Below are 65615 nucleotides of genomic sequence, written 5' to 3'. Positions count from 1 at the left end.
AGGGCTTCCCCCAGGCCCTCTTAGACCACCCCCCCTACCCCCAGGTGTGATTCCCACCCAAAAGCCACTCACTAGAACTTCCTGGTTGCTTGTTTCCATTGATGACTGGTGTCACACCTGCTGGCAATGTTCACATGCCCAGGTTGGTTGCTCTGCCCTCTCAGCTCAGCTACATGGGCCTCTGCTATACAGCCCTCAGGCCATACTCCTCCCAAATCCAAAGTTTCTGACACAAAGGCTATAAGTATATATTCCTCTCTCTCACAAAGAAGCCAAATCCACATGACTTCCTTCAAAAGAAAGAGTGGGGGGGGAAGAAGAAACAAAGTGTTTTCCCTTTCTAGCCCAAATATTCTTTTTATTTTTTGTCAAGTTGACCTTGATACGCCAATCTCTTCTGATTAAATGGAGGAGCCTGATGGCAACAGGCTCTGGTGTGTACACAGTGAGCAGATGCAGTCAGGATGGGCACACTCCCTAAGTACAAAGAATCTGGGGCATCTTAAGACCAAGAGAGCAAAGCCCCGGTGCCAGAACATCACGGTCACCATCTACTGAAAATGACCACAGTAGACTTGACCATGGACTGGCCAATAGGGGACCAACAAAATTGTATTCCAAGGCACAGGGGCAAGGGACAAGAATCTGCAGGAACCTATCAGAAATAATCCATTCTACATGAAGGAAGTGCCAAAAGCCAGTCTTGTTAGGTTGGGACAATGATCTATGAAGCTATAACTTATCTCTGTGGTACAGCCATAGTCAAAGAAGATCTTAAAAACCAAAAAGAAATATTGAAAAGGAAATTTGTTAGCTCTTCCTACTTCCCTGCCTCCTTGTTGGGGAGATGACACCCAGCAATCATAGGTATTTTTATCTACTTCTAGAGATATCCAGAATGAGCTGGAATATGCATGACGTAGTGACACTTCTTTTAAGTAATTTTCCCTGAATTTATTCTTCTTGAACTGCCTTCTAAATGTACTTTTCTAAAGAGATTTTATTGCAAAAGAGAGGTTAAATAATAACAAGAATTGTTGTCACATATAGAATTCTTTCCTTCTTAGCCAGTCACAAGACTCCTGTGACTTTGGGTTGTTTTGCAGACGAAGCCACGTCTGCCTATTGTTAGGTTACTCACAGGCCGGCATTGACCTAACTACCTTTGTTCCTCTGCAGATTTTAGCATGGCACCTTTCATACACAGTAGACTATTTATTCAACTGGACCAGATTCAATTAACAGCATGCTAGGATTACTATCCTAGCATCTTTATGCCAAGTTGCAATGAGGGTTTTTTTTTTTTTACCATAGGAATAAAAGGAATAAAAGTAGCCAATATCTATTGGTCTTAATAGGTGCCAAGCACTGAGCCTAATGTTTTATATTCATTGTCTAATGTGACTGTCATAAAAATCTTATTATATTCCCCCATTACAAATAAAGTTCCAAAGATGTAGAGAAGCTGTTACAAAGGGGAAAAGCCAGAATTTGAGCCTATATTCAAATCATGAATCAAATAATCTGACTGTAGAGTGTGTGTTCTTTATATTTAAGCTAATACCAAAAATTTATAAAAAATTAATGAGGTTCAAACAATAGATAAATGGGAAAAAAATTCTCCAATAATCCATTCCTGCATAGCTACACCCCCTTCCTCACAAAGTCTACCTCTTTATTATAAATTTCCACTGTTAAATATTTTATGTAAATCCTCCCAAAAAACATATGCACATATGTATCATATATTCATTATTTATTTTCAAAATGGAATCATACTCATTATACTGATCTTCAATATTACTTTTAACAATACTAGATACTTTTCCATATGAGTACATGTAGCCTGTTACAGGCTAAAAATTGTTTCCCCCAAAATTCATGTCGAAGTCCTAACCCCCAGTACCTCCAAAGGTCACTGTATTTAGAAATAGGAGTGATTAAGTTAGAATGTGGTCACTAGGGTCCCTAATTCAATATGCCAGGTGTCATTATAAAGAGAAGAAAACAGGACACAGATTTGTACAGAAGAAAGACCCTGTGAAGGCACAAGGATAGCAGTTCCAAGCCTTGAAGGGAAGCCTCAGACAAAACCAAACCTACCAAATCCTTGAACTTGAACTTCTAGCCTCTGGAATTGTGAGAAAACTGCTTAAGACACCCCGTCTGTGGTACCTGTAATGGCAGCCCTAGTACACTAATACATAGTTTTATCATAGTTAAAAGCTGCCACATAGAATTCCATTTTTTTAATAGATTTGCTTATTTGAGAGGGGGAGAGGGGCAGAGGGAGAGAGCATCCCAAACAGACTCTGAGCTGAGCATGGAGCCCGATGCAGCACTCAACCTCACAACCCTGAGATCACGACCTGAACCAAAACCAAGAGTTGGATACCTGACTGCATCACCCAGGTTCCCCATGATTAGAGTTCCATTTTATAAGTGTATCATAATTGGTTTAAATAGTTCCCTTTTTGGGGATCCCTGGGTGGTGCAGCGGTTTGGCGCCTGCCTTTGGCCCAGGGCGCGATCCTGGAGACCCGGGATCGAATCCCACATCGGGCTCCCAGTGCATGGAGCCTGCTTCTCCCTCTGCCTGTGTCTCTGCCTCTCTGTGTGTGTGTGTGTGTGACTATCATAAATAAATAAAAAAAAATTAAAATAAAATAAAATAAATAGTTCCCTTTTTGATAGGCATCTAAGGTCTTCCTTCCTTCTTTCCTTCCCTCCCTCCCTCCCTTCCTTCTTTCTTCTTTTCCCCTTTCAATTACAAATAGTGCTGTAACTAACACTTCTACATATACTCTTGCACATTTATAAATGTGTGTTTCTATAGCTTAGTATCAACCAAGAAAAGTTCTCATATCAGATAAGAAGCATACTTTATAAGCCCATATATATTGCCTGGAGGCTTTGAGTTTTGCACACATAGAGTCTGTTAAATAATTCCTCTAGTTTTGTTGTTTTGTTTTTTTTTTAATTTTTTTTTAATTTTATAAATTAATTTTTATTGGTGTTCAATTTACCAACATACAGAATAACACCCAGTGCTCATCCAGTCAAGTGTACCCCTCAGTGCCCGTCACCCATTCACCCCCACCCCCCGCCCTCCTCCCCCTCCACCACCCCTAGTTCATTTCCCAGAGTTAGAAGTCTTTATGTTCTGTCTCCCTTTCTGATATTTCTCACACATTTCTTCTCCCTTCCCTTATATTCCCTTTCACTATTATTCATATTCCCCAAATGAATGAGAACATACACTGTTTGTCCTTCTCCGGTTACTGTGGCCAAGTTCAAAAAGGGTGTTGCCTGAGTTCTCCTCTGGGATTTTGATGGAATCTTGTCTCGCATTTAGATCTTTCATCTATTTTGAGTTTATCTTTGTGTATGGTGCAAGAGAGTGGTCCAGTTTCATTCTTCTGCATGTGGATGTCCAATTTTCCCAGCACCATTTATTGAAGAGACTGTCTTTCTTCCAGTGGATCGTCTTTCCTCCTTTATCGTATATTAGTTGACCATAAAGTTCAGGGTCCACTTCTGGGTTCTCTGTTCTGTTCCATTGATCTATATGTCTGTTTTTGTGCCAGTACCACACTGTCTTGATGAACACAGCTTTGTAGCACAACCTGAAATCTGGCATTGTGATGCCCCCAGATATGGTTTTCTTTTTTAAAATTCCCCTGGCTGTTTGGGGTCTTTTCTGATTCCACACAAATCTTAAAATAATTTGTTCTAAGTCTCTGAAGAAAGTCCATGGTATTTTGATAGGGATTGCATTATACGTGTAAATTGCCCTGGGTAACATTGACATTTTCACGATATTAATTCTGCCAATCCATGAGCATGGAATATTTTTCCATCTCTTTGTGTCTTCCTCAATTTCTTTCAGAAGTGTTCTATAGTTTTTAGGGTATATTTTGAGAACCATTTGAATGGTAAATGGTTCTCCAACCTTTTATTTTCAGGTTGTAGGTGTCCTTCTGTCTAAAATGAGTCTCTTGTAGACAGCAAATAGATGGGTCCTGCTTTTTTATCCAGTCTGAAACCCTGCGCCTTTTGATGGGGTCATCAAGCCCATTCACGTTCAGAGTTACTATTGACAGATATGAGTTTAGTGTCATCATGATATCTATTTAGTCCTTGTTTTTGTGGATTGTTCCACTGAACTTCTTCTTAAAGGGGAGTTTTAAGAGTCCCCCTTAAAATTTCTTGCAGAGCTGGTTTGGAGGTCACATATTCTTTCAGTTCCTGCCTGTCTTGGAAGCTCTTTATCTCTCCTTCCATTTTGAATGAGAGCCTTGCTGGATAAAGTATTCTTGGTTGCATGTTCTTCTCATTTAGGACCCTGAATATATCCTGCCAGCCCTTTCTGGCCTGCCACGTCTCTGTGGAGAGGTCTGCTGTTACCCTAATATTCCTCCCCATGAAAGTCAGGGACTTCTTGTCTCTTGCTGCTTTAAGGATCTTCTCTTTATCTTTGGAATTTGCAAGCTTCACTATTAAATGTCGAGGTGTTGAACGGTTTTTATTGATTTTAGGGGGGGATCTCTCTATTTCCTGGATCTGAATGCCTGTTTCCCTTCCCAGATTGGGAAAGTTTTCAGCTAGGATTTGTTCAAATACATATTCTGGCCCTCTGGCCCTTTCGGCGCCCTCGGGAACCCCAATTAAACGTAGGTTTTTCTTCCTTAGACTGTCATTTATTTGCCTTAATCTGTCTTCATGGTCCCTTAATTGATTGTCTCTTTTTTCCTCAGTTTCCCTCTTTGCCATTAACTTGTCTTCTATGTCACTCACTCGTTCTTCCACCTCGTTAACCCTCATCATTAGGACTTCTAGTTTGGATTGCATCTCATTCAATTGATTTTTAATTTCTGCCTGATTGGATCTAAATTCTGCAGTCATGAAGTCTCGTGAGTCCTTAATGCTTTTTTCTAGAGCCACCAGTAGCTGTAGAATAGTGCTTCTGAATTGGCTTTCTGACATTGAAGTGTAATCCAGATTTTGTAACTCTGTGGGAGAGAGGGCTGTTTCTGATTCTTTCTTTTGAGTTGAGGTTTTCCTTCTAGTCATTTTGCTCAGTGCAGAGTGGCCAGAAACAAGTTGTATTGGAACACGGGGGAGTATCACTGGTCCCTCTAGCTGGTCTTCTGGGGGAGGGGCCTGTTGCGCTGATTTTCAGGTGTTAGCACTTGGGGGAGCTGCTCTGCCCCTGCCTGTTGTTTTGTTTTTTGATACTAAACTGGCTTCCTGCTCTCCCTTCTATGCTGCCTGTTTCATTTTTTTAATTTTTGACCTTTATCATAGAGAGGGAGCTAAAAAAGAAAAGAAAAAAGTCACATGCTTATCTTCAGAAAATGACAAAACCCCCTCAACCTTATGGAAGTCAGACAGCCTGTTCTGTCTCTAGCTTCTATTTGGGCTCTTCATCCTTAAACTTAAAGAGACCACATTAAAGCATTTGGGATGCCCTGTGACCCTAATGGCCAATATGGCTATCCTTGCTAAATCCCTCCAGGAATCGTTGCTTGTAGAGAAAGGCAGCAGTGGTGTTGGAGAATTCGCTATAGTTGGGTTCAAAGAGGTCAACACATCAGTGCAGAGACTCATTTATGGCACAAAGACATGAGTCTTCTTCTAGCCTCTCCTCTTTCTGTTACTTTTAAAAAAAAAAGTCAATGCCATATGACTTCAGAATGCTCTTCCCCTGTTTAGAAACCAGACTCACCATTGCCATGGCTTAGCGTAAAAGCCCAACTTTCCGGGCAGGAATTCAAGCCCTCCACAGTCTGGGTCTTATCTGCTTTTAGCCACCATAGCTTTCTGGCATAGTGCCTCTGCTTCAAGACAGCTTCTTCACTACCCTGCAGAGGTCACGGTTCTCCCTGCCTGATACCTATACTCAGGTTAATTATACGGTGTCTCCGTTAGACCATGAGCTCTCTGAGTGCAGATTCTGTCTTGTATCCCATATTCCATTTCATATTCCATATTCTATATTCAGTATGCCTGGATTCAAGTGATAAAATGATAAATATTGAAAAAGGAAGGGGAGGAGAAAAAGGATAGGAAGGACACAGTGCCTACTCAAGGAGACAACCTTCCAACGCACCCACACTCACCATCTCCCAGCCATCTCCAGCTTCTACATTCAACCTGTGCCTTCCTTTTTTTTTTCTTAAGATTTTATTTATTTATTCATGAGAGAGACAGAGAGAGAGGCAGAGACACAGGCAGAGGGAGAAGCAGGCTCCACACAGGGAGCCTGACATGGGACTCGATCCCGGGTCTCCAGGATCATGCCCTGGGCTGAAGGCAACACCAAATCGCTTAGCCACTAGGGCTGCCCAACCTGTGCCTTCCTTGTCCAGCTCAACTCCTCCTCTTCTACAAAACTTTCTGGACTACTCTGCACTATTTGTTTATTTCCTGAATATATGCATAATCCCCCTGGACTGGATGATAGGCCCTTTAAGGGCAAGGACCATTCTTGGGCTTCTTCCTTATATGCCACAGCTCCAAGCACATACTGCAGTACAAAGATGTTGGACTGAACTGCAAACACTGTCTGACAATTAGTACATTCTCTTCTGATGCTTGGGAAAGCAGCTGAGACAGGAACTTGGCTGTTGAAAAATTCTGTGCGATCAGAGGTCCAGGAAGAATCATTTTCATTAGTTCTAGCCCTAAAACCTATCAAGCTAGCTGTTACTTACCAACATTGGTTTTCTTTTTTCTTTTTCTTTTTTTAAGATTTTATTTATTTGATAGAGAGAGCTTGAGCAGAGGGGTGAGGAAGAGGTAGCGGGAGAAGCAGATTCCCCATTGAGCAGAGAGGCTGATGAAGGTTCTATCCCAGGCCCCTGGGATCATGACCTGAGCCAAAGGCAGATGTTTAACTAACTGAGCCAGTGAGGCACCCTTTTCAGCAGTACTTTATTTTATTTTATTTTATTTATTATTTAAATTCAATTTGCCAATATATAGTATAAAACTCAGTGCTCATCCCATCAAGTGCCCTCCTCAGTGCCCATCACCCCATCACCCCATCTCCCTACCCACCTCCCCTTTCGCAACCCTTTGTTTGTTCCCCAGAGTTAGGAGTCTCTCACGGTTTATCTCCCTCCCTAATTTTTCCCACTCAGTTCCCCTCTTTTCCCTTATAATCCCTTTCACTATTTCTTATATTCTGCATATGAGTGAAACCATATGATGACTGTCCTCCAATTGACTTATTTCACTCAGCATAATACCCTCCATTTCCATCCACATCAAAGCAAATAGTGGGTATCCGTCTTTTCTGAGGCTGCGTAATATTCCATTGTGTATTTCTTTATCCATTCATCTGTTGAAGGACATCGTGGCTCCTTTTACTGTTTGGCTATTGTGGACATTGCTGCTATGAACATTGGGGTGCAAGTGTCCCAGCATTTCACTACATCAGTATCTTTGGGGTAAATACCCAGTAGTGCAATTGCTGGGTCATAGAGTAACTCTATTTTTAACTTCTTGAAGAACGTCTACACTGTTTTCCAGAGTGGCTGTACCAGCTTGCATTCCCACCAACAGAGCAAGAGGATTCCCTTTCTCCACATCCTCTCCAACATTTGTTGTTTCCTGTCTTGTTAATTTTAGCCATTTTCACTGGTGTGAGGTGGTATCTTGTGGACTTTCTTCACAGAGTTGGAATAAATAATCTTAATATTTGTATGGAATCAGAAAAAACCCTGAATAGCCAGAGGAATATTGAAAAAAGAAAAATAATGCTGGGGCATCACAATGCAAGATTTTAAGCTGTATTACAAAGCTGTGATCATCAAGACAGTATGATACTGGCACAAAAACAGACACATAGATCAATGGAACAGAATAGAGAACCCAGAAATGGGCACTCAACTCTATGATCACCTAATATTCGACAAAGCAGATAAGAATATCCACTGGAAAGAGGATACTCTCTTCTATAAATGGTGCTAGGAAAATTGGACAGCCACATGCAGAAGAATGAAACTAGACCATTCCCTTACAGCATACACAAAGATAAACTCAAAATGGTTGAAAGATCTAAATGTGAGACAAGAATCCATCAAAATCCTAGAGGAGAACACAGGCAACACTTTTTTTAACTTGGCCATAGCAACTTCTTGCAAGATACATCTATGAAGACAAAAAATAACTATTGGGACTTCATCCAGATAAAAAGCTTCAGAACAGCAAAAGAAACAGTCAACAAAACTAAAAGAAGCCTACAGAATGGGAGAAGATATTTGCAAATGACCTATCAGATAAAGGGCTAGTATCCAAGGTCTATAAAGAACTTACACCCAAGAAACAAACAATCCAGTGATGAAATGGGCAGGAGACATGAACAGAAATTTCTCCAAAGAAGACATGAAAATGGCCAACAGACACATGAAAAAATGCTCCACATCACTTGCCATCAGGGAAATACAAATCAAAACCAACGTTGGTTTTCTAATCTGCAAAATGAGAATGATCCTGGAACCCACTTCATCAAGCAGCTCTGAAGATAACATATAACATAAAAATACTCATAACCTATAAACATACATAACATACACAAACGTATAAGGATTTAATTATACCAGGGTGGGACGTAGAAAACCCTCCATCATTATCCACAACAGTCTTATTATTACCCCACCTTCCAAAAGGTCCAGATTTCTTTCCCCAAGGCCCAGCACAAAGAGAATGCAGTGATGAGAGCTACCCACTGGGCGGCAGTGCAGAGTTCAAAACAGATTTTGGTGTCTAGACATGGGCATGATAAATATAGGGAAGAAATGGAAATATTTCAGTGTCACGTTCCTACCCCCTGACATCCAAAACTACATTAAAAGTCAAGAAAGCCTAAGGAAACCACAGAGGCAATAATAAGCCTCTATATTGAGATTTCTCAAATATTCCCCTTTCAAAGTCTGCCTACAGATAGAAAAGAAGGTAGGCATGTTTTGGGTGGAAAGGTCCAAAAGAAGTGAAGAATTATGAAAATTTCCAAAGTATAAAGCCAGAAGATACTTCTCCTTTCGTTTCAGAAGAAATGATGGACAAAACGCTTTTAAAAATCTCCCTGAAGCTGAGTTTTTCAATCTATGGAATTGATGAGTCTTAGAGCTTGAAATGAACCATGTCATTAATGATCGAGTCCGATACCTCATCTAACAAATGAAAAAAAAAATGGGACACAAAGAGAAAAAAAAGTCACTTGCAGAAGGTCACTGAGCCCAGTGGTAGTCAAGACAGAAGTCTGGGTCTCTTGACACGCAGGGCCACGTAGAAAGAGGTAGCTTTTGAAGAAATAAGAAGAAACTGACTCACTAAGACTTAGGGCCCTGGACTCATGAAATAGGACAGACTTTCCCACTAAGCAATTAGGTATCTATCTCATTATCTCGAAGGCGATCTGTACACGTCAAGCTTTCCCAGGATGGCATGGAGAAAATAATGGTGGCCTCAACCAAAGGAATCCCATTTTAAGTAGAGATTGGGCAGCAAGGAGATTTACTCAAGTTGCCTTAAGAATGTTTTCTTACCCAGATATAGTACATAAACCTTCTCATTCAGAAAATCCACATTTTTCTCAGCCTGACTCCAATCCACTTGACAATCTAAAACAGAGCATGTTACACATTAAAGCCACAGGATTCTTTATGGGTAACATATGGAGCCATAATATCTTATAACCCAGTGGAATTGTCCCTAGAGTTAATATAACTCTGTTAACATATGTTTCTGCTATTCCCACCCTGAGATACGTGTACTAAAATATATTATGCACAATTTATGGTTAATTGAAAGATACAGGGGGTATATTAAAAAATAAATCTGTTTATATGACCTATGTTGAAATCCCATACAGTTGCTTTCACACTAATGTAAGTGGACTATCTCCGTCTTTTCATCTGATTGCTCTGTCCTTTTCCTTCCAATCTCCTATGTCTCCTTGTATGTTTTCTTGGTACCAAGCTAACCACAAGATAGTAAGATTAGAGATAGGGGGATGTGATGCCAGAAACCAAGGCAGTCAGTAAGGAGGTATGGTAGGAAGTAAGGAACAACAGGAAGAAGAAAAGTATCAGTCACCTCATCCCTTCGAATCCTGGCAGTACTAAATTTTAGAAACATAATCCAGAGAGGAGATCAAGAATATCCACTTTCCTCTCCCTTTGTTCCATGGTCATATCCACGTGTCAAGGGATGGTCTAATTTTATACTTCCTTTTAAAGTGAGGCAGTCATTGAGAGGGAGATCATTAATCTGCAGTTTCCTTTGACAATCCATTCACTGTCATGCCCTGTACACAGTTATGAAGACCAGCTGGCACTTGACCCTACATTTTTCTGGAATTTATGTCATCCTCTCCAATTCAATTTGTCCCTAGTCCAAGCAATCATGGTCTTAAATCTGGATTACTGCAGAGGCCTCTTACTTGGTCTTCCTAGCAACAGTCTTTTCCTATCCCAATCTGTGCTGTACTACAAACGCACCAGAGCTATGAGCTAATTAAAATCTGATCTGATTTTAAAATCTGATTTTAAAACCCTTCCATGGCTCTCCATTGCCCACCAAACAAAGCACAAACTCCTTAAGATGGCACAGAAGGACCTACGTGATGAGACCCCAGCCCAACCTTGAAGCCTCCTCCCCTACCACTCTGCCCCTTGCATTCTGTAGTTCAGCCACACCATACCACAATTCTGTCTCCGTTCCTAAGGTTCCCACCCCTTCATACATGCTGGCCCCTCAGTGAGGAATGTCTTCCCGCCTATTTACTAACAAATTCTATTCATTCTTCAAGATCCAGCCCGAACATCCTTTCCTCTGTGAGGTCTTCTCAGAGCCACTGAACGTTATCACCATGATTGCTTCTTCTATAATCCCATAGATCAATATGCATACCTCCAGTATAGCCCTTCCCACACTGTATCAGAATCATTTACTCATGCCTGCCTACCCCCTAATAAAACGTGAGCCTCTTGAGAAACCCAGGACAAGTGATTTCATTCTGTAATTCATTCGATAAGTATGGAATTTAGAGTCCCGACTCTGCCGCTTACAATTTGAGAAAACACATGCTAGATCTTAACGTCTTTGGCCTGCAGCTTCCTCATACACAAAAGGGTGCAATAATTTAATATAATTCATAATGCCGTGATAAAGAATAAAAACAATGATACAAGTAAAGCCCCTAATGTAATACTTGTATATAGTGATGCTAAGTGATGTCTATTGGCATTAGATGTATGTCAAGCACTTACTAAGTGCAAGGTCAATTCAGGCCTACTCTCAAGGTCCTTAGAGTATAAGCCAAGAGACAGATAACACTTCGTGCAATGTCGGAAAGACACAGAGGATGCCAGGAAAACATGAAATGGGGCATCTACTGTTAAGGTGAAAGTCATTCTCAGGGAAAGGACTTCTAAGACTTGAATCTGGGACCAGAGATGACAAGGATAGACTACTGATGTCCTCCAGGTGAGGCATGATGCTGGCCTGCAGTAAGGGAACAGCAGTAAGAAGGAACATTTAGGAAGTGGAATCAATCATGTGACTCAATGAATGATGAGATGTGGGGGTCCCCACCAGGGAGGAGTTTGAATGTGCACAGGTCCAGGAGAAGTTTAGGTACACAGATTGTTTTTCAAGAGCCAACACTATGATCTTTTTTTAACCGAAGCAATGTGAGAGTATGTGACAAACCGCCCCCCCCCCCGCCAGGAAAAGAGTGTGAGAGAAGCCAAATAGAGGGCTGCAAGGAGCACCAGCTTTAAGGTTAAAGGAGGAAAAGTTACTTGGGAGGGAGACTGAGAGGGAACAACCAGAGAGAGAAAAGGAACCCAGCACAGAAGCAGCCAAGGAAGCAGAGAAAAGTATGTTCTTGATATTCTTAGTGCCTGGTACCTGGTAGATACACAGATACTTGTGGAATAAATGAATGAATCACTGAATTTAAATGACCCACTTAAAACTGAAGACATGAAAATCCTTTCATAGGAATTGGAACACATCTTTTATTTCACCCTCATAGTCTCCAGGGTACTTAAGATCATGGACAGAGGAGCTTTAGCATTTAGTAGAAGACTAGGGAAACCAAAGCCTAGCTGACATCCATCCTATAAATGAAAGAACAGGAAGAATGCCCAAATTTCCTCAAGACCATTCCTAAAAGAGTCACAGAAACCAGGGAACCCAACAGCTTCACAACTGGTGGAACAGCTGGCACGATGGGCTTTCAGATGTGCTGCAACATGAGAGCTGCACAGGAAACACAGGGAGCATGGGACAAGTCAAAAGTTACCATGAGGAAACAGAGGATGAAATTCAACGTGAGAATCTTGATGGATCCTAAAAGATGCTCTGGGGACAATTGGGGACATTTGAATTATGTGTTGGATATGTGGTACTATCATGGGCTTGTTCATTTATCTAGTTATGATAATAGGATCACGCTTATGTAAAAGACTGTCTTTTTGTGCACCTGGGTGGCTCACTTGGTTAAGCGTCCGATTCTTGATTTCAGCTCAGGTCTTGATCTCAGGGGCTCAAACAGACAGCCCCAAAATTCTTTATGCTTAGGAACTGCATACTAAAGTGTTTAGGAGTGAAGCATCAGATACAACTTCCAAATGGTTGGACCCAAAAAACAAGTGTCTTTAGGAAGGAGTGGAAGCAAATATAGTAAAATAATAATAATAGAGGATATTATTACATAGAGGATATGTGATTGTGCATTATTCTTTCAAGTTTTACATGTCCGATATTTTTCATGATAAAAATTTGGAAAAAGAATGAGAAATGTAGTCTCCAGAACCTTGGAGAGTCATCTCCCAAAAACCGTTCTGCAATATCCAGGAAGCAGGAACCACACTGTCTCCTGAGGAGCTAGATAAAGGCAGGAGGCAGAGTGCCAGGAAAGTACAAAAAAAATGGGGATACCACACATACTATTTTTTAAGACATTAAGGAGACAACTATGAGAAAAGTAACCTTAACCCACTTATATTTCAAAACAGATTGGGAAATATCTGTGAAAATTCTTTGAGAATTATTGAGCCAATATAACTAACTCCTGGTTTAGAGTATAACTAGCTGGCATTGACTGAGCACTGACTACATAACAGGCACTGTGCTGAACACATTAGCCCATTGAATTCATAATAGCTGTAAGAGGTGGGTACAATTATTTCCCCTCTTATAGATTAAAGCAACTGGAGCTGTGCACCCCAATCAAAAGTCTCACTTCCTGTCGGCAGCCCCATCTACATAAACTTCTCTAACTCTGGTCCTCAAAATCACTTCTCCCTTCACCCTTCATGGCCACAGTGGAAACTGAGCCCCCCAGTTACTAGCCTGGGGTGCTGCAATAACTCTTGGGGTTTCCCTACTCCCTCACCCACACCTTTGTCAATTGTTCTTTATTCCACTTCCTCTTCAGATTATCCTAATTTGAGCGTGTCATCTCTTTCCTGATGGAATCTTAGCTGATAGTGAGAAAAAGAGAGAGGCGGGGGGCCGGGGTGGGGAGAGGAACTAGAAGAATGTGAATCCTACCCAATAGTAAGGTGGATCAGAAAGCAACCAGAAGAAGGAAGTACTTCACCAACTGGAGAAGTAGCCCCTAAAAAAAGAAAGGCAAAGTGGCAAAACCCTGGGCATGGTAAAACCACTTGGGAGAATAATTTGGAAATAGCCCATGATAAAGTTGAAGATGAACACACCCTATGGCCCAGAAATTCCACCCCAAAAGCTCTCATATAACACATGCACTGGGAAACATTTACAAGAATTTTCACAGCAGAATTTTTGTATTAGCAAAATTCTGGAAATAACCTAAATGTCCATCACTCATAGCCACATAATGAAGTCATATACCAGACTAAAAAAACAAGTGAAGTAGAGCTACATGTATCCATATGAATGACTCCCACAGACTAAATCTTAAGCAGAGAAATTGCAGAACACAGGTTAGGTACAGGTATATGCAGGTGCTATCCTGCATATACAGTAAAAAAAAAAAGGCATGCAAAGCAAACCATGCATTATTTAGGGATGCAGATACATGTAGTGAAAGAACGACAGAATGGTTGGGGATAAGAAACACCAAATTCAAGATAATTTATTTTTAAATTAACTCTGGCAGAGAAGGGAGGGGCGCGAAGGGCAAGCATCGCAAGCATCCTCTGGGAGCTTCAACTCTATTGGTGATATTTTAGCTCTTACACTGGCTGCTCAGCACCTAGGCTTTATTTTCTTATTCTTTGTTCCTTCTGTATGTTTTTATTTTGTTTTTAAGATTTTATTTATTTATTCATGAGAGACATACAAAGAGAGAGAGAGAGGCAGAGACACAGGCAGAGGGAGAAGCAGGCTCCATGCAGGGAGCCCGATGTAGGACTTGATCCTGCAACTCCAGGATTATGCCCTGGGCTGCAGGTGGCGCTAAACCACTGCGCCACTGGGGCTGCCCCCTTCTGTATGTTTTTAATATGTAATAACTATTTTAAGGAAGTGAAAGGAGAAAAAGAAAAACTTCTGGAGGTTTCCAGGGAAAATGAAGAGCCATGTGGATTGCTGGACTCCACTGATGGTTTTACTCCTCGTCATTCCTTTCTGCCCCTTGACACTCAAAATAGTTCAAACCATTTGAGGTTTCTGGAACTTCTCTGAACTCGAGGTTCATTTGACGGCAGGGTGCTTCCAAGAGCCAACACCAGCCCTAAAAACCTCAGAAGAAGCTCCACACTGGGAAACATACCAAATAAGCAATTAGTGAATAAGTGAATAGGTTTCCTATTAAGAGATTACGGGGATCAGGGCAAGTTTGGGTTAAGAGGTCCTTTAGAAACCTTAAAACTTTGCCTCAAGAACATGCTCCCAGGTCATTTCAAGAAATCTTTCAGGGCAAAAGAAACCACTGATTGTCTCTCTGCTTTAAGAGAGGCTGGCAACCTCCTAGAGTAGAGCAGAGTAGTGGAGAGCCCAGTTCGGGAAGGAAACAAACCCATGCTTGCATCCTGGCTCCCACTCACGAGGCCAACTTTGCACAGGGTACTTCATATTTTGAAAGCATCTATAAGGCTGGGTTGGTCAACCCCCCGAGGGTGGTTATGAAGGCCAACGGTGTTTATAGACTAGAACAGTGCCCACGCAGAGAAAGGTCTTCACAGTTCCAGAGAAGATGGGCTCCGTCATCTGTCTTAGGGCCAGCTCCCCACGGCATGGCAGATCTCGTCCAAAAAAGGCTCTTGAAGAGGTCATGTCATCCTCCTGAATACATTTCCTTAGGCTTCTCAAAGGCTCTTTCCTCAAAATCCTCAACACCAACACCACGACGTAAGTACCTGCTGGGTCACCCCTGGTGGAGATGATGGGTCCTCTCTGCTGACACTAGAATCCCAGTCCCACAGGGTCATCTGGACAGTTGGTCAGAAGTCCCAGACACAGTGGCCTACACCGTTGTGTCTACTAAGATTGTGGCCCAGATGGGGCAGGAGACGGGAGTAGGTAGAAGGGGACTGTTTGTAATGACTTAGAGACGCAGCTGAAATCTCAACCTCCAACCACCCACCAGGACAATATTTTCACCATTTTCCCAAATCCAATTCTTCATGAGGAGATCCCCTCTGTCTTCCTCTCTCTCTTGCCCTTTCTGCCAAAATAGCTCTCCTCTGGGAACAAATAGTTCTGTTTCTTCCTTGGAATGCCTCTGGAAGCCAGGAACTCTTATCTCCCTCAACAACATTCTGGCCAGTGCTCGGAATGTGATTTACATTACTGACCATGAGCACAGGAGAACAAAACAAAGGAAGGGCTTCCCAGTAGAGCACGAAGGAGGCAGGGCAGAAAGGGCTGGGGTGGGAGAGAAAGAGTGAGAGCAGAGTTTCTGGGGCAGCAAGGGGTCTGCACCACTGCCCTCTGCTCCCGCACACAGCTGGGAGGAGTGAACGCGTCCCTGCAATCCTCTCGTGGGCTGAGGGTGATGCAGTGGCATCTGGAGAGCCTGAGGAGAGACGTGCTGCTCTTCTGGGATTTGTCGCTAGGACTGCGGGCTTCGGGGCGGACTCACTCAGCAGTGCAGGGGCAAGCCAAGGAGTCACGGAAAGACTCTCCAGGTCACACACGCTGCCCCTGGCACGCCAGCTCAGCCTGCTGGGGACCAGCCAGGGCTCGTTGGGCAAGGGGAGTGAGGCCCAGGGAGTCAAGACCTTTTTGCAATTATTGAGGGTATTTCTCCACTGGGGCAAGAAAGCATTCCTCTCCTGCAGATGGATTACAAAGAAAATTGTTCCGGCCTCTCTTCAAAGGCCAAGAAGGTTAGGAAACTGTTCCTTCCTTCTCCAGAAAGCCTGAAAATTCAGGCAGATTGGTCTGCCCCAGATAGCTTCAGTGAGACATGCTACCCCCTTACCTTACTTGGCTCTCCCAAACCCCCTAACTGGCTGCAGGGTGGGACCCGGGCTACCCTCCTTCTTTTATTTGCTGAGCTCCTGCAACATAAGACATACACGTTCCTGTCTGTTCCTGACACTGAACTCCTAAAACCCTTTAAATTTCCTGAGTAATAAGGGGACTAGCAGCATCTTGTTCTGTTGGGACTTTGACCCTGGTTCCTGACACAGGGCTCCTAAATCCCTTGGTTTCCTGAGCGACAGGAGTGGTTTTTTGTTCTAATAAGGTGACCCTAGGTGGGCTTCTGGATAATTTCAGGATGGGGACTTGTCTCCGAAAGACCAAGCCATGATTACAAGCTGAGCATTTTCAGTCCAACCCCCATCCTCCAGGGAGAAGAGAAGGGCCGGAAATTAAATTAACAATTGATCATGCTTATACGAGAAAGCCTCCCCAAAACTCCCTAAGCCGCAGGGATGGGAGAGCTTTTGCATCGCTGAACACGCCAGGAGGGTGACACAGCCCACCTCCACAGCGACAGAAGCTCCTTCACTCTGGGACCCTTCCTGACCCTGCCCTCTGTCTCTCTTCATCTGGCTGTTCATCGATATCTTTTATTTATCCTGGATAATAAACCAGTAAACATGAGTAAACGTTTCCCTGAGTTTTGTGAGCCGACCCAGCAAGTTATCGAACCTCCCCAGGGGCTGTGGGAACACTCAACTTTGTAGCTAAGTCAGAAGAATGGGGACCCTGGGGACCCACTGCTCGTGACTGGTGTCCAGAGCACAGGCAATCTCCTGGGACTGAACCCTTAAACCTGTAGCATCTGATGCTAATTCCAGCTAGTTAGTGTCAGAAATGACTTCAATTCTAGGACACTCAATTGGTATCTGGAGAGTTGGAAAATTGGTCGGCGTGGGAAAACACACACACACACACACACACACACACACATTTGGTGTCAGAAGCATTGTAAGTAGAGAAATCATTTTCGTTTACCCAGAGACCAACCCGTGGGAATCTTCCTCAGAAAGGTTTTCCTGGCAGTCGCTTCAATGCAAAACAGAAGGGGTAACAAAAATAAAATAACAAGCCCAAATATGCCAATGCCTTAAGACATTTCACAAAGACCTTAAAGTTGCTGACTTCTAGCTCAGACAAAAGCCCTCCTGGTCCCATCCAGGCCTCCGACTAGCTCCTCTTGTCAGGTGGGCTCCTCTGGCTGGCTCCTCCTTCCACCAGAAGCTTCTATCAAGTGCTGAAGCTTTGCCCAAGCTCCTACTCCGGCCCCGTCGCCCTGGGCCCCTGGGTCTGCAATCAGCCCCTGAAGAAGGCACGCACCCCGCGGCCGCGCCCTGCAGGAAGGGCATGAGGGGAGGCCCATTCGTCTCCGAACCCCACGATCACCTGCCGAAGTGTAAACCATCACTGTGCCTCGACACCCAGACCGCTGAGGCTGGAAGCCCCCTAGATAAATATTAAATCTACCTTTGTCACTCTGCAGGTAGAAAATGGGGTCCCAAGAGATCTCAGTTCTAAGACCAAGGCAAGTCTCTGGACTCCGAGTTGGGTGTCCAGAAGGGGCCACACTGCTCCCCTGCCCGTGTGTTTGCTAACGTTTTCGGACCAAAGCAGGACTGAGAAGAGGGAAACATTCCTCAAACAGAATGAAACTTTCCCTTGGGAAATGGGATTTCCTCCTGAGATGGGCACCTGGGAGACTGCACCTAAGGGCCCCTCCAGCCTCTCCTCGTGCCTTGGGCCCTCACCATGATCCAGCCCCGCAGGCCTCCTCGGACCCTCCTGCGCGCCCGCTCCTTCTGGCCACCGAGGCCCCAGTGTGCTGCCCCTCTGCTGCACGGCCTGCACCCCGTCCACGGAGCCGTGTCCCAGCCTCCGCCAGCCTTTCCCAGACCGAGCTTCTCGTTCTTGGCATCAGTTTCTCTCTCGTCCTCGCACCTACCACATCTGTCACCATTCTGGATCTTTCTTCCCGACTGTCTGCTCTGCCTCCGCAGCTAGCCCGGGGGCTGTGCGGGAACAGAAGGCCGTGCCCGTCCCAGTTGCCATCGCACCGTGACCCCCGGGCCCACGCCTGGCACGTCGAGCTTGCTCCGCACATATGGCAGATGTCTGCGTGAGTGGGATGAAGTCACAGAAGCAGGACACGGGTTTTAAATACTTACGACTTTATTAGGAGCAGGCTGTTGTCCCCGCAGCAGCCAGCTCCCTGTATACACAGTATACACAGCCCAGCCAGTACCCAGGTCCTTCCGTCCTTCTGCAGCACGTGCAATGCAGAAGAACCAAATGCAAAGGGGGGCTCCGTGAGTGACAGTTTCTAGTGCCTTCGGGAGCCAGGTCCCAGGCTGGGAACAACCAAGCCCCTCAGCTCACCCCAGCCCTGACTCCCGCACGGCGAGGCTCATAAGGCCGGACTCCTCCAATCAGTGCACACAGAGGGCAGAGGAGGCAGGGGGCTCCTGAGCCCAGGTCCTTAGCGGTCCGCACCCCAGTGGGGGGAGAAGCTTCTGGAGCCCCCCAGAATCCTCCTCCTCTTCCACAGACATGAGATACCACCTTAACTTTTTATCCCATCACCAGAAACCTGTGCCTCGAGGCTTGTCTCTGCTCAGCCTTGGAGAACATGGTTGGATTAGCAAACTGGTCAAAGGTAACACAAACCTCCCAAGTTGTCTTGGTCATACTTCTTTTAAAAAGGGAGAAAAAAAAAAAGGAAAAAGAAAACCATCACGACAGAAAAGAGCATGTGAAGCCCAGCTTGTGTCAGGAACAAGATAGGTTGTCCCTCCTTGAAACGATGCATAAAGCTGCTCTGCCAGGGACCAGTCACCCCTACAGACGGCAGCTCCCCCCCACCCCGTCCCCCGCCCCTTCCGCACATCCCCGCGCCACCCTCTCCTCCCCGAGGATGGGTGCACCAAGCGCAGGGTGCAGTGCTATCGTCGCCTAGAGGGAGTCCCCAGCAGCCCCGGCGCCCTGGGCTCCTTCGGATGGTGCAGGTCCCACAGCGTCAGGCAGGCAGGCAGGCAGGAAGACTCGTCTCCGCTTCACTCTTCAGGGGTGACTGCAGCCCGGCCCCGACATGTGCACCCCTGGGCCCCGGTTGGACCACCATCCCCGAGGCTAGCCTGGATGGCTGGTTTGTGGATCCTGGCTAGTAAGGGAAGCCGAGTCAGAGGACTGACCCCGTCCCCAGGGAAGACGCTGGAACAGCTGCGCCTCAAGAAATACCCTGCTTGACCAAAGGCTCTCAAACCCCAAAGCATCTTCCCACTTGCAGCTATAGAAACACCCTGGTTTCTATACCCCCAACATGCCTCCAGGATAGACGGGACGTCCCACCGATGGCTGCCAGGTGCCTCTGGGTCAGGGCATTGACTCTTGTGTCTCCTGACACCTGTCCCCAAGGCACCTGAAGAGCGAGATCCCGCCTTCCCATCCGGAGCCGCCGTGGGTGGCCGGGCGAGAGGGAGCCGGAAGCCAGGTGTCACACACTCGGCTTTGTGTCTGGGCAGCTCTGTCTACAGAGGACAACAGCCAGGTCTGCTGGGAGCACCAGGGTCACCACTGCCCCCGCGGAGGGACAAGTGTGGGTACCCAGAGAGCATAGCCTGAGGTAGCAAACAGTGAACCCCGTTATCCAACTGCAATGCCATGTGATGTGCCCAAAGCCAGACCACACGGAGCCATCCCAGTGAAGACCAACCTACAGGCCTGTGGATGTCCAGCACCGAGCCCTCCTGGGATCTCCATGGCCCTCTTAGCGGGGACAGGACTGGGGCCACTCGGAAGGTTCTCTGAGGCAACGCGGAGCCTAAGGCAGCAGCCCTCCCTATACCTGCCTCTCAGGAGGAAGAAGCCGTCGGAACTGGGGCCCCCTCCGCATCCCGGGGTGACAGTCCCCCAAGGCTCAAGCCCAGCCCGGGTGACACAGAACCCTCCAGGCCACTCCTCAAACTCCCCGCTTCACCACTGAACACATCCTCCCTTGGTTCTTTCCGTGTTGGCCCCATCCCTCCCAGAGAAGGCAGCAGGCTCCCTCCTGACTCCCGAGCTGTGCGCAGGGCCCAGAGGGCACGTCCGGGAAGGCCCCCGCCTGGCAGCCCGGAGGCCGCAGGGAGAAGAGGTGGTTCCGGGGGGGCGGGAGGCCCCGGACCCCTTGCCGCCGGGGCCGGCTCCAGTTACACCCAGTGGCCCACCAGCTGCGCCCACAGCCGCCACCCTTCTGTTACCAGGCCGCGGGGTCAGAGGGCAGGGGCGCGGGCAGCACCACGGAGACTCGCGTGTTGGACGCGCTGAGAGCCCGCGGCCCGCCTGAGGCTGCCCGGCGGCCGCGGGGCTCTAAGCCCTTGCGGGCCGGGTCCCTGAAGTTCGGGCGGGCCCGGGCCTGCACCTGTCAGCCCCCCGCGGAGGCTGGGCCCGGGGGCCAGGCGTGAGGTAGACGGTGCCTCCCCGCCGGGCCAGGAGGGGGGCGCCCCGGCAGCCCCGGGGGCGCGGTCAGCACGGCCGGGCGGCGCAGAAGTCCAGCTCCTGGGGCTTGCGGCGCAGGTCGCAGCGGTCCCGGGCCAGCAGCCGCCCACCGGGCCCCAGGCACTGGAGCGCCCGCCGCTTGAACCCACGGCCGCAGCTCTTGGAGCAGGGCGACCAGGCCCCCGGCTGCCAGGTGGCGCAGGGCTCGCCGCAGGCCCTGGTGTCCGCGGGCCGGGGCGCGGGGCGGCAGGCGGAGGGCGGGCGCGGGCCCGTGGGTCCCCGACAGTCCACGGGGCGCCTCTGCAGGCCACCGCCGCCGCAGCTGGCCGAGCAGGGCCCCCAGCCGCCCGCCACCCAGCGCCCAGCCGCCCGCGGGCCCTGCGGCTCCACCTGGTTGGAGAGGCCGGGCGCGCCGTCCAGCAGGCCCGGGGCCCCGCGGGGCTCGGCGGGCGCCCTGTCCTCCCGCGGCTCCTTGGGCAGGTAGAAGGAGTAGCGCACGCGGGGCGGCGTCATCTTGCCCACGGAGAGCACCTCCACGGTCAGGGGCTCCAGGATGGGCCGCGAGGCCTGCAGGCTCTCCACCGCCGTCCCGGTGCCGCTGTAGCGCAACAGGCTGCCCTTCACCACCAGGTCCCGCTCCACGGCCGACACCACGAAGTGCCCGTTGAGCAGGTACTTGCCTTGGCTGTTCTTGAGCGCCAGGTAGTTGTCGTCGCCGATCAGGCCCTTGTAGCCACGCTGGCGGATGTCGATGCTCGAGGCGCCCGCGGGGATGGCCACCACAAAATTGTAGCCGTGCCTGGGGTGGGGAAGGGGGCTGCGCCTTAGACACGGGGGGCCTGAGGCCCTGGTTCCCCTCTAACGTCAGAGCTGATGCCCCCTGCACGGGTCACCAGGCCCACAGAGCACATCGACGCCCCCCCGCCCGGGTCAGGGGGCTCAAACAGGCTGCATGAGACCGTCACACAGCACCTAAAGCCACCGACCCTGGCTGTACCGCCCCGTGACCTTTTGTTCAGTACATTTACACTGGGGTGAATTATTTTTAAATAACAACATTTATGCATTTGAGAGGGAAAGAGCAAGAGCAGAGGGAGGGGCAGAGAGAGAGAGAGAATGTCAAGCAGACTCCCAACTGAGCTCAGAGTCCCAACACGGGGCTCGATCTCCTGACTCGGACATCATGACCTGAGCTGAAACCAAGACTCCGGCTCTCGATCGACTGCGCCACCCGGGCGCCCCTGTACTGTGCTGAATTCTAAAGCAGAGGCTAAGCACAGCTCTTGGAGCCAGGTCCACCCCCACCACTGGCCTAGCTGTTGGCCTTGGAGAAGACGGTTGCCTCACCTATAATATGGAGACCATAATCACACATCCCTCATTAAAAGCACATAAAGCCGATGGCATGGCACCTGCCACCAGGTAAGCACTGTGAGGAGGAGGAGGAGGAGGAAGAGGAGGAGGAAGGACAGAAGGGAACTCTACAGGCCCTGAGACAAGGCTGGGATGAGACGCAGTGAGACACACTGGCTGGGGTCGGGCACCCAGATCAAGCCTTGGCTTGAACACCAGCTCCCTGGTGGCTCAGGCAAATCAGTCTCTCTGGGTTCCCGTGTCCTCACCAATACAATGAGGGGCTCAAACCAGATGATTTCTAAGGCTCCTTCCAGCTCCACCAATCTATGAAGGGAGCACCTGCCATTTAACCAGTGAAGCGAGTCTGGGAGTGTCTACCTTTAATTTTCCACTTGGCCTCCCCCTCAGATCCCTGCGAATGCCCTCCACTTGCAGTGCCCCAGTTCCCCAAAAAGCTGCCCCACTAGGGGCCCAGCAGAGGGCACTGTGTCCAGAGGGGGCAGCAGAGACTCCTGGACTGCCACCTAGGCCTTGGACTCCCAAGTTCTCAGAGCCAATCATATCCCTGCTCAACTGAGACCTCAGGGGCTCTGCTACTTCCAGAGCAAGGGTCAGGACTTTCCAAGGAGCACATTCCTCCTGAAAATAAAAGGGAATGTGCTGGACCTCAGAAAGCCAGGAGCCCCGGGCTGTGCAGGTAGAAATAAGAGAGGACTAGAGATGTTCCTTCAGCTGAGTCTGCACACATCTCCCAGGAAGGGGGACTCCCTCGGTCCTAGCCACTCACTCCACTGTTGATTGCCATTCTCACCTCAATCTCATTCCTGGTCAGGGCCTCAGCCTCAGTGAGACATTGTCTCCAAGCATGTTCTGTTTTATGATCATCATCATGAACATCTAGTGAGCATTTATTATGCACCAAGTACGACACTAAACACCTCACTTGGATTAATACCCTTAATCGTCACAACAGCACAACAGAAAATATACTCCTGTCATACCCACTGTATAAGTGAGGAAATGCAGAATTCCAGGGATTGTGCTGCATGCTCAAGGGCATCCAGAAAATGGGGAACTGAGATTTGAACACAGGGGAGTCTTACTCTAGAACTCTAGCTAGACCCTAATGATTATCTATCCAGTGGTGGACTCCCCAAGCATTCATCTCTGCTGGATGGATGGTTGGATGGATGGATGGATGGATGGATGGATGGATGGATGGATGGATGCATGGATGGATGGTTGGATGGATGGATGGATTGATGGATGGATGGATTGATGGATGGTTGGATGGATTGATGGATGGTTGGATGGATGGATGGATGGATGGATAGTTGGATGGATGGATTGATGGATGGATGGATGGATGGTTGGATGGATGGATGGATGGATGGATGGATGGATGGATGGAAGAATATCAGTTACAGAAAAGTCCAGGTGGCCTCTACAGCAAGGGCACTGCCCGTTTACCCTGGTCTAACCCCAGTTCCCACCCCTTGGGGGCAGCTCCACTCAGCCCTCTTCCCCCCTCCCACTCCAGGTCCCAGAACTCACATGGGCTTGGTGAAGAGGCCTGTCACCTTCTTGCAGCTCTTATTGTCACCCCCACACACCCCACACTTGTCGAATTTCTTCTTGGAGCCCAGGTTCCCGTCGCAGCCAGCCTTGATGCACTTGCCTTGGACACAGACCGAGGTGGAGTCAGGAGTACATGGCGTACCATCCACCACCTGCAGTGCCCCCCGGAGGTTGGGGGTAGAAAAGGAGAGGGAGGCAGTTCAGCCGGATGCACCCCCACAAACTTTCTCTCTGTTTTGCTCCCCTGCCCCTCGCTCACTCACCTTGGGTGCCAACACGTAGAAGTAGCCGGTGCCATTGGCTCGGCAGATGAGCTTGCACTTGTCCTGGGGAGAAACGCCGGAGTACTTGGGCACCCACGCCACGGCAAGGGTGAGCCGGTTGGTGCTATGGTTATAGCCATTGAAAGCCTCACACTGCTCCTCCCGGAAGCTCTTGCCAGAAGCTGAGGAGGAAGGAAGCACAGGCAGGAAGCTAAAGGGAGGGGTGGTGAGGGAAGAAGGCAGAGAGAGCCCTCCCCAGGGTGCTCTCACCCTCAGCCGAGTTATCTCATCCCCGACGCCCCTCCATCTCAAAGAACTAAAGTAGGCCAGGACCAAAGGATGCAGGTCACAGACAATCCTGCATCCCCCCCACCCAGGGCACTGTGCACCCTCCACGGTAAGCTGGCCTTCAATTCCCTCTATAACAGGTACCCCCAAACAACTGGGGGCCATCAGACCTTTCAGGAATCTTTTGAAACTATTTTCAGAATGTTACTAAATGGACAACATGAAGTATATAGGTTACAAACAATACCCACTATACAGATACACAACTATCAGTGTATGTTGAAACGTATTTGGGATATTTGCGCCTCCTTGTTCACCCATTACATGGCAAGATTCAATAATGAGTCTAATAACCACTGTCATTTTCAGGTAGCAGTGAGAATAAATGACATTCTGAGAAATCCCAACAACTAAACTGTCATGTGAAAATATCCGTGATTTCTACTGGCGACAGCCCCAGCTATGGCTACTAGTATTACAGTTTGTTGCCCAATTAAAAGAAATGAGGCGGGGGCTTCCACCACCATGGCCGACCCCGACCCCCGCTACCCCTGCGCCTCCATCGAGGATGACTTCAACTATGGCAGCTGCGTGGCCTCCGCCAGTGTGCACATCTGAATGGCCTTTCTAAGAAAAGTCTACAGCATCCTTTCTCTGCAAGTTCTCTTAACTTCAGTGACAGCTTCTTTTTTTTTATACTTTGAGTCTGTACGGACATTTGTACATGAAAGTCCTGCCTTAATTTTGCTGTTTGCCCTTGGATCTTTGGGTTTGATTTTTGCATTGACTGTAAACAGACATAAGCATCCCCTTAACCTGTACCTGCTTTTTGGATTTACACTATTCGAAGCTCTGACTGTGGCCTTTGTTGTTACTTTTTATGATGTCTATATTATCCTGCAAGCGTTTATACTGACTACTGCTGTATTTCTTGGTTTGACTGTATATACTCTACAATCTAAGAGAGATTTCAGCAAATTTGGAGCAGGACTGTTTGCTGTTTTGTGGATTTTGTGCTTGTCAGGAATCTTGAAATTATTTTTCTATAGTCAAACATTGGAGTTGTTCTTGGCTGCTGTGGGGGCCCTCCTTTTCTGTGGATTCATCATCTATGACACACATTCATTGATGCATAGGCTGTCACCTGAAGAGTATGTATTAGCTGCCATCAGCCTTTATTTGGATGTCATCAACCTGTTCCTGCACCTGTTGCGGTTTTTGGAAGCAGTTAATAAAAAGTGATTGAAAGCAGTATATGGAAACAGATTCATTAAGTAATAAAGTTTGAGATATAATTAAAAATAAAAAAATAAAATAAATAAAAATAAAAGAAATGAGGCATTTTAGATAGAGTGGTCAAAAATACTCGATCTCTAATTGAAGGAAATAAAACATGTTAAATTTTTTTAAAAAGGCGAGTAACAATAGAGAGGCAATCTCCTTCCCACCCAAGTTCATGGACCCTGGCTAAAGAATCCCTGCTTATGGAGATGGGCTTGTGAGTACTTAACTAAGAGGCCATTCGTGTGTCATTCCCTTGGGCCACTTAGGGACCCAGCCTCAGCACCAGGAAGAAAACATCCCCGCCGAGAGGAGTGGGCAAGGAAGTAGTGATCCCAAGAGGCCTCTGCTCCTCTGCACTTCCAGACTTTGCCCTGGGGGAGAGAGCCTTGACTGCAGTAATCTGCGGCCAAGAAGGGGGGGGCGGTGGCAGGAAGAGGCTCTCCCCTCCTCACCTGAGCTGGGGCAGGGCTCCAGGTTGCAGGATCGGTATTTCACTCTCACTCCCTCGCAGTACTTGCCTCCGTTAGCGGGGGTGGGGTTGCTGCACTGCCTCCGGGCCAGCTGCACGCCCCCGCCGCAGGTGCGTGAGCAGGCGCCGTACGGCTCCCACTTGGCCCAGGAGCCGTCCACCTGGGAGAAAGAGCCTGTCATGCTCCCGCAGGGCTTAGGGTACGCATCCAACCCCTTCAGAGCGGCCAGGCGGCTGCAGCCCCCTCCACCCCGTCCCACCGCAAAATCCACCGTCTCACAAGGGAAAAATGATGGGCAAGGGGTCAGCATACGCAGCGCCCACGCAGCACCTCGCCCCGATAATTAGCAAATGCCAACCGCATCCCGCTCTAAGGGAGGCCGCTCAGGAGAGGAGCCGTCATGGGCTGTGGCGTCAGGTGGCCAAGCTCTGTCATCGCCTCTGCCCCCACCATATGCGAGGTCTTGAGCAAGCAGTGAAAGCTCCTGAAATCTCAGGTGCTTCACCTGCCAAAAATGGGGCAATGCTCAGGTGTGCGATCAGACGACGTTTAAGTGATGCAACGTGTACGAAAGCTCCTAGCACTGCGCTTACCACCGAGCCAGAGTTCAAAGTTCCTCCTCACCTATTGTTAGTGGAGTTACAAGAGTCTCTAAATCTAAGGCAGAGGCAGCCCCCAGCCTTGCCAGAAAACCTCGTTGCCATAGATATCTGAGTATTTTTATTTGTAAATGTTCCACAATCCCGACTCTCCCCAGATCTTCAGCTCAATCAGAGGCTGAACTTGAGACAGTTTCGCTGTCAGAGGCTCTAGTGTTTGTGCTCGGAGGAGGCGGAGATGGGAGACTACAAAGCAATCCTCCAACTCGATTTGGCTTCGGGGTGAATTATGCAGCGTGGGTTCATTTTTTCAGAGGGTGGAGAAGGGATCGAAAATGTCTAGTCTTCATTATGTTTTTCTCAGGATGCCAATAAAGCGTGTTTCCATCCCCTGAGCACACATCAGTCAGGCCACGGAGGAAGCAGCCCAGTTGGACAAGCCTGGGATTAAAGTGCTGTCATACATCATCCCAAGCGACTAACCTGCGTGGAGCTAATCAGGAGCTGGCTGCGTGTCGTCTGAATACAACGTATGCACACACGCAGCGTGGTTCCTCTAGCTGCCCTTCTGCGGGATCGCTCCTGCCCCACTGTGTCAGCAGGTCTCTCGTCCAGTGAAAGAAACACTTGGCGACAGCCCTGCTTCCTCCTTCGACCGGCGCCCCACCTAATTCCAGCCTTTCATGTCCGAGGAGGACACGTCTACATGTGCTCCTTCCGCCTCCCTCCTCAGTGCCTTGCAATATGGGTTTGGTGCCCATCACAGGGGGCAGCTGCTCGCTCAGAGGTCTGAGATGACCATCCCCACACTGCAAGAGTCTATGCTTAGACCTTGTTGTCACCAGTACTGTCTCCCCGGCTTCTGGGGTGGTGTTGTTGCTGTCTTTAGCCTTTTAGCCTGGTCTCACTTCTTCCAACTGGTTCCTACAGAAAACATCCCACGGAAAACTCTCCTGCCCTGCTTTGTGCCATTCATTCACCCAGTGTTTGTTGAATTCTTACTACACGTCTGGCACCACGTGCAGCAAATCCCTGCCCTCAAAGGGACTGCATGCCCTCAGAAGAAAATAAAAAGAAGCCTGTGCATATAGAATGTCACGAGAGGTTAAATGCAGGTGGGAGAGAGGGAGGCCCACCAATGGGCCTTGGTGAGAAGAGCTGCTCTCGTTACAGGGGATTGTGGAGGCTTTGCTGCAGAGGTGATGGTTGTGCAAAGGCCTGAGAGAAGTACGTGAGGGAAGTGTGCAGATATGAGGGGAAAAACATTCTAGGCAGAGGGAGGATTGCAAAGACGCTGCGGAGGGACGAGCCTGGAAGAGAAGCAGGAGGTGAAGGCAGAGATAAGGCTCACCATCCCGAGCACGGAATAAAGCCCCTGAAGGGCTCTCTGAATATGTGGCATGACCTGACTGACGTTTTAAAGGATCTTTCTGGCTGCTATGGTGGGAACAGTCTGTGAGAAGGAAGGCCAGCAGCAAGGAGATCAGCGAGGGTGCAAGAGCAATAATTCAAGGAGGCTTGGTGCAGGGTGACAGCAGATGAAGATGGCAGAAAAATGGCTCAATCCTGGCTCTATTTTAGATAGAGTCAACAGGAACTACTGAAATATCGGATGGACGGATGCGAGAGAAAGAGGGTTGGCACGAGCAATGGGAAGACGTTGTTGCTAAAGCAAGTTCAGGACAAGTGATCAGAAGCTCGGTCTTAGAGAGGTCGTGTTTAGGATGCCTCTTGGTTCTCCGCATGGAGGCATCAGGATTCAGTGAGGCATGCAAGTCTGTAGTTCAGGACAGAGGTCTGGGCTGGAGATACAGATCTGGGGGACTTCAACCAATAAATGTAAATGGTACTCAAAGCCTTTGGTCTAGATGAATCCCCTAAGAGGTCAGTGCGACGGCGACAAGGGCTAAGGACAGCGCCACGATGCCCAACACTGGAAAAGCAAGCGTATGAGGAAGACCCAGTGAATGGGGACCCGGGGGAGCAGCCAGTAAGAGAGGACGGAAACCAAGACACCGTGGAGCCTGTGTTCCCGGGGGGGGGGGGGGGATAATCAGCTGTGTCAAATGGCGCTAACAGGTCAGGCAATATGAGGAATGGTAATCAATCCCTGACTTCAGCGGTTGTGGAGGCCATTTGGCGACCTTAGTGAGAGTTATTTTTAGAGGAAGAGCAGGACTGAAAGCCAGACTGGAATGGGCTCCAGAGAAAAATGGCAAGCCGGGAACTGGAGAGAGCAATTTCATACCACTCTTTCCAGGAACTTTGTGGTCAAGGGAGTCAGAGAGATAGATTGTGATTTATGGAGAGGAAGTAGGATCAGGAGTTTTGTTTAAGGTGGGAGGAATTACAGCAAGTATGTATCCTGATAGGAATGATTCAACTCAAGCGAGGGGAAATCTAACACTGCAGAGAGACGGAGGCATTAAGGGAGCGCTTTCCTTGACTGGAGGGGATAATATCCTAAGTGCAAAGCCCAGGGGTGGGCCTCCGGTGAGAGCGTGGACAGCTCATCCATCGCAAAGGAGGCAAGGTGGAGACCGCAGGCACAGAAGCCGGGCGGACGGCGGATGTGGCAGTGGGGGTTCTCTTCTGATTACTTGATCGTTTCTTTTTTCCTGATGAGATAGGAAAAAAGGTCACTGGCAAAAGTGAGAATGAGGAGAAAGAATGGGTAACGGAGGAGGGAGGCGAAGGCGTGACACGATCGGGTAGGACGTTGGGAGGGGGAGTGCAGTAAAGCTAATAAAATAGGATATGACGCCTGAGCAGCATTGAGCCCACCTCCAGTGAGACCACCGAGCACGGTCGCGTGTCTTCCTCCAGCCACACTCACCTACACTGGCGCGCTCAAATCGGTGGCAGGTGGATTCCACTAAGGCAGTGGCTTATCCCAGCGAGGACAGCAGAGAGAGGCAGGGGCGTGGGAGCCGTGAGTGAGGGAAAGAGGGACCTTAACAGGGGCTGAGCTGTGGAGTCGCAGCTCAAGAAGAAGGCTGGTGAGGGCGAGAGAAGAGCACGCGGGCCTGAAGAACTGCTGGGGCCCAAAACTAGAGGGCTGGACCACAGGGCTTTGGTAGTCAGAGTGTGATTCTTCTAACTGAGATCCTGGGGGTGCGGGGGGGCAGGGAGGCTGCATGATAGTAAGATAAGCTTTGTGCCCTGACCCGGGCTGATTAGGGCGCTGTCCTCCGGGAAGGGCCAGGGTGGTGAAGGGATTGTCCAGAAGAGAGACTGGGGACATAGTGGATTTTGCTGCTGATGGGCTGTCTTTCCACAGGCTCCTCCGATCACACTTCCTATATCCAATATCCTCCTGGGCAACGTCTTTATCCCCTAGACTCGTTTTCTGAAGAGAAGGAGCTGATGACGGCTGGCCTGTCCTCAGGACCTTCTAGTTTAAACCTGCCAGCCTGGTGGTCAAGGCAACCCCAGACTAGCCCTAAACCATGCCCCCAAAGATCTTTCCCATGCAGTCCTGGCCCGTCCACCCTTCCGGCTTGCCCCACCTCCCTGACTTTGCTCCATCTCTGCCTGATGAGATCATACTCATCCCTCGAGACTCTTTCCAAATCCGACCTCCTCATCAAAGTTTGTTCAGACCTCTCTAATCACCATTAATCTCTCATCCCTTATGCTCCCATGACACGTTTTCACACTTTGGTCCTGACACAGAACACACACCTCTCTGTGTCTTGGATCTCAGTGACATTTCGAGCTTCCCCACTAGACTGTGACCCCACTGAGACACGACCCAGGTTTTCTTTCTTTTTCCGACTACCTCACACAGTTCTCTAAATACAGTGGGCTGGTGCCCAATAAATGGCTAAAGGTCTAATTAAATATATGTTTCCAAAATCCAGAAAAAGATTTTACATACTTGTGTACCAAACCCAGCTCAGGGCAGCCTATAAAGTGCTGGCGAGCGCTTATTTATTATATTGCCTATTCGTACGTAAAACCCGCAGTCAGGCCGGTCTTGGCAGCCAAGGCAGGGGTGGGGGAGGGATCATCGTCACCGGGATCAAGGGACAGGATGGACTTCTTATTCCCATCTGACAAAGTCCCAAACCCTTTGCAACCCCAACCCCAGACCTGAAGGTTTTATTATATCCAGAGAACATGTGGGGTTTGGGATTTGTTCTTATTCAACTGTTATTCCTTTTTACCAGGAAAAAAAAAATAACACCTTTGCTCTATTATGTTTCAGCTTCAAAAAACAATCATGACAAAAACCAAAGCTAGGTTCAGGATGTAGCAAATCACTGCAGCTTGCCCAGGATCTGCTTCCTTTCAGGTCTGAGCCTGGTTCACCTCTGGCCCAGAGCTCCCGGGACACAAAACATGCTCAGAAACAGCTGATAAGGGAAGGCTGGAAGGAGCCAACAAATGAGGAATGTTGAATGTCTAGTGTTGGGCTTTGGGTTCTGGGCTCCTCCCCTGGTAGGATGAGGCCCAGAGCTCAGGGCTGGGCCCCCTGGCGCCCGCTGAGAGAAGGCTTCACCAAGTTCTCTGACCTACCATATATGTCTTGTCTCCAGTCTCAGAGTTAAGAAGGGGAGAGGACCACAGGCAGGGAAACAGAGGCACAGTGCACGGTGTGATGCAGTCCCAGCCACACAGCAAACCCATTCCCCCCGGAGGCCTCCAGGTGCACCCCCCGCATCCCAGCGGCCCCCCTGCGAAGCCCCAGCACACTCACCCTGTACTTATTAAGGTTATGTCTCTCCACGCAGGTCCCCTTGAGGCAGAACTTGCCGTCCCCGCAGCTGGTGCCATCTGCCCAGGGGAAGTGGCGGGTCTGACACACCATCTGCCCCTTTGCCTTTCCCGTGCACCACAGTTTGGTGCAGTACTGCATGTAGGGACAGGGCTTCGAGCCCACGCCAAAGGCCAGCTCGCACTGCTGGCTCAGGGTGTAGCTGGCACCCGGCAGGTCCTCAGGCAGGGAGATGGGCTTGCTGGGTGCGTCCAGGAGGCAGTCGCCTGCAGGGAGCCAAGGGAACTCGTGAGAAACGAGTTGAGAAAGGTGAGGTGTGGCTAGCCCAGAGTCTAACTGGTAGGGAGACGATGAAGCGAGGGCCAGTGGAATGGACCCCCTTGAGGGCCCGACTCTTTGGGGTCATGCACACCTTAGGTAACAGAGGACAGGTCCACTCACTCCAGTGACAGCCCCGCAATCCCTCTTCTGTCATCCTGGCTTACCATGCCCGCTGTCCAGGAAGTCGGTGATGATGGCAGCGCTGCAGGCCGACCAGGGGTTGGCCCGGTCAATCTGGATGAGTGTTGGGGACATCATGTGGTTGGCTCGGAGTTTCCCAAACACCTCCTCACACACTTTCACATTGTCATGGGGCATGTTGAACACGTGGCCTGCGGGGTGAGGCAAGAGGACTCAGAGGGCAGAAGGATGCGGGCTATGCAGTTTGCAGAGGAGGGGGGAACAGCCAGGGGAGCGAGAGAGCCCGTGTCAGCACTTTTCAGGCTGGTCATTTCCACCCAGTGACAGACTGCTTTGCAAATGTCAAGACGGTGTTCTTGTGTTCTCTGTCCTGTCCATCAGGCTGTGGGGCTCAGTGAGGACAGCAGTGCATTTAAAATATTTTCCCCTCAGTGCCTAATTGATGAGATACTCTGCTGAGTCAGACAATACCGCTGGCCAACTGGGCTGGGGCAATTGGAAAAAATAAAACAAAGCCATTGCTAAGACAAACTCTGACCGTAAGAAAGGATCCCTAAGGCTTCAGGACGTGAGGAAGCAAAGACAAATGTCTATCCCTTGCCCAAAGCACCCAGTACAGACCCGGAAAGACCCTCGAGGGTCGCTCTCCTCCCTCCACCCAAGAGCCCCCTCTATCCTTACCCAGCTCATGGGCAGTGGTGAAGGCTGATGGAAGCCCATCATCCTCGATCACAGAACAACTTCTCTTGGGGTCGCATATAGTGCCCACATCAGCCATGCCCAGCGTGTCACAGGTGGTGGCCCCACACAGGTCCTGCCGGGGTGGGGGGAGAAGCAGAAGCCAGCCAGAAATTAGTGACAGGTACAGAAGGGACCTGAAGGAAAGTAAAGGCATCCTATGGGATGTTCAGCTCACCCCCATTCCCAGCCGAACCAAGACCAGCACCGTCCTAGCCAGGTCCTTTCTCCCAGGGGGTTGCAGGGCTATTCATGGAATCAACCCGGGCTGAGCAGGGAGGGCTCAGGAAGAAAGCCCTGTGGCTCTGTGAGAAGATTCAACCCAAATCCTACTCGGAGATCCTGTGGGAAGATACTAGGAGGTACGGAATTAAACCCACAAGGCCATTGCTTTATATAGAGGCAGATTTCCAAAGCAGAAAACAGTGGGTTCCACAGCTGGGTGAGGTTCTGGTCATGGCTAACCGAGGCAGGTGGGGGCGGAAGGCAAGTGTGTTCCTCATCCAGAGTCAGCCCTGAGCAGTCTCAGTCCTCGCTGAGCGACTGCCTTTGGACAACCATGAATTAAACTCAGATTCTCAGCCAAAAAAGGTCACGGGCCAAGGACCCACCCAAGCCAGAGATGTGGCCTCCTTGGGCTGGAAGGAGGCTGAGTCAGGTGGTTACAAGCTCCTACCCAGACATAGCTCAACTGGCTGCAGAAGCTCAAGGGGGCCATCGGCTCAGCGGCCGCTAGGAAGAAAAAATAAATTAAATGGATGGCCACCTAAGACAGTCCCTCTTTTGGCATTAAAACTCAACTTGCGGCAGAAGCTAGGACTTCCTGCAACAACCCCAATGGGAAGCACTTCCAGGAAAGTGCAAGGGCAAAATGGGGTACTGGGAGTGGATATCTCAATGAACTTATTGACTATTACGGGCCAGCAATGCACCTAGGTACATACCTTAAGAGCTCAGGGGTTAGAAATGGGAGAAGAAATTCATCACAATAGAGAAAACACTGCTGAATCGGTGATACTGTTATTCTCTTCATTACATCCTTGCCTTTCTTTATACTTAACAAGCAACTGCTCTATGTATCATCTCACTCAATCCCCACGACAGTGTCAGAAGGCACATATATTATCATATGTATTTGTCCAAGGTGAAAACTGAGGCTCATGCTCATAGTTAATCATGGTGATGATTTATTAATGCTGACATCATGTGCGGACTCTGCATGCATGACCTTGTTTCATCCTCGCAACATCCCACTGGAAGAACGACTGCTATTATCGCCTTCCACAGACAAGGAAGCTGAAGCTGAGAGAGGTCCAAGTCGTGGAGCAGAAACATGCACTGGGGTCCGTAGGACTGGGTATCAGCACTCTTTCCACCGCATCACAGCTGATTGCTCAGCAGCTCCTAAGTCAACTATCCAGAGAAAGAGCTGTGTGTGTTCTCCGTGGGAGCCAAGGTGTTCCCGTAAACACACCCAGAGCTGTTCTCAAGTTCAGTTCTCTTTAGGGCTCTGCGCACGTGTGTGTGCATGCACATGCTGACACGGGGGGAAGGGGGAGCAGCAGAGTTAGTGGGGGCCGGGGGCAGCGGAGGAAAAGTGGTCATAGTACACAAAATCAGCAAAATTTAATCCAGGGCATTCAAAAGTTTACCACCTGAGCAGTCAAACTTGGCTTCCCACGGTCAGGTGATAGTCACACCTCCTAATGAGTTAACAGTTTCTCTGGCCAAAGAACTGAGAGGGCGATCAGATTCCAGAGTACATGGGTCAACGAGGAGCAAGGCGCGCCCTGCCTTCACCTGCTGTCCTTGCCCGTGTGTGGCACGTCTGCCCCTTCTGGGAACCCTCGGGGTGAACCTCAAATTCCCTCTCTTGCAAATACTCCTCCTCCTCCCTCTCCAAAGGCTCACTCTTCCAGAAAGTTCTCGTTCCCCCTAGAGTTCTGAAACCTAGAAGAGAACTGCTATCAAAACTTGGGGTGGGGGGGTAGTTCACCTGACAAGCACTTTAGAGAATATGACTAGAGGAGGGGGATTGGGTCACACAGATCAGCCTGTGAATGGAGGGAAGGGAGGTAGGAGACAAAGAGGGAAGGAATGGAGGTTTGCATGGGGGCAGGGGGCAGGGGGCAGAGGGTGAGGGAACTGGGCCCATGTGTCCCTGGACACTGCAGTATAGCATCCCCACTAAGGCAGGAATCTCTGAAAACTCTCGTCTGGGGGTCACAGCCCATAGAGCCCGTAGGACAAACCATGACACTGTTCTGGGGCCACCATGTGCACTCACTGCTGGCTTTGTGTAGGAGAAGGGGCCTAAGAACCAAGAAGCCTAGATTCTGGTCCTGGACCCACCACCAAGTAGATGTGCGACTTTGGGCAGGCCACGTCTCTTTTCTGGGCCTCCGTTTCCTCCTCCAGAGAAGGGCCAGTTCTCAACCAGAACCCAGACTGGACCAGTGCCTTCAGCCTCTGCTCCTGCCCCGATCCCAGAGTGCTCAGCCCCATCTGGCCCTCTAGGTTATAAAGGAACACAAAGAATGATATACTTTTAGAATGGAAAGAGCCCTAAGGATGATCTTGTCTACTAACCCATGAAACTAACTCCCAGAAAAGGGAAGGTCACCCACATGGACACTCAGAACCCTCGCCCTTGCCCCACTCAGCAGAAATGGTTAGACCAGATCGACAGCTCAGCCCGGCCTGGAAGCAGCCACTGGACCTCCACTGCCCAGCAGCCCGCCTCTGCCGCTGGCAGGTCCGTAAAGCCAGAAACCTCCTTCCTCTCGGGGAGGGTGGATTCTCTGGAGTGAAGACATGCAGCTGCAGGCCCTTCCTGGCCAGGAGCAACCTGTTCTTTCCATCAAGAAATCCCGGTTTCCCTGGATCAAACGGAGAGGAACAAGGAAGGAGCCCGCATATTTCCTGAGGGTCAGGGTGTAGCCGAGAGGAGCCGGCCTGCAGTAACCAGTGTCTTCACCATGGGAAGATGCAGCTGTTTGGGGTCAGAGGCTCGGCGTGCCCCTCTTCCCCCAGTCAGGGACTCAAATGAGGAATCGCTGGACCTCAGTTCTTTGAACGCCTACAGGCGGGTGTGCGGGGCAAGGCAGTGCCTCATTTGCGGCCCTGCATGTCTCCACCCTTCTGGAATGAACTCAGATGCACTCAAATTGCTTTAACCTCTTCAGCTCAGGCACTTGTCTCCAGAAATAGAAACTGTTCTGGTTCCTCCTGCCTGGAGGGTGTAGGCACTTCCCACCCAACCCCTACCTGCCTCACTATTTCTGGTAATTTGCCCCTTCTCCGTGAAGCTGCGACGGCTTTTCCAGACGACCCAAGAATCAGCTTGGCCACGAACCTAGTCCTCTCAGATTAGTGTTTTCCAACCGTCCCTTTTCATAAAATAATTTAGGATTGGAGCCACAATTTGAGAGCGAGCGAGCAAGAAAGGAAGCACCTCACAGTGGTCCGATCCACATTCACCCTGCTTGCTCCCTCCACGCCCCACTATGACTCCCCACGGCCCCCCCTTCCCCTCTCCTCTCATCTCCCCTGCCATGTACCAAAATGCTCAGATTTTCCAGCAGGACAGGGTGGAGGACCCACAAAAATCAAGCACGTTGACTTTTTTCTTTTTAATGTAGGATACGTGTTCTCATGTAGCCAACCTCCTACTCATAATGAACTCCTAGGCCTGTGGGCCAAGATCATCCTCATGGCCACACCATAGCATCCAAGTCTCATATTCATACAGTGTCAGAGCCACCCTCTCATTCTGCAGATGGGGAAACCAGAGCTCGTGGACTAATATTGCTCACCCAAGGCCACACAGCTATTAACCAAAAAAATGGGGAACTGAACCCCGTGTCTTTAGACACCAAGGCCAGCAGCAGTGGTCTTTGATCTGAACCATAGCACGCTAGTTAGGATATCATAATTACCATTGAAAACCACCCTGCATTAGTATTAAGACTGTACCTTTAACTTGTTTCCCATCTGAATCTCTGTCATGCATCACTGTATTTCCTTGTCCAACCCCAAATCCACTTCTGTTTGTAATCCCCAAGCAGGGGAGGGCCTCGCTTTGCTAGGAGTAAAAAAAATCTAGCAATTCTGGGTGTCTGGGCAACGTGACTAAGGATACCTGGTGAAGAAGAGAACACACCCTGGTCACGTCCATAAGCAGGTTCAGTTTTCACCAGAATATAAATTCCTCAAGACGTTCAAGATGTATTGAGGTAACCAAGACAAGAATTACCTCAATGAGGAAGAAGAGAAATCCGAAGCTCACCGGAAGACCAAGATTCCTCCAGAAATCATCAGTGCAAGAGAGGATACATACCTAACATAAGGTTAGGAGGTAACAGTGGCTGAGTTACTACTCTGTGCCCAACACTGTTCTAACAGCTTTCCTGTATTAGCTCATTGATTCCTCACAAAGCTTCATGAGAGAGATGCCACTATTAGATCCCATTTTACAGATGAGGCTCAGGGAACGTAAGTTACCAGCACTGGGTCAGTGAGCCCAAGGTTAGACAGAAAGGGAGGGGCAGAGTGAAGGTGGAAATCCAGAAGCACAGCCCCAGAGCTGAATGCTCCCCTTGCTTTGGTACTGCTTCCAGTGGAGATGCACCTCACGCATGGAAAGGCTGGGCAAACTCAGGATGGCAAGACTGTCCACCCCATACTCTCAGCCCCCAAAGCACAGGTTGGCCACTGAGTGGGGAGAGGCCTGCGAGAGACTGGCAGAGAGGAGAATGGCAGGAGTAAGTGCCCAGAACACTCCTAGAGCAATGTCTGCTTCCCGGTTGAGCAAGCTCCTAGCTCCTTGCCCCACACCTGCATTGACACACTGACCCGGCCCTGCCGTGCGCCATGTCTGCTGGCTCCTCGCTGGGGCCTCTCCTTCCTCCAGGGCAAAGACCGATGGCAAAGAGCCAAGAAGAAATGCCAGAAGAACCTAAGACTCCCTCTCCCAGCCCTATAGCCTGACAGCTGAAAATGCTGGATTAATGATCCCCGGGAAGGGAGGCGAACTACCTCAGCAACCAGGGCCACACGCAGTCCTTTCGCTACCGTCGGTGCCTTTCTCCCATGAATACATACTGAACAGCAGCAGCCTGCAGGGGCCCACTGGAGGAGCTACAAAGATCTGAAAAGGTCTTGCTCAAAGGAGTTTACAAGTCAGTGGGAATGGCGAGCCCTGAGTCCATGGTTTCCACGCAAAAACAGACAAGTATGAAGTATCCTTGCAAGTACAATGCTTTGAAACAGGGCTATCCTAAAGGTAAGTTCTGGCAAGGGACCTGTAGGTAATTCTTCAACAAGAGCAAACATGTGCTGAGTGACCACTAAGGTGGCAATGACCGTAGCTGCCATTAAGTGGGTGCCTATTCTGGAACACTCGCTGACTTCTCCTTGACACTGCCTTTAAGTTCAGTACCACTGTCATCATCACTATCCTATGGATAATGATGGAAAGTGGAGTTCGAATGACTGATCCATTCAATGTCCATTGGTGAAAGTCAAGTGCCAGGCCTGAAACCCAGCTCCGCCTGACTCCAAGCCTGTGTTCCTTCCATGGCACCATACAACCAACGCCAGGCACGAGGCAAGGTGCGGGGGGCGGGGGTAAGTGCCAAGAGTGATACAAACACCTACCAAGAAGTTCAAAGGTAGGAAAGAGCAAGACCAAAGGAGGGTGAAAGCCTCATTTGCCTTCCTGACTAAGTCAGTGCTGAAGAAAAAGAGAGAGAAAAAGATTCTGGTGCACGTGCCTCGCGGTGTTTATAGCAGCGTTATCTACAACAGCCAAATTACGGAAAGAGTCCAAGTGTCCATTGACTGATAAAGAAGATGCGTATGTACCTATAAGGGAATATTACTCAGTCATCCAAAAGAACGAAATCTTGCCGTTTGCGCCAGTGCGGATGGAGCTACCGACTATTATGAAATAAGTCAGCCAGAGAAAGGCAAATACCATATGATTTCACTCATACGTGGAATTTAAGAAGCAAGACAAACTATCATAGGGGAGAAAGGGGGAGAGGCAAAGCAAGAAACAGCCCCTTAACTATAAAGAACAAACTGATAGTTACCAGAGGGGAGGCGGGTGAAGGAGGGCACTTGTGACGAGCAACCAGAGACCGTATGGAAGTGTTGAATCTCTAGATTGTTCACCTGAGACTAGCATTACATTGTATGTGAGCTCACTGGAATTTAAATAAAAACTAGAAGAGAGAGAGAGAGAGATTCTGGTGCACGTTCCTTCCTCCAAACTTCCTCCCCCATCCTCCACTATTAACATAGGCTCTCTTCTTCGGTATAAGTAAAAGAAAGAGGGGGAAGAGCAACCACCTTCCAAGTCAGGAAGCAACCATACCCCACTCCTTCCTCTCTTCCCCGCCCCCACGTCCCCCCAAAAGTAGTGTTGAGTTTCCATTCGGTGATAAAGAGTTACAAACTCTTAAATACCAAAACTACAGATGCCCCGCTCTGCTAATCTCTTCCAAGGCCTGACTTCAAAAAAGATCCTGACAAAAATTATGATCCTCTTTATTGTATTAGGAGATATGTACCAAATATGTAATAGTTTATTAAGCTTTTTTAATTGAACACTAAATTTCACTGCCATATGGCAAGTCGTTTATCATAGAAAGAACTGGCCTCTATTTCCAATGAGGTTCCAGAGTGCCGTTGCACTCAGCGCGGTGTAGAGCATGTGTACGTGCCCCCTGCCCTGCCCTCCCCCCGACACACACACACACACACACACTCACACACACACACACAACGTAGTACAACTCAAGGCCAGCCTAAGAAGGTAAGTGCCAAGCTCGGGACTGAGAGGCAGAAAGGTGAGGACACGAATGAAGGAAACAAAAGAGAAGAGAAAGATGACAAGGAGCCTGCCCTGGAGAAACTCAAATGAGGAGAAAGAGAGCACAGAAAAAAATGTGGGGGGAGGTGGGGACGAGGGAAAGGTACGCAGTGGTACGAAGTGCAACAGGATAAATAAAATAAATGAAGGAATAAACTGGCAGAAAAACCACAAACTGTAAACCCTACAAAACAAAGTCCGTTCAAAGGAGAAAATGTTACAAATGGCAAAGCAGATGGTGGAGTGGAGGACACAGCCTCCTGCAACCGAGGAAACAAGCTTCCTTTCCCGTTGTCACCAGCTCCCATCCCAGTGCCTTGCTGCCACCTGTCCCCCTCGTCCCCCTCCCTCCGAGGGCTTCCCTGGCTGCACCCCCAAGGAGGAGACTCCCCGCTGGACTTCCCACGGAGGCCGCGCGTCTCCCCCGGGGCACCTAACAGAACCCTCGTGTAACCGAGCTATTTCCTAGTCAGGCTCCCTGACAGTCGGTGAGTTCCTGAGAGCCGGAGGCCGCATCTTAGGACCTGTACCTCCACACCCCAGGACGATAACCGGAAATAATAGATGCTCCCCTAAGTAGTTTTAAAAAGTAGAACCAATTCACAAAGGTTAGTCCACCACAAAGTTACCCAAACAGCAGAGGGATCAGAGGTAAAGAGAGAGAAGACAGAGGGAAGTGCAGTCCTACTACGTCCCAGCCCCGAATACCCTGCCCCTGCTCCCCATGGCAACAAAAAGCCATAGAAACTTTTCTTCTCGTAGAAATGAATGTCCACCCAGCAAGACTGGCTCTAATTCTCTGCAGATCCTGGTTCCGATCCTGTGCTGACCTCACCCTGCTGTTATGAGTCTGGAGACTGATTGCTTTGCAAAATCAGATGTGCACTCCTTCTCCAGGAACATGAACTTAATCTGAATCTTTAAGCAAACTCCTCAGATTGTCAAAATACTTGTTGTATGATCAATCTTTTTTTTTTTTCTCCTTTGCACACAGTAAAGGCTCCTCCCTGGGTCGTGTCTTCCCAGTGTTTTGATTTCAACACCCCACACCCCTCCCTCTGCCTGCCAAGAGGCCAGGTCTCCCCCTAGCCTGGCCCAGCCCTGCCTTCAGGCACAGCATCTCTGGCGGTGGGTGGCAGGGGAGCTCTGCTGCCTGCCAGTCCTGCTACCCTTCCCCCTTCAGGGACCCGACACCTGGAGCTCCAGAGGAGCTGCTCTCGCCTCTCCCTCGCAGGAGGAAATACAGCCTGACCGAGCCTGACCCTTTCCCACTTCTTCATCCCTGTCAAAACCACAACAAGAGTGTATCAGTCAGAAAGAGTCACTAGCCATTTTCCAGAATTTTCGGGGGGTGGGGAGACAAAGGAACGGGTGACTCTAGAGATGTCTGACAGTTCGACGTTATAGACAAGAGGTGATTAACAAAATAAGCACATTTCTAAAAACTTCATATCCAAACTATATACAGTTGATGCTTGAACAATATGAGGGTTAGGGGCCCTGGCCCCCATGCTGTCAAAAATCCACATACAAACTTTGACTCCCCAGAAACTTAAACTAGAAATACTCTATGGTAGACCAGAAGCCTTACCGATCGCACTCGATTAACACGTATCTTGTATGCTCTACGTACTATATACTGTATTCCTAAATAAAGTACGCTAGAGAAAAGAAAATGTTATTGAGAAAATCAAAAGAAGAAATACATTTAGAGTGCTGTACTGCATTGGAAAAAGTCTACATATAAGCGGACCCCTGCAGTTCCAACCCATGTTGTTCAAGAGTCGACTGCATATATTGATCTTCATAGAAATAACTATGTATTTTATACACATGTATATTATATATAATATATGTATATATTCTGATTTTAGTTTGAAAAAGCATTGACTACACCAACACCATAATAATCTAGGAAGCTCCTATCTTATTTAAAGGACCACTACCAACCCTTACAAAGTAAAGCAAAAGTTCCTCTCGTGTTGGAGGATAGCCGGAGACTCCTCCAGGATCGCGGAGACCACATCTGCCTCCGTCGACAGAGCAGCTGCACACTCAGTTCTCATCACATACTGTACCTTCCCCAGGAGAATTTAGGAATGAGAAGTTCCTAAGACCCTGAGAATGCAGCAGGCCCTGAAGTCTGTGCTGGCAAGGAGGAGAGAGAAAGAGAGAAAGAGAGAGAATGAGATTTACCCTAAAGCATAAAGCACATACCTGGATGTTGGTCCTGCCACCACAGCCTCCCCACTTTCTGGCTTCGCCCTCTAGACGCCTAAGAGAAAGACAGCTTCTAAAAGTCACATCTTGCACGTCACTGCTTCTGACCCAAGTGGTCATGCATCTTGTACCCATTATGCATGGTTAACATAGCCCCTCTGGGTCCAGCACACGCCACTGGCAAACAGAAGCTGTCATGCTGCTCGATTGCTTCTTCTTCAAAAGGCGAACCCTTCTGATGGTGTGACCCATATTCCCAGCAGGAGTCCTCTTTCTTAGGGCTGGTTCCAAAAGTTAGCCTAGCCACCAAGCGGCAGAGATGGAGGTCTGTTACCCTAGAAGCAGAGAGTGACCTCCACAGGGGCATCCCAGGTAGCAGATGGGCCGACAGCTGCATTGCCCATTAAGATATCCTGTTCTTGGCCTTTGCTTTTTTTTTTTTTCTTTTTTTCTTTTTTTTTTTTTGCAATCTGACCGCCGAGTTGGTCTGTATGCAGAGGTGGAAGCCACCTCCTCTGCAGTTTCCCCATGACTCAGGCAGTGTGTGCAGGGGCTGGGCAATGGCAGCTCTACAGACCTCAGTTGGAAGAATGAGTGCAAGGAAACAGACTCAGGCCAAAGATCTCCCTAGAGAAACCAGGTGGTGGGAGGAGAAGGCTGGGAAAGGAGGAAGTTCAATTCCAGGAGGGGACAAGCGGTGCCAAATGGGTTAGTGTGGAAGACTTCAGCTCCAGCCCAGTGTGTGCCAGTGGAGCTCTGAGTGGCCTTCGGAGAGAGTGGAGAGGAGAGAGCCCCACGGGCAACCAAGGACTCTGGGCCATCCCCGGAATGACATGGTTGTGATAATAACAAAACAAGAGCATGGCACAGATTCGAGATGCAGCCCCCAAAATCAGAGGAAGCAAGTCACTTGGATGCCCGTCTTCCTCTCCAAGTCCCCATCCACGAATCTGAGAAAGTTCAAGAATCCGAAAACGTCACAGCACCCAATCACTCCAATATCTAGGAACGTGAAGGCTCCTAGCCCCATAGCAGGGGGCAGAGCTGCCTCTGGGATCTGACCACCTTTCCCAATACCCAATACTCAGTATCCTTCCACCCCCGCCCGTGGGGTCTCCAGGTGCTCCTTGCTAAGCTTTGCACGCTTTGCACGCTGTCGGGGTGGGGGGTGGGCAGAAGCTGGAACCCTACAGTCAAGCGTGGCCACCGGCAGTTGCAGCGCGCTGCTGTCACGGGCAAGCTTGCCGGCTGTGCTCCAGAGCCCACATCAAGGCGAACGGGTCACCCTGGGCCAACAAGGAAATAGGAAAGTTGGGAGATCTTCCCCAACTCAGCTCCAAGTGAAGCGCGACTAGAAACTCCAAGCGCCCAACAGGTGTTCTACCTCTACCTCGACTGCCTATTCCGAATGGCCTGGAATCCCCTCAAGGAGAAGCGGGCTGGCCCAGGAAGGTATCCATCCCCCCACTCCCACCCCACCCCACCCCACTCTCCCGGGACTGGAGACTGTCCTTCTCACTCCAACCACCAAACATCCCGAATGATTCCCTCCATCCCAGGGCAGGCTCCGCAGGCCCGGACGCAGGATAAGGGGAGCCAGGCTCTGGCCCGGGATGCCTGCGGGACCCTCCAGTTTTAGGAGAGGGGAGGGGAGCCACCGGGGAAGGCCCGCTCGGACCCCGCCAACGCCATCCTCGGAGCGCCTCCTGTCTGCCACCGAGGCGCACTGCGGCTGCGGGGCGGCCGCGTCCGGGGCTCGGGGCCTGGGCGCCCGGCCGGGGAGGCGCTGATTGGCCAGGCGGGGCGCACCCCTCCCGCAGCGCCGTCCGCCCGCCCACGTGCAGCCCGCGGCCCGCGCGCCCAGGCGCCACGGAGCCCGGGGGCGCGCGGTCCCTGGCAGGTCCGACGCGGGGATCGGAAGGGAGCACCAGCATTCCAGCTTGGGGTCACCTGCCTGCCCTCCAAGGGCGTCTGGAGAGCTAAGGGCGGCGGCCCCACGGCCACGGGGTCCAAGGAGGCGCCAGGCCGACTCACCTGCCTGGTGAAGAGGATGGCCGTGTCCCAGTACTCCGGGTGCTTGTCGCTCACTTTGTTGAGCTTTTTCTGCCAGGCGCAGAAGTTGCGCAGCGTCAGGGCCGCGTTGCCCGTGACCTTGGGCCCCGCGTCGCGGTCGCCGAGAAGCAGCACCTTGACCACGACGACGTTGATGGGGTTGAGGATGCTCGGATGGCGGTAGAGGCGCGCCGCCGTGGCCAGCAGCGTCAGCAGGTAGTGCTCCAGGTCGGCGCCGTGGAACTTGACCATGGACTCGTCCGCCACCACCAGCGTCTCCACGTAGCGCGGGATGGACACGAAGCGCTTGGCGCGCCCGGACCTCCGCCGGCTGCGACCCTCCCCGAAGCCGGGCCCCCGCGGCTTGTACGGGTCCAGCGCCCGCAGGATGGCGGGGTTCCAGCCCGAGGCCACCCCGCAACGAGAGGTGGGGTCCCCGGGGGGCCCGCCCGGGGCGCCCCGGCGCCGGAGGAGGTGTGCGCCCTGGCCGTGGCGCGGCGCCGCCTGCGCGCTGGCGTTGGGGAGCGGGCTGAGGACATACTCGGCGCCCCTGTAGCCGAACGCGCCGCGGAGCCCCCCGCACAGGCTCACCGCGGCGAACGAGTCCGGCTCGCCGTTCACGTCCCCGGAGTAGAAGCAGCGCCGCAGGTCCGGGGAGCCCGCGGCCAGCGCCGGCAGGCGGACGCCCAGGCGCTCCGTGGCGAGGGCGGGCGCCAGGAACCGGGCATCCGGCGTCAGGTGGAGGTAAAAGTCCTCCCGGAACGCTGTGATCTGCAAAATGAGCCCCTGCTCCCCGGGGTCCTCGGCGCCCCCCCGGTAGTAGTGGCGGCCGTTGATGTCCGGGTCCAGGCGGATGGGGACCACCACCTCCTGCTCGGGCTCCGAGCCGCCCGCGGGCCCCCCGGCCAGAGCCAGGCTCAGGATGCCCAGCAGGAGCATGGCTCCGGGCAGCGCAGGGCGGCGCGCTCGGCAGGCTCGGCCCGGCTCGTGGCGGCGCGCACCCGGGAAGCGGCGCTCCGGGGCCGCCCGCGGCTTCCAGGAGGCCGAGCGCGGGCAGGGAGCTCCTCCCGGAGCGGGGCGCGCGGCCTCCTACCTGCGCCTTCCGGAGCGAGGCGCGCCCCGCGGCTTCAGCAAGTGCAAGGACGGAGACCCGCGGCGGGGACCCGGCGGGAGGTGCGGGGCCGTCGTTCCGCCGCAGCCGCCGGCGACGCCGCGGACCGGGCGCTGGGCGAGCCTATTAAAGGCCCCCTCCTCTGTGGCCTGCCCAGCCCGCGCCCCTCCTCCCTCCCCTCCCCGCTCCCCGAGCCTGCAGCCCCGAGAGCTCCAGGGGCCACCGGGCCCGCCTCCTGCGCGGATGGAGCCACTCGGCGGGGAGGGAGTGGCGTCGAGGCGGGAGGCGGGCGGCGGGCGGCGGGCGGCGGGGGGAGGCGTGGGCTGGCTGCAGGCACCGCGCTCCGGGCCGCGCGTCCTGCCCCAGCCCCCCGCTCCCGCCCCCCCGTCGGTTCCTTCTGTCCCGACCCGCGTGCGTGCGTCTGCTTCCTGGTCCTACCCTTTCTCCCAGCCAGGCAGGGTCCGAGGTTGGGAATGAAGCCTCCCCCCTGCCCACCCCCCCACCCCTGCCGCCTGGTCCCTCCCCTTGCAGCATCCCTGCTGCTCCTGCTGCTGCTGCTTCATCGCAGTGTCCCCTAAAAGACCCAGAACCCAGAACCGCCCCTGTACATGCCCCGTGGTTGGAAGGACAAACTTCCAGGAACAACGGAGAAACCTCCTTGAACCCAGGCCTGTGGAGGCCCCGCTGTCGGCCCCGGCGCAGGGGCGCCCTGAGTGGCTGGTGCAGGGCGTTAAATTTTCAGGGACTTGGGCAGTCAGTCCCTCCCCACTCGGGGACCTCACAACAGGAGCTTGAGACAGGTCCCAGTGGGAGGACTTGCACCACCACATGAGCTGGGAAGGAAAGAGAACCATTGGCCCAGCACCAACGCCTGGAGGGGATGTGGAGAAAGAGGTTGTCCTCTGGCCAGGGAGGGGCTCAGGGACTGGTGGGCAACAGGAAAATCTGCTCCTACTTCTTCCAAGAGTTTTCTCTCATTCCCACCTCGACCAGGTGTCATGGAGGGCACTGCGGCGGAAGGCTGAGTCCGGGTCAGTGGGGACAAGAGCATCAAGCCATGAGTCCCCAGCTAGTTCTGAAGAGCCCTGTTTCAGGCACTGGTCCCCAAGATGCTCTGTATCTCTCCATAAAATCCACTTGTCTCTCTGACAAGGAAGAAATGCAAGAAGAGGAAGGGAGGTTTTCCTAGACTCTCCTAATACCTAGAAAGTCTTTCCAGAACCAAAAGGCTCCAAGTTGAGTTTGCAAGAAGAGAGGACAGGTCAGGGGGTATGCAACGATTTGACGCACAAAGCGAGGTGGGGTGGAGGAATTTGGGGATTTTTTTTTAGGGACGTGGCTGCTCAACTGAACTCCATAATTGTAGGAAAGAGATGCTCGGCCTGGTCTAGGGATCAAGAGCACTTTTTGCTCATTATCTTCTCCCCATAAGGGACCCACTCTTCCAACAGCACTGTGGGGGCCTTGGAGCAGGAAGGCTGCCCAGATACCCATAAACCTCCTGGGCCCCTCTTCGATTCGAGATGTACGGCACTGAAATTCATTATGTGAATGAGTAAGAGATGGGTGTGTATGCTCTGTAAATGCAAGGGAGCGTGTGCGTACGGGAGGATTGTATGTGAGAGAGGGGGATCCAAATTTACAAAGTGTTTGAATGTTTCAAGAGAGCCTATAATTAAAGGAAAACTCAGACAAACCAAGGACAATCATAGTTGCTTATTTAGGGCAAGCAATTGTTTTCCTACACCCAGCAGTTCTGATGATGGGTTATGAGGTTTCCAAAGACATTTTACTTTCACTCCGGTGGATGGGGTTTGGTAAGGACTGTAGCATGTCCATCAAGGTGGCGGGCTCGGGGAGAGGAAGGCCTTCTCCACCTGTGTGTTCTCTTCCCCTTCTCAGTCGGGGCCCGGCTGTTCTCCTCACTGGGCACAGAAACCAGCCATGTGGACTTTCTCAAAGGCATGGGCACATGGGCATGCACTGAGTACTTACTCTGTGCTGAGCACCACACCAAGACTTTTATGTGCATTATCTTATTTCATGCTTGTCTCTGCCCTCTTGGAGGCTGCAGTCACGTCCAGTCATTTCTGCCAGGGGTTCGTAAGCAGGATTCGAGTATCTAGGGATATGCTGCAGGAGATTACAAAGAGCATTCCAGTAAAAGTCAGAACTCAGCATCAGACCCCATTTCCATCACTAATCGGATTCTCTGACTTAATTTTGTCAGCTGTCAAAAGAGGAGGGATTATCCTAAATCAGAGGTCTCCTCTCAGAGGACTGAATTAGAAATTTCGGGTCTATATGATATCTAAGATCACTTCCAGGTCAAATGTTGCATGACTGTGTGAAACCTCTGGAAGACAACTTTGCATGATGACTGAGAGCCTAGGCTCAGAGGACCCAGATGTGCATCCTTGATCTACCCACCTCAGTTCTGCGATCTTGGGTAAATGACTGTGCCTCCCTAAGCCTAGGCTGCTTCATTATTACAGTTGGGATCATACCACCCATCTCCTGTAGTTACTATGAAGATTAAATAAGCTAACACTTAAAAAGCGTGTAGACATGCTTGGTACATAAAAAATGTTTCTTGGGGTGTCTGGGTAGCTCAGTTGGTTGAACGTTCAACTCTTGGTTTTGGCTCAGGTCACAAACTCAGGTGCTGGGATGGAGCCCCACATGGGCTCTGCACTGAGCAGACAGTCTGCTTCCCCTGCCATCTCTCTCTGCCCCTCATGCTCTCTCTCTCTCTCTCTCTCTCAAATAAATAAATAAATCTACTTAAAATGATTTCTTAAATATTATCTAATAGTTAATGCTGTCATTAGCTATCATCATCATCATCATCATCATCATCATTATTATTACTAAGCCTTGCTTGGCCCTCCTGACCACTGCCATCATCACCTTCTGAAGTCTTCTGGCATTCCTAAAAGGAAAGGGATGGAAATGTAAGGGAACAACCTCTCTGGGCCCTGCTCAGAAACTTCCATGTGGGGATCCTTGGGTGGCTAAGTGGTTTAGCACCTGCCATCGGCCCAGGGCGTGGTCCTGGAGTCCCGGGATCGAGTCCCGCATCGGGCTCCCTGCATGGAGCCTGCTTCTCCCTCTGCCTGTGTCTCTGCCTCTCTCTCTCTCTCTCTCTCTCTCTCTCTCTCTCTCTCTCTGTGTGTGTGTGTCTCTCATGAATAAATATTTAAAATCTTAAAAAAAAAAACTTCCAATGTCACTCTGGCCACCCCACTTCCATATTAAGACTCTGCTACTGCCACCCTCTTGCTTTTCCCTGTCCACTGCCATCTTAATTAAGCTCTTTGAGAAATAAAAAGCAACTCCTTCCCCCAAAAGAAAGACGGGGGGCCTAGTTCATGTTGTCAAACCTAAATACTTTGGCTCGGCCAGTTAAGCCCTTTCCCAACTAGGCACTCCTCTTCCTGCCCTTCTGGTCTCCACCCAGGTTTGCTACCTCCTCAGAGAGACCTTCCTAGGCCGCCTGACCTAAGAAGCCCCAAATCGTAACCATGATCCCATGTTTTATTTTCTCCATTTACTTCTACTTAAACCTGGATTATTCAGTTGGGTCTTTACTTTTGTATTGACTGTCCTCCCCCACACCCCAAGTAGAATGAGAGCCAGACTGCATCTGTCCGACTCACTATTATATCCCCCAGGGCCTGTCACAGTGCTTGGCAAATGGGAGCTGTCCTCTCAGAGTAGAGGAAGACATTGACTCAACCCTAAACCCAGCTTCGTCACTCAGTCTACAGAGCTCTGGATGAGATGCTTCGTCTCTGAAATGGAGATGGATAAGACTATCTTTTAGGAGGGTTTGGAGGGCCTGACACACTGCTCCTATAGTTATTAACTGTCTTCTCTGATGGAAACCTTCGCCCCATGCCCAAGGAGGCCCCAACCCACTTATTTCCTGGTTGAGGCAGCTGAGGTCCAGAGGGACAGTTACTTGTCTAAGGCCACCCAGTAGCTGCTCTGCTTGTGCCATAAACTCATTTTCTCTTTACCCTTTACATGAAAACCTAGCTCTAGCTAAATTGACTGGCTTGGCTTCTTCTGCTCAGAGCTGTTGCTTCGCATAAACCATTCTTCTGTCTAGGATATCCTCTCAGCCTCCTTGATGTCTATTTCACTCTCACCTCCACTAGGAAGCTACCTAATTTAACTCACACAGTGTAGCTTTGCTCCTTGTTTCTCAATTCTTTCAGTGTATGCTTATTCCGTTTCTAGCATAAGAATATTCCATTTGAAGGATGCCTGGGTGGCTCAATGGTTGAGTGTCTGTCTTAGGCTCAGGGCATGATTCCAGGGTCCCAGGATCGAGTCTCGCATCGGGCTCCCTGCAAGGAGGCTGCTTCTCCCTCTGCCTGTGTCTCTACCTCTCTCTCTGTGTCTCTCCTGAGTAAATAAATAAAATCTTAAAAAAAAAAAGAATATTCCATTTGAACTTGCCATTTGTTAATTAAATGTTAAATCCTTTAACATGTGGCTCTAGCCACATCGGACTAGACTACAAACTCACCAAAACTAGGGCTTCCTTTACGTTGATATCAGCCTCTGTGACAGTTCCCAGAATAGAGGTTGACTGCTTGGCTGAGCCAGGTGGGTGCAGTAGGTTCCATGTAGAAAATCAGCCCAAAAGGATAATGCACTGAGGCCAGAAGGAGGCAGCCGCAAGGATTTGGTTTGGAGACTTCGACTTCACTTCTTTCAGATGGTGATTATTCAATGTGAGGACCTACCTGCCTAGAAAATCAAGTATCCTAGAGCATCTCCCCAAATGGGAGGGAAAAACTAAGGAGAAAAGAGTGGGTAGACAAAGAAATAAGAAATAACGCTCTTAGATCCAGGCAAGATTTTAATGGGGAAGGGAATGACTGAAGGAAGCCTTCCCATTCCTCAAATCGGGTAGTAATAATTCATTGGTTTACCATGTTAGGACTTAGATTAGGTTGTCACAGAAAATAGATTTAAGAACTTACCATTTTGTGTGCTTTAGGTCTTCATCATTCTTTGGCAAAGATCTCTTAAAGTCCCAGACGTGCTTAAGTGCTCTTCACAGAAACTGTGCCACAGAGCTGGGCAAAGCATACAACATGTAGAAAAGGCGCGGGTTCAAGGAAGCCTCTTGGAAGACTCGGGGAGTGTTAAACCACTGAGCTGCATCATCCACTGGCTTCCACCAGTGCTGGATTCCTTGGCCAGTCTTCTCACAGATGTGGAGACAGCTGAAGCAGCTGGAGATTCATCTGAGGCCCCATGAATTATAACCCTGGGCCTGGGTCCATTCTTCTTTGCTCAGAGGAAATGTTTAACTCTATTTTCCCCCCTCTCAGCCACCCACTCTGATTTGTTCTCTGGGGCCAAGTATTTCATAGAAGTCCCTCTGGTACTTAAGTCCTGTATTTGTTCTCTTGCACTAGGAGGTTAGAACAAAGGGTCCTGACTTGGCTTGGAGAAACTCATCAAATCATAGTCCCAGATTGCCTCCCCCTCGTACCCTGAATCCCCCCTTATACAGTTTTAAGTAATAGCCACTGCCCTTAGATCTCAGGCTTCTCAATTTAATAATTCATTTTATAGATTTACGCACGCACACACACACCAGTGTAAATTACTTTGGAGGTTTTGGCTGTTCAGGATACAGCGAGCACTCAGGTTGGTGACGGAGGAACACCTAGAAAGGAGAAGAAATGAGTACTAAATCGTCTGCTCCCGTCTGGGGATTGAGAGAGCAGGTTTTTTTTCTGCCAAACAATCTTGTGTCCCCTCTGCTTCTCCCAGTATACCCTCTTCCTATCACCATCAGCATCCAGAATAGTAGCTTCAAGATCGAGTTTGAACTTGAGCCTCGGGCCATCCACACCAGCAGTAGTAAAGTACCACCTCTAGACTTCAGAATGTTAGACAAGGCTCCAAAATAAAACGTATCATTCCTCCCAGGTAGCTGTGTCTTCTTCCATCAGTGTGTTCTCCTTAATAAAAATACTTGAGGGGTGCCTGGGTGGCTCAGTCAGTTGAGCATTGGACTCTTGGTTTCAGCTCAAGTCAGGATCTCAGAGTCAAAGGATCAAGCCTCAAGGGTCTGCTTGCAGTGAGGAATCTGCTTGAGATCCTCTCTGCCCCTCCCCACCTCAAATAAATAAATAAATCTAGGGGCGCCTGGGTAGCTCAGTGGGTTCAGCCTCTGATTCTTGATTTCAGCTCAGGTCATGACCTCGGAGTCATGAGATGGAGCCCTTTGACAGGCTACTCGCTGAGCCTGGAGCCTGCTTGGGATTCCCTCTCTCCCTCTCCCTCTGCTCCTCCCCTGCTCGTGCTCTCTCTCTCTCTCTCCCAAATAAATAAATAAATAAATAAATAAATAAATAATAAAATTACATAAATAAATCTTTAAAAAGTAAGAACACTTAATATATACAAAAAAGTACCTTATTTGTAAAATGAGTTCCTATATATTATCTGGCTTTATCCTCACAGAAGCACGCGGGGAGGGAGAATGGTGGGACAGGACTTATTATCTCCACTTTGGGCAAGTAAAAGTGCTGAGGGGATAGACAGAGGTCATGAGGTTAGTGAGTAGCAAAAGGAAGACTGAAACACGCTCCTGGCACTAAGTCCCAGCCCAGCCCGTTCACCCTGGACCTCACCCAGCCACCTGGCTTCCAGCGAGACCCGCCACCTTTGAGTGTGCACAGGCCCCTCCTCACCCCCATCGGGGCACGGCCCTCCCGCCGGTCACAGACTCCCACCACCCACGGTTCTCTCTTCATCTTCCTCCTGTACACACACTCCACACACTCCTGGCCCTTGTGCTCACAGGCCAGTTTAAACAGGATGTGTAAGAACACAGTGACTCGCCCGGAAGCGGAGCCCGACTCTGGCTCAGCAACGAACCGGGTGGCCCCAGTGTGGCTGGTCTACCGTCTTTGGAGCCTTTACAAAAAGCCACGGAGAAGACTCGTAGCAGAGGAGTATCTTTTAATTTGTCTTAAGAAAAAAAAAAATTTGTCTTAAGAGAACATTTTTTTTTCTGTTGTATGCATTTTCACTCCCTCCCCCCTACACTATGCGACCAAGGGGACTAGACTCATTGCAAGTCAGCAGAGATCACAGTTTGCTGAAAGGTGATTCTTAACCACCTGCGGAGATGTCATAAGTCCTGCGAGACCTCATCCCTGAAAAATACCCAGGCATGGAAACACATTCAAGATCTGGCTCATAACTTGGGGAGATTTGTGTTCTCAGAAGCCCATTCTCCAGCCCCCGGGCCGTGCCAAGCTAGTCCTGCCCGTGCCTAACCAGGAAGAAGCCTCTCCTCACACATGTTGTTAAAAAAAAACTAAAAACCAGATATGGCTGCTTCGGGACCTGAGCCTAAAACACCAGCCCTTATATGACTGAGAGATCAGGAACATGCAACGGTCAAGCTGACTGCCCAAAATTGCAGATCCTCAGGCCAGGGCTCAGCCCCAGCTCCGTTTGATGTTGGGTTATTTGGGCATGCTAGTTAAATGACCCGGTCTGTCTCTGGGAACTTTGAATTCCTCACTCATGAAAGGGCAAGAATATTCTTATTACCATCAGAAGGACACAATGAGCCCACAGAGTAAATAGCATTACTTGGGTCTCTTGTAATTAGAAAGTATGATACAGTTCTCACTTCCAGAGTTTGCAATTTCTTTGATTTGTTCTGCCAAAAAAAGAAAAAGAAAAACTAAGTTGAGCTGCAGGCTCTGGTTCTCTCCATGTAGGTAAAATTAGTGGGTAGGCCCACAGCCCGTGGAAACCCGAGGCAGCCAACCCTTCCTGTGGGCACCAGGATCCTCCACTGGAATCTCCTCCAAACAGTCTTGCTCCCTCCCCTCCACCTGCTACACCCCCTGTCTTCCCCACCTCACCCTGCTTTCTGCCCTCTCCCCAATTCTTCTCCTATATCCCCACTCCCCTTCCTCAAAATCTGCTGCTGCCTGTGTCTGAATTTGCACTCAGGTGAAAACAACCCATAACAGCTTTAAAATGCTTCCCATTCGCATACATTTACACCTTAAAAGTATCAATGTTTCTTTAAAAACACAGTCCCCATGGTGGAATTTCAGACAGAGCCCACACGGCAGGGTCCTAAAGAGGGGGGAGGAAGAAAGGAGTTAAGCTTGTGCAGGTTGTACATAGTCCAACACTAAGGCATATAATTCTTGCAAACAAGAATCAAATCACCAGCACAGCAACGGATTGCATCTCTCCACCCTGCTCTCACCCAACAGGTTGGGAGGATTCCTACTAAATCTCCCACGATGGGAGGATTTCCACTCAGTAGGCTACTGCCCTCAAATTTTTTAACTGGCTTCCCATTTACAAATGCTCTGTGGAAGGCCTCCCTCATCTCTCCCCATCTCGTGTTAACCCGGTCAGTGCACATTGTCTAATGTCAGGCTTCGTGCATACGTTTTCACTCTGGAAGCAAAGTGAGTGGGCAATAGGCAGTGAGCCGTGGACATCATCGTGGACAGCCAAGGTGAGAGCAGAGCAGCGAGCCCAGAGGGCAGGGATTTCCCACTGAGGGTCCACAACGTGATACGCATGAGGCTAATAGGTCTGAGTTTTCTCTGTTCCTCAAGAACATCAGAAATTTAGGGGCAGAAAACTCTGGTATTCAACTACAGAAGAACATCAAACTAGACCTTGACCCAAAGCGTCGGTAGGAGAAAAGCTACTTCGGGCTCTCCAGGCTCAGACCCACCTCCCACCTGAGTGGGAGCTTGGAGCCCAAGGCATCCAACAGACCCCACTCTTCTCCCACCTTGGGCTCCAAAGCTCTGCTGAGAAGCCACAAGTTACCTCCTTTATAAAGGAGGTAACCCTTGCTGCCTCCTTGTCGCTGTTGAGAGCCCAGAGGTGATGGGGCTCCATAATGTCGCTTCTTAGCCAACCTGACAGGAGCAGCCCCGCTACTCGTCCAATATTTTCAAGCTGTGGTTGATGAAATTCCAAACATCAAGTTACTCCGAGTAAAGACTTCTCTCTTTCTCCCCTTTTTCTCTCTGAGCTACACAGGAATCTCCCCCTCCCCCTCAGGACATCACAACCCTGACATTTTGAATCAGCCCACAGCCTAACTAGAAGACTCCTAGATTACAGAGCTCCACTGAGTGGAAATCACTACATTTCCTAAAGGAAACCCAAGAGTGCTGGTTGTTTCTGGAAGGGGCCCAGATATGGGAGAAGAGACAGCAAGATTAGTCTTGCTGCCCCATTAGACGGGCAGATTTCACCTGTGCTCTTGGAAGTGTGAAAAGAGAAAAGTAGAGGAATGGGGAAACTGAAAAGATGAATAGAAATTTAAAGAAAACACCTAATTTCACAGATATTCATCCAGTGGTGTGCATTCTCACTCACAGCTTCCACTACCCATCTCAGCATCTGGCTCCCGATTGTACACTCCTCATCCCCATCACTGCTGAGCTTCCGTGACATCCCAGGGAGTCCCCAACAGACCCAGAACTAAACTTATTGGTCCCTCCTCTGCCTACACCCTACACAACATACCCGTGTGCGCATACCTTCGACTTCCTGTTTTCCCCAGCTTGGCATCTCTACCCACCTCCCCCCTCGACTAGTCAGCCTTACGCCCTCCCCACCCTGGCCTCCGCACCCATCCTGCCACATACCCACAGGGCAAACTCCAAGAGGTCCCAGCGCATTCCTCTCCGTCACCACCATCACTTCCTTAGCCCAGGCCCACACCATCTCTGGAAAGCTTGTCCTGACAGGTCTCCACCTCTCCAATCCCTCTCTTTACCTAGTCTACGGTCTACATAATTGCTAGAACCGTCCTTCTAAAAGACAAATGCAGTCATGTTACTTCCCTGCTTAAGTGTTTAGTGAGTCTTCATCGCCCTATGGAAGAAGGTTCTCAGCACTTAGGGTGACCAACACTCACCCTCACACACCAGCCCAGCCGACTGTTCCAGCTTCCCTGCCTGCCACTCCTGGGCAGCACCGTACACTCCAAACCTGCAAAACTCACTTCCCCAAAGGCAAAAGGTGTGTGTGTGTGTGTGTGTGTGTGTGTGTGTGTGTAGAAGAGAAAATGATCATGGCTTGAAGCTCAACCGCCATCATAAACAACGCAGTAACTATCCAGACCAGCAAGTTCATGACCAACTGAGTACAGAAACAAACAGTCATTGATGTTGATCACCCCAGAAAGGCAACAGCACCCAAAACAGAAATTTGGGGAAAACTAGCAAAATGTACAAGACCACCCTGGATGCCATCTTTGTATTTGGATTCAGAACCCATTTTGGTGGTGGCAAGACAACTGGCTCCGTCATGATTTACGATGCCTTGGGGTATGCAAAGGAAGATGAACCCAAACATAGACTTGCAAGACATGGCCTGTATGAGAAGAAAAAGACATCAAGAAAACAGTGAGAGGAGCACAAGAACAGAAGGAAGAAAGTCAGAGGGCCTGCAAAGGCTGACACGGGTGCTGGCAAAATGTGAGCCAGAGGTGGGACCAGCAGGAGTAGAGGGTCTGCAGTGACTTTATCTGTGGTGACAGTGCAGATTCTTCATGGAAGGATTAATAAACTAAGAACTTTAAGAGAGAAAGAGCTTGAGGGTGGGTGGGTGACACAGGTCACACAAACCCTATGAGCTCAGGCTCTGTTCTGCAGTGGAGCAGTGGGATTAGATGTGACATAGAGAGAACGCTGGGCAGAGAACATACATTTTAGTCCTGAATCTCCTGTCAACTAATGTGTCTCTGGGAAGACGACCACGGTGCAGATCCCAATTTCCCCACCTGGTAGTGAAAAGTTAGAGAAAGGATCTCCTACGCTCCACCCCTCATGTCTGTGTCTCTTCAGAACCGGTAGTGCCAATGAATTTGATGAGACTCCAGACAGAGCAGACTGCAAGGAAGAATGTTCCAGAAATGTTCCAGAATGTTCCAGAAAGAAAGAACGAGCAAATAACTCCCGTAACCTCAGGAAGGGGCATCGGTAGACAGATGCACAATCTGCTTCTAGGCCTAGAGCTGAAAGAAAAAATAAACTGGATTTTTAAAAACCCGGAATCAAAAGGATGCTCATTTCCTCCTCTGTTCAAGAACGCTTGAAAAATAGAATGAATGAGGCCTTAAAGTTCTCGTCTCCCACACAGTTCTGGGATCCTCTTTTACCTCTCCTGCAGGTGCTCCCTCTTGTTGCTTGAACACTTCCAAAGACCAGAAAGCTCTACCACTGCAAAGTCCTGCAGAGATGTGCGCAGGAAGAGGTACCAGGGTATTGCCTGGGAGCCCCGGCATGTGTCCCTGACCCCAGATTTCCCCCTCACGCTAGAGTCGCAGTGTCTGGAAGTCTACCATTAGTTGTTTATTTCTGGTGGTGTCTTAAAATTCAAACACTCTTGGTGGCACCTGCTATCAAACCAAAGTGTTCATGACTTAGAGAATCCCCTTCCGTTGGTGAGAGCAGAGGGTCCTGGGCAATTCTAAAAGGGAGACACTGAGGACGAGGGGCAACAATGTCAAGACAAACCTCAGATACTTGACATTTATTCTGCTAGGCCCGGTAGGAATGCACAGTGAGGATGACCATGGTGATGACGATGATGATGAATGATGATGATGATGATGATGATGATAGAAACGAACCTGGTATGTGCCAAGCACTCTTCTTAGTGCTTCACATTCCAACTTGTTGGGAACAAATTCCTACAAGGTGGATGGTTTTTACAGCAAGTCTCTCCAAATAAAGACCTCAAATAAAAGCACCGTATCTCCTCTGAGAAATTACCCTCCGTCCGAAGATCCTAGCTCCCTTCTTTCATCCCGCTTCCCTTCCCTCTAAAACACGGAGAAAGGGTGCAGCTTTGCAAGTTAATACAATAAATATATTTGTGTGTGCGCGTGCGCCTGTGTGTCCCTGTTATCAGATGCGGTTCCTTAAACCCATAGTTCAGAGAGACTTTAGAGCCTCCGAGGAGCAGCCAGAAAAGGCGTGTGTGATGAGACTCCCATCTAGTGGTTAGAGTCAATAATAAAGGGTGGGAAGAAACCTAATGTTTGCTTTACTCTTTGACTGGATGTACAGAAACCAAACCACCCTCACCACAAAGGCGGTCCCAGGCCCCGGAGACATCGCAACGTGGCCAGCTCTCCCACTGTCGCCTGACAATTTGAGTGGAGAGACACTGGGCCGAGGAAGCCCAGAGATCAAGGTGAGAAAAGAACAGTGGGAGGAGAGAAGCACGCGTCATGTTAGAGACAACCTCACGACACCTCCTCCAGCCTTCCCCAGCGGCTGGCTGTAAGGGACATGGTAACCACTCAGCTTCTTATTCGTGCAATCTCTGAAGAATTGCTGTCTCGGGTTCTCGTGGCGTGATAGAGATTTCTAACTTTTGAAAAAGTTGCTCTGTAAGGTGGAAGAAGATAAATATCAAGTTGCAACAGTGCCACTCGCTGGCCATAATGCGGGGAGGCCAGCACCACCTAGCCGCAGTCCTCACAAGGTCCCTTGGGCAACCTTGCATGTTGGGTGCCCAACACTGAACCCAGTAACCTGGCAATTAGGTCACTGAAAATACAAACGGCAGAAACAAAAAGGCTTATTTGTTTGCTTCTTGGTGTATTAAGATCCATTAAAATCTGGTCAGCAAGCAAGTCAGTGTTGACGTCACACTAAGTTTGTGTGGACTCGTTCTCAGAGACAGAGGTAACAGGACGGGGAGCACATCCGTTGAACCCGTATCTGTAAGCACCCAGAACGGCCAGATCAAGGTAGGAAAAGCATTCCGAGTAGCTAGCACTTGACAGAAGCCAGGAAATTGAAGGTAACGTGGCCTCAAGAATATGAATTAGTGGTTTCCCAAATACCAGGTGACATTCCAAAGGTTCCAAAAGACAGAACATTGAGAACTAAGAGAGAATTAGATAAAAATACATAAGAATCCTTGCATACATGCTGGGGGCAACCACAACAACTTAAGGGTCAAAGGGAGTGTAGGGTGAATTGTCAGCACAAAAGTGATGTCAAAAGCCAAACAAGGGATCCCTGGGTGGCGCAGCGGTTTGGCGCCTGCCTTTGGCCCAGGGCGTGACCCTGGAGACCCGGGATCGAATCCGACGTCGGGCTCCTGGTGCATGGAGCCTGCTTCTCCCTCTGCCTATGTCTTTGCCTCTCTCTGTGTGTGTGTGTGACTATCATAAATAAGTTTTAAAAAATTTTTTTAAATAAAAAAAATAAATTAATTAAAAAAAAAAGCCAAACAAAATCTTTCTGGGATGGGTGGATGGGTGCTCAGTAGTGTGACAGATAAAGACCAGGGAATCCTTTCTTTCTCTGTTATAGGCAACGCAGGGTTATGGCGATTACACAATAGCCAGAATTCTAGAAAAGGGACACAAATTGTGGCCAAAATAATCGTATTATTTTGTTTAGAAAGAAAGAACTGTTTATATTTAAGTACTATAACAGGCTCCTGAGAAAAGCTGTTTGTTCCCTTTTGGGGAATCTTTAAAAGATAAATCCTAGAATCCCTTCCAGCTCTGTAATGCCATGATTTAATCCTTGGTTCTAAATGAAGGAACACCAACTCAGTGCAGGACACTAACACCAGAGAATAATCTATTTAATTGGTAGTTTACAAATGTGGCCTTGGTTAAAACCGATGTCTCCACTACTTATTAACCAATTAATTAACCCTAAGCAATTTACCTCACGTCTCTCAACCTATTTACGTGTGATAGACCTTTTTCAGAGGTCTATCATGATGATAGAGTGGGATAATGTCTGTGAGCTGTTCGGCACCATGCCCGGCCCATAGCAAGCACTCTCAAAAATGGAAGCTTCCATTTACTGAGGAGTAAGTGAAAAATTAAAACAAGCCTTTAGAACAAGGCCTGACCCAGAGTAAGCACTCAATTTTAATGAAAAGGTATGAATTACAGATGAAATTTGAAAATGATACAGCTTATCTTCATACAGGGGGTACCATAGTATTCAGGAAAAATCTCACCACTGACTACGTGTCTTTGGGCAAGTCACTAAAACCTCCGCCTTTCTGTTTCATCCCTGCAAGATGGGAGTGTAAGTGGATTAGATGACCAGTTATGTGTCTTCCACTCTGGTTCTAGAAGGAGGTTCCCGAGAATACCAGAGCTCAGCATACACAGTAACTGTAGAATACATACTCTATAAAAACTCCAGTTGTGAACTAAGACATAACCAGTGATCGACAGTATAATTAAAAACTTAAAAGTCACAATAGACCTACAATATAAAAGTACCACAAATATAAAAGTCCTTAAAGTATTCAAGGACTGATTAAATAATGAATAACTGCTAGATACAGAATCAAGCACCTAGGTCTTTGACTTTCAACTTTCCTACAATTTCCTTTATATTCACACCAAGAAATTATTTTGAGCCTCTCATTCTGTAACAATCACAGAGTGACTTTAAATAATCCCGTATGGCAAGTGTGAGGACTGCAAGCTAATGCTGTTTTACTGTAACTCGGGAGTCGACACACATTTCCTACAAAGGACCAGACAGTAAATATATTTTCGGCTCACTCAACCCTGCCCTTACAGTAGAAGAACAGCCCATGTGTAAATGAATGGATGACTGCATTCCAATAAATCAGTAACTGTGGACGCTGAAATTTGAATTTCATACTGTTTTCAAGCACCATGGAATTTTTTTTTCATTTTTTCCAACCATTAAAAAATGTTAACGCCATTCATAGCTTGTGGGCCCTACAGAAAGGGGTAGTGTAGGATTCAGCTGATGGGCCCGAGTCTGATGCCACCCCCTGCTGTAATTACATACTTTGGGAAAGAATGTGATAATGTAGGGAATCCAGAATTAGCAGAACACCCCTCTGGAATTTTCGCCGGTCGTTTGGTTGGTATTTGTTTTGTTGTACTGTTTTCATCTACCATTTTCCTAAGGGCTTTAACCACACACCGGGGGCAAGGGCGCGCACTGGGTTTCAGCATAACTAAGGCAAGCCTGACACCTTGAGGTCGCTCGGCAAGTGGCAGGTGCCACCCTGGAAGTTAAGGAGCAAGGCGCATCTCTCTCCTGGGTATGAATCCAGGAGGGGGCAGCCCTGCAGACTGGACCCAGCAGTGAGCCAGCCAGCAGCTGTTGTTATTGTTGCAATGGGGCAGGATAAAGTCCCCAGATCACTGTCTGACTTCTCTCTCCAAAGGGCTGTCTTTAGGGGCATTACATTCTATTGAAAAAAATAAATAATTTCCAGAGTGCCTTCCCAACGGAGATCAGAGGGCTCGACGGACATTCAAGACTTTCCCTGGTCTGGATAAGTCTCCGGCCTGCACTTGTTAATATATTCTGGAGGAGAGAAAGGGGTATGGAGCGCGACGGCCCCATCCCTCTCCTGTCAGATGATTATTACAGAGTCTGAAAAAGAAGAGAAATGCATAGGACATAACTGCTACCGAGAATCAGGAGTTTTCCTCTGGGGAGATGGTGATAAGGGGCTTTAAGAAGCAAAGACCAACGATCGAAACGTTACAAACAGGATTACGCGTTGCTTCTCCAGGTCAGACTCTCCCAGGCTGTCACACAGTCGTGCTGGGATGCAGCATCCTGCTCATTTTTGGAAAAGGATTGTGGAGGCCGCTCTTTCCATACCCCCCTCTCCAGAGGTGTTTCACCGAAACACCCGAGCCTCGAGTTACTCCTATCTTGTAAATTATCCGGGAAAAACAATCCCACGACTTGCTTAGCTCATCCTTTCCTCTAACTGAAAGCCATCCCTCGTGTTTCTGGGAAAGTAGACAGAGGGGGACACTTGGAGGGAATTTGGCAGGGTTTGCCCCAGATTCTGGAGTCACAAATGGACTTTTGTATTTGTGAGGGCCTCCCCTTTGGAGGCGACAGGCCCTGAGGGTCTCATAGCCGCCAGCTCTATGGGCTAAAAAGCTGCAGGAAGGTTGCCAAACTGTCAGTACCCCCAGCGCAGGGCAGGGAACTGGGTGGCTGGGTGCAGGTGGGCTGGCAAAGGGCCTAAAGGTCCTGATGCAGGGGAGTGTCCCCCACTGACATCTCGGGGCAAGGGTAGAGAGGGGCGGCTGGAGAGCCTATACTTAGAACAAGACACTGGACACGGTTCAGGGCTGTCCCCTGAAACTGGGGTGCCAGTACGGGCTGCCTCTTGTGGTCCTTGGTGGAGACTAGGCCGTGCCCACTCCTCTGTCTCTGGGCCGCAGGCCCCTCTCCTCCTGGGGGCGCCGATGGCAGGCTGGGACAGAAGGAATCCATTCTCACACATCTGTACCCCCAGCTGAGGCCAGCGCCCTGAGGGGGAGCTTGCCACCTTTCCGGAAGCCCCCCAGACACTGAGCAGCATTCCAATCAGGTTTTCAGGGCCCACCATGCAGTTCCCGAAGAGCTGCTTGCCCCGGGGGGCGGCCACGCTGCTGCAGCCGCACCCCTGGTGACCCCCCACCCCCCCATACACACCCCGGGAGCTGGGCTCGGCCCTGCAGCCCCCTGGACAAGGCAGGGAGCAGGGCCCCGGGGCTGTGTTGGGCAGCTGGCATTTCCCCCCATCCCCAGCTCGCTGCGGAAATGTGGGTTCGGGTGGGGAGCGTGACTGCGGCGCGACCCCTGTGTGCTCCCCATGGGACCCCCAGAGTGGCCCCGCAGGGATGGGGGCGCGGGCGCGGGCGCGGGGGTGGGGTGGGGCAGGAGACTGCGGAGGCCTTAGGGAGCAGGCAGGGCCGGCCCAGCACCGCAGGAGTTAACGGGCCCGCGCAGGGGGAAGGGGAAGCGAGCTGGAGTTGACACCCGCGAAGGGGGGTGCGGGGGGGCGAGGCCTGCCGGCTGCTGATTGGTTTTACATTTCATCCAAAATTTCTCTCTCTCTCTCTCTCTCTCTCTCTCTCTCTCTCTCTCCGTCGCTCCCTCTTTTTCGGTTTCTCTCTGTGATCCCAGGGGAGGGGAAACGGGAATAGTGAGGGATCAAAAATAAACCTCTTAGGTCAAAGCCGGGAGGGCGGTATAAATACGCGGGCCGCGCGGGCGGGCGGCGGCGGCAGCGGGAGGAGCGGCCGGGACCCCGGCCTTGGCGCCCGCGAGCGGCCCCGCCGCGCCCCGCCGCGCCCCGCCGCGCCCCCCGCGCCCCCCGCGCCCCCGCGCCCCGCGCCCCGCGCCTGCCCGCACCTGCCCGCACCTGCCCGCGCCGGGCCGCGCGCCCCCGGAGCCCCCATGCCCCGCGCCGCCCCCCGGTGGCCGCCGCCGCCGCTGCTGCTGCTGCTGCTGCTGCTGCTGCCGCCGCCGCCGCCGCCCGCCCGCGGCGCCCCGGCCCGGCCCGGCGCTCGGGGCCCGGCCTCGGCGCTGGTGCAGCCCACGCGGTTGCCGGGCAGCGGCGCGGGCGAGCTCGCGCTCCACCTGTCCGCCTTCGGCCGGCGCTTCGTGCTGCGCCTGGCGCCCGACGCCAGCTTCCTGGCGCCCCGGCTGCGCATCGAGCGGCTGGGGGGCGGGGGGCGCGCGGCCGGGGCCCGGGCCGGGGGCGGGCGCGGGGGCGGGGGCGGGGGCGGCCCGGGGCTGCGCCGCTGCTTCTTCTCGGGCACCGTGGACGGCGCGCCCGGGTCGCTGGCGGCCGTCAGCCTGTGCGGGGGCCTGAGCGGCTCGTTCCTGCTGCGCGGCGAGGAGTTCACCATCCAGCCGCAGGGCGCGGGGCGCTCGCTGCTCGGGCCGCACCGCCTGCAGCGCTGGGGGCCCCCCGGGCGGGGGGGGGCGCCGGGCGAGGACGGCGAGGACGGCGAGGACCGCGAGGACCGCGAGGACGGGGAGCGGGAGCGGGACGACGAGGCCGCCCCGGGCGCCAGCGAGCCGCCCCCACCCCTGGGGGCCACCAGCAGAACCAAGCGCTTTGTGTCCGAGGCTCGCTTCGTGGAGACGCTGCTGGTGGCCGATGCGTCCATGGCCGCCTTCTACGGAGCCGACCTGCAGGTAGGACGCGCTCGGCCCCCAGGCCCCCCTCCCCCGGAGCCTCCAAACTCCCCCCACACACACACATACCCGCGTCCAGCTCCTCCGACTACAAGAGGCGACCCCAAGCAGCCGAGGTTGGCCTCCCCTAACCTCTGCCCCCCTCCCCTGCCCACCCCCCCCCCGGGCTGCCCCCTCCCCCCAGGCCCTGCACTCCAGGGTGGAGGCCCGCACCCGCTGAATCTCCTTCGGGGCTTGGCACTCCGGGCTCAAAGTGGGTTCCAAACCCCACCGCCTCCTCCGCGGGGCACCTGCCTCTCCCCCACAGAGGTGGACACTCTGGAAGAGCATCCATTTCTCAGCCCTCTGCTGTCTCCTGACCTGAGAGATGCTCCCCCCATCCACACACCCGCCCCCCAGCCCCGAGGGTCAGCGGGGACCAAGGATGTGTCTGTTTCGTCCCCTCCAGGGCCACAACTGGGGCTGCCAGGAGTAAAAGATGTTGTTGGGAGGGAGTTGAACCTGGAACCTCTGCGCGCCCAGCTGGTTCTGATCAAGGGGCAGGGGCTACCTTGCCAACCTGGCACGCAGCCCCGGCGGATCCTGGCAGTGCCAGCATCAGCACAGAAAGGGAGGGGAACAGAATTTCTGCCTGGGGGCTCAGCCTGGGAAACTGAAGTTTCAGTGGAAAAGGGAGGGGAGACAGGAGTGGGGCAGCAAACTCCTCCAGTTACTGTTCCTGCATGGTCCGCCCCAGCGGCTCTGGGCCCAGACGGGGCCCTCTGCTGAGCCTGGGCAGGAAAATAGAGCTCGGGGGACAGCCCCTGTCGCCAGACCGTGTCTAACTAGATTCAGAGGTGGTGCCAAGGAGGACGCAGCAGGAGGAGCCTGTGTCCCCCTGCGCCCAACACCTCTTCCAGTGACAGGGAGGGGGCAGTACCAGGGCTCCTGGAGAGCGCCGTCCTCCCTCTTCCCGGGGAGCACAAACCCAGAGGTGTGCTAGGTAGAGAAGACTTGACCTGCCACAGGTCAGAGATGCCTGCCGCAGGGATCCTGGCCACTGCCGCCCCTCGGGTAATGCTTTTTTTTTTTCAACAATGGCCACCTTGGCCAGTGACCCTGTTTTAGGCTCAGCCTAGGTCCGGCTGTTGGGGGTACCAAGTGCTTCCGCGTCACCTGCGCAGAACAGTCTAGATGATGCATGGCATCTTTATGACTCTGCCATAACTCTGCCATGACTCCACCGGGAAATGCATCTAGGTGGAAGCATGAGGAGAGCGGGGGGGGGGGGGGGGTCAGAGGTCCACGTGGCTGCTTCTCTGGCTCCTGCAGGAACAGGCTCCTCGGCACACTGTTGTCGTATCCACCTCTCTCAGAGCTCAGTAAGGCAGCTTTGAGCCATCACTGTGGTCTTGCCAGTGGGTTTGGGGGCAGTGATGATTGAGTGTCTGCTTCCCTGACTACCCTGAGAGCAGGGGGAGGCATCAGCGGACTCCTCTGACTCCCCTTCCCCAAGCAAGGCCTCAAGGGGGTGGCTGGCGGGGCTTCTCCCACAGTTAGGCACGTTAGGACCACCACACCTGGCTACCAGGGGGCTCTACCGGAGAGAGGAGGGACTACAGTCATTGCAAACCCAGAGCTGAGACGCTTGGGCCCCTCCCCGTGCGTGCATGGACCGGTGTCCGAACATCTGCCTAGGAACCAGGAGGTAGGAAAGACAACAAGACCACAGAAGAGCAGCAGAAAGAGTAATTACTTTCCAGGCTTCAGAGCCAAAATGTTTTCTCTGGCACCCTCCTACCATCCAGCTCTCCCAGCCCATCACGTAGTTACTTAAGATCCTGGGTATTTGCCTGAAGGATGTATTTGGCTGGGCTGGGTCTTCACAGAGACACCTGGGAGTGTTTGCGCCCTTACAGATCTCTGGCCAGGTGACCGGTGCATGCTTGTCCCCTCCCCTCCCCCTCCACATATGCCATTTCTGGACCATTCACACACACCGTGCGGCCAGCCAGCCTATGTGGGTCAGAAGAGCACATCAGACCCTGTGTGGGCTGAGGTCCTCTCCCTAGGGTACCTACTTCCAGGGCTTAACACCTGAAGGAAAAGTGCTCTCTCAGCTGGATCAGCTCCATCACCCCCCACCTTGGTCTCATTATGTCACACCCCATTTACACCCCTGCTGTCACCATGCTGGGATGGGGCATGAGGCACGGCTGCTTCTGTGACCTCCCGCTGACCCCTCTGCTTCCACTGCTCACCAGCTGTGGAGATGCCACAGGATCGACTTGAACTTCTCAGCTCAGTCCCCTGGGCTTCCTAAACAGGTCCATGAGCTCAGCCAAGACCAGAATGAATGTCAAGTTCCAGTTCCCCAAGACCTTGCCTGCCCAGACCTTCTCCCCAAAATAGAACCCAGTTCTTTAAAGCAGCTCTCCAAGGAGTCTCCTGGAGATTTCATTCAGGCAGACGGAAGGCACTTTGGGGTGTTTTAACAACCAGGGGTGTAAGGTAAGGAGGAAGAGACTTTGCCCCCCTAGAGGGCTTGCATTTCCTCATCTGTGAAGCCAGATACCTGGGCTACCAGGTCATCAGGATTCATGTAAGCATCAATGAGGCTGCTTCTTGATGAGGCTTCTAGAGAGTTCGGCGCTCCTTGGGGAAGCCACCCTCTGAGTTTGTGCAGTTTGCACAGTGGTT

At 50.7% G+C, this 65615-nt stretch overlaps 3 protein-coding genes and 1 long non-coding RNA gene across 5 annotated transcripts in view; 2 read left to right on the top strand and 2 right to left on the bottom strand.

Annotated features, from left to right (window-relative positions):
• Positions 1-19317: 19317 nt before the first annotated feature.
• Positions 19318-44892, bottom strand: ADAMTS15 (ADAM metallopeptidase with thrombospondin type 1 motif 15). Of its 2 annotated transcripts, XR_008661967.1 has the most exons (9): positions 43797-44892; positions 32609-32741; positions 31951-32118; positions 31448-31731; positions 26129-26306; positions 24105-24286; positions 23818-23993; positions 19751-21706; positions 19318-19587 (listed from the first exon to the last, which is right to left on the bottom strand). XR_008661967.1 is itself a non-coding variant. In XM_055306582.1 (8 exons), exons 1-8 carry the CDS (start codon positions 44751-44753, stop codon positions 20935-20937), a joined length of 2850 nt encoding a protein of 949 aa, XP_055162557.1. In that variant the 5' UTR covers positions 44754-44892; the 3' UTR covers positions 19318-20934. The 2 variants fall into 2 exon arrangements, 1 of the variants encoding a protein (XP_055162557.1); XM_055306582.1 differs by having other exon boundaries at positions 19318-21706.
• LOC129497606 (protein lifeguard 4-like) lies at positions 24497-25711 on the top strand. Its single transcript, XM_055306583.1, is given in 1 exon segment — positions 24497-25711. A coding segment is annotated over 1 exon segment (780 nt). The 5' UTR covers positions 24497-24854; the 3' UTR covers positions 25635-25711.
• A 622-nt stretch (positions 44893-45514) lies between the features above and the next one.
• Positions 45515-50902, bottom strand: LOC129497607 (uncharacterized). The gene is made up of 3 exons (XR_008661968.1): positions 49923-50902; positions 49463-49734; positions 45515-47058 (listed from the first exon to the last, which is right to left on the bottom strand). It is a non-coding gene; the product is annotated as an uncharacterized LOC129497607 (long non-coding RNA).
• An 11287-nt stretch (positions 50903-62189) lies between these two features.
• ADAMTS8 (ADAM metallopeptidase with thrombospondin type 1 motif 8) overlaps positions 62190-65615 on the top strand; it is a 19828-nt gene continuing 16402 nt past the window's right edge. Inside the window, exon 1 of the mRNA XM_055305310.1 lies at positions 62190-62936. Within this exon, the coding sequence (XP_055161285.1) occupies positions 62190-62936 (747 nt within the window). The remainder of the gene's footprint in view (positions 62937-65615) is intronic.

This window comes from Nyctereutes procyonoides, unplaced genomic scaffold, assembly GCF_905146905.1.
Source record: "Nyctereutes procyonoides isolate TBG_1078 unplaced genomic scaffold, NYPRO_anot_genome, whole genome shotgun sequence".
In the NCBI taxonomy this organism is placed as follows: domain Eukaryota; kingdom Metazoa; phylum Chordata; class Mammalia; order Carnivora; family Canidae; genus Nyctereutes; species Nyctereutes procyonoides.
This window is presented reverse-complemented; position numbering and strand designations above follow the sequence as displayed.

Excerpts from the sequence above, each read along its gene's own strand:
- ADAMTS15 (XM_055306582.1), bottom strand. The coding sequence starts at position 44,753 with ATGCTCCTGCTGGGCATCCTGAGCCTGGCTCTGGCCGGGGGGCCCGCG. Across the intron at positions 32,742-43,796 it reads CCATCCTCTTCACCAGGCAG|GACCTGTGTGGGGCCACCAC; the intron begins GTGAGTCGGCCT and ends CCACCCCGGCAG. Across the intron at positions 21,707-23,817 it reads GGCCTCTTCACCAAGCCCAT|GCACGGCTACAATTTTGTGG; the intron begins GTGAGTTCTGGG and ends TCCCCACCCCAG.